Source organism: Panicum virgatum, chromosome 1K (genome assembly GCF_016808335.1).
Source record: "Panicum virgatum strain AP13 chromosome 1K, P.virgatum_v5, whole genome shotgun sequence".
Lineage (NCBI taxonomy): Eukaryota > Viridiplantae > Streptophyta > Magnoliopsida > Poales > Poaceae > Panicum > Panicum virgatum.
In genome coordinates, this window is record NC_053136.1 from 49,696,533 (window position 1) to 49,757,480 (window position 60,948).

The 60,948-nt window shown below is 48.5% G+C and overlaps 12 protein-coding genes and 1 long non-coding RNA gene across 27 annotated transcripts; 7 read left to right on the forward strand and 6 right to left on the reverse strand.

The window, feature by feature from the left end:
- Positions 1-2,927: 2,927 nt before the first annotated feature.
- On the reverse strand, positions 2,928-9,594 carry LOC120640497 (serine protease SPPA, chloroplastic-like). Its single transcript, XM_039916361.1, has 13 exons — positions 9,052-9,594; positions 8,593-8,776; positions 8,371-8,508; positions 7,512-7,682; positions 7,342-7,445; positions 6,984-7,051; positions 6,487-6,653; positions 5,171-5,240; positions 4,943-5,097; positions 4,657-4,762; positions 3,894-3,981; positions 3,680-3,823; positions 2,928-3,353 (listed from the first exon to the last, which is right to left on the reverse strand). The coding sequence occupies exons 1-13, from the start codon at positions 9,439-9,441 to the stop codon at positions 3,120-3,122; spliced, it is 2,019 nt and encodes a 672-aa protein (XP_039772295.1). The 5' UTR covers positions 9,442-9,594; the 3' UTR covers positions 2,928-3,119.
- Positions 9,595-11,376: 1,782 nt separating this feature from the next.
- Positions 11,377-14,842, forward strand: LOC120640523 (ASC1-like protein 2). Its single transcript, XM_039916393.1, has 6 exons — positions 11,377-12,528; positions 13,142-13,371; positions 13,474-13,629; positions 13,839-14,024; positions 14,123-14,307; positions 14,517-14,842. Exons 1-6 carry the CDS (start codon positions 12,397-12,399, stop codon positions 14,546-14,548), a joined length of 921 nt encoding a protein of 306 aa, XP_039772327.1. The 5' UTR covers positions 11,377-12,396; the 3' UTR covers positions 14,549-14,842.
- Positions 14,843-15,783: 941 nt separating this feature from the next.
- On the reverse strand, positions 15,784-20,077 carry LOC120640504 (LRR receptor kinase SERL2-like). Of its 3 annotated transcripts, none has more exons than XM_039916380.1 (12): positions 19,682-20,077; positions 19,291-19,578; positions 18,994-19,126; positions 18,815-18,886; positions 18,563-18,706; positions 18,325-18,396; positions 18,168-18,227; positions 17,949-18,046; positions 17,724-17,873; positions 17,263-17,604; positions 16,592-16,971; positions 15,784-16,478 (listed from the first exon to the last, which is right to left on the reverse strand). In XM_039916380.1, the coding sequence occupies exons 2-12, from the start codon at positions 19,391-19,393 to the stop codon at positions 16,158-16,160; spliced, it is 1,875 nt and encodes a 624-aa protein (XP_039772314.1). In that variant the 5' UTR covers positions 19,394-19,578; positions 19,682-20,077; the 3' UTR covers positions 15,784-16,157. The 3 variants fall into 3 exon arrangements, with proteins under 3 accessions (XP_039772314.1, XP_039772308.1, XP_039772306.1); XM_039916374.1 differs by having other exon boundaries at positions 19,291-19,763; positions 19,946-19,960; XM_039916372.1 differs by having other exon boundaries at positions 19,291-20,077.
- Positions 16,386-18,011, forward strand: LOC120640531. The gene is made up of 4 exons (XR_005661855.1): positions 16,386-16,532; positions 16,645-17,153; positions 17,270-17,479; positions 17,611-18,011. It is a non-coding gene; the product is annotated as an uncharacterized LOC120640531 (long non-coding RNA).
- A 2,466-nt stretch (positions 20,078-22,543) lies between the features above and the next one.
- LOC120640536 (H/ACA ribonucleoprotein complex subunit 2-like protein) lies at positions 22,544-25,382 on the reverse strand. The gene is made up of 4 exons (XM_039916408.1): positions 25,152-25,382; positions 24,978-25,047; positions 23,447-23,552; positions 22,544-23,053 (listed from the first exon to the last, which is right to left on the reverse strand). Exons 1-4 carry the CDS (start codon positions 25,264-25,266, stop codon positions 22,892-22,894), a joined length of 453 nt encoding a protein of 150 aa, XP_039772342.1. The 5' UTR covers positions 25,267-25,382; the 3' UTR covers positions 22,544-22,891.
- Positions 25,383-25,979: 597 nt separating this feature from the next.
- LOC120640545 (pre-mRNA-splicing factor CWC22 homolog) lies at positions 25,980-30,825 on the forward strand. 2 transcript variants are annotated; one of them, XM_039916418.1, is made up of 8 exons: positions 25,980-26,191; positions 26,282-26,422; positions 26,967-27,311; positions 27,483-27,560; positions 28,687-28,830; positions 29,740-29,837; positions 30,149-30,359; positions 30,518-30,825. In XM_039916418.1, the coding sequence occupies exons 1-8, from the start codon at positions 26,176-26,178 to the stop codon at positions 30,601-30,603; spliced, it is 1,119 nt and encodes a 372-aa protein (XP_039772352.1). In that variant the 5' UTR covers positions 25,980-26,175; the 3' UTR covers positions 30,604-30,825. The 2 variants fall into 2 exon arrangements, with proteins under 2 accessions (XP_039772352.1, XP_039772359.1); XM_039916425.1 differs by lacking the exon at positions 28,687-28,830 and having other exon boundaries at positions 30,518-30,816.
- A 93-nt stretch (positions 30,826-30,918) lies between these two features.
- LOC120640558 (tetraspanin-7-like) lies at positions 30,919-32,451 on the forward strand. Its single transcript, XM_039916433.1, has 2 exons — positions 30,919-31,783; positions 31,915-32,451. The coding sequence occupies exons 1-2, from the start codon at positions 31,268-31,270 to the stop codon at positions 32,209-32,211; spliced, it is 813 nt and encodes a 270-aa protein (XP_039772367.1). The 5' UTR covers positions 30,919-31,267; the 3' UTR covers positions 32,212-32,451.
- A 1,066-nt stretch (positions 32,452-33,517) lies between these two features.
- LOC120657638 (protein trichome birefringence-like 21) lies at positions 33,518-35,365 on the forward strand. The gene is made up of 3 exons (XM_039936026.1): positions 33,518-34,256; positions 34,402-34,965; positions 35,076-35,365. The coding sequence occupies exons 1-3, from the start codon at positions 33,708-33,710 to the stop codon at positions 35,316-35,318; spliced, it is 1,356 nt and encodes a 451-aa protein (XP_039791960.1). The 5' UTR covers positions 33,518-33,707; the 3' UTR covers positions 35,319-35,365.
- Positions 35,366-35,701: 336 nt separating this feature from the next.
- On the forward strand, positions 35,702-37,361 carry LOC120657646 (protein trichome birefringence-like 21). The gene is made up of 3 exons (XM_039936036.1): positions 35,702-36,262; positions 36,353-36,907; positions 36,999-37,361. The coding sequence occupies exons 1-3, from the start codon at positions 35,762-35,764 to the stop codon at positions 37,236-37,238; spliced, it is 1,296 nt and encodes a 431-aa protein (XP_039791970.1). The 5' UTR covers positions 35,702-35,761; the 3' UTR covers positions 37,239-37,361.
- Positions 37,362-44,321: 6,960 nt separating this feature from the next.
- On the reverse strand, positions 44,322-46,022 carry LOC120657653 (protein trichome birefringence-like 20). The gene has a single exon (XM_039936049.1). The coding sequence runs from the start codon at positions 45,767-45,769 to the stop codon at positions 44,549-44,551; it is 1,221 nt and encodes a 406-aa protein (XP_039791983.1). The 5' UTR covers positions 45,770-46,022; the 3' UTR covers positions 44,322-44,548.
- A 2,410-nt stretch (positions 46,023-48,432) lies between these two features.
- LOC120640582 lies at positions 48,433-51,660 on the forward strand. 11 transcript variants are annotated; one of them, XR_005661881.1, is made up of 5 exons: positions 48,433-48,880; positions 49,386-49,447; positions 49,812-49,905; positions 51,098-51,254; positions 51,357-51,660. XR_005661881.1 is itself a non-coding variant. In XM_039916462.1 (4 exons), exons 1-4 carry the CDS (start codon positions 48,652-48,654, stop codon positions 51,196-51,198), a joined length of 486 nt encoding a protein of 161 aa, XP_039772396.1. In that variant the 5' UTR covers positions 48,433-48,651; the 3' UTR covers positions 51,199-51,316. The 11 variants fall into 11 exon arrangements, 3 of the variants coding, with proteins under 3 accessions (XP_039772396.1, XP_039772403.1, XP_039772407.1); XM_039916462.1 differs by lacking the exon at positions 51,357-51,660 and having other exon boundaries at positions 51,098-51,316; XM_039916469.1 differs by lacking the exons at positions 51,098-51,254; positions 51,357-51,660 and adding an exon at positions 50,362-50,794.
- On the reverse strand, positions 50,313-53,551 carry LOC120640570 (calcium sensing receptor, chloroplastic-like). 2 transcript variants are annotated; one of them, XM_039916450.1, is made up of 7 exons: positions 53,241-53,551; positions 52,890-53,123; positions 52,597-52,780; positions 52,340-52,481; positions 52,086-52,217; positions 51,704-51,977; positions 50,313-50,591 (listed from the first exon to the last, which is right to left on the reverse strand). In XM_039916450.1, the coding sequence occupies exons 1-6, from the start codon at positions 53,451-53,453 to the stop codon at positions 51,728-51,730; spliced, it is 1,155 nt and encodes a 384-aa protein (XP_039772384.1). In that variant the 5' UTR covers positions 53,454-53,551; the 3' UTR covers positions 50,313-50,591; positions 51,704-51,727. The 2 variants fall into 2 exon arrangements, with proteins under 2 accessions (XP_039772384.1, XP_039772377.1); XM_039916443.1 differs by lacking the exon at positions 50,313-50,591 and having other exon boundaries at positions 51,467-51,977.
- A 5,356-nt stretch (positions 53,552-58,907) lies between these two features.
- On the reverse strand, positions 58,908-60,737 carry LOC120656126. Its single transcript, XM_039934151.1, has 6 exons — positions 60,607-60,737; positions 60,223-60,521; positions 59,880-60,138; positions 59,475-59,808; positions 59,309-59,389; positions 58,908-59,227 (listed from the first exon to the last, which is right to left on the reverse strand). The coding sequence occupies exons 1-6, from the start codon at positions 60,691-60,693 to the stop codon at positions 58,908-58,910; spliced, it is 1,380 nt and encodes a 459-aa protein (XP_039790085.1). The 5' UTR covers positions 60,694-60,737.
- Positions 60,738-60,948: the final 211 nt, after the last annotated feature.

Consider the following 60,948-nt stretch of genomic DNA (forward strand, 5'->3'; position numbering starts at 1 on the left):
GCCGTGAACTCGCCGCCATTGTCGGTGCGCAGCACGCGCAACTTGCGGCCGCTCTCCGCCTCCGCAGCAGCCTGAGCACGCCTGATGGCGTCCGCAGCCTCTCCCTTGCTACCGAGGATCATCACCCACATGAAGCGGGAGAGGTCGTCGACGAGCAGCAGGAAATAGCGCCGTCCTCCTGGTGTGACCGTTGTCACCGGTCCACACAAGTCCCCGTGTACGAGCTCGAGCCGCTCCTTGGCTCGGAAGCTCGCCTGCTGGGGTTAGGAGTGCCGCTTCTGCTTCGTCAGCACGCAGACGTCGCAGAGCTGCTCCACGTGGTCGAGGCATGGGAGGCCTCGCACCATCTCCTTGGCGCCGAGCCGCTTCAGGGCCTCAAAGTGGAGGTGCCCAAAGCGCTCGTGACACTGCCATGCCTCGTCGTCCCTGCAAGCTGCAAGACAAAGAGGCTGGGTCACCCCGACGTGGAGGATGTAGAGGCGGTTCTTCCCTCGAACCACCCTGGCGAGAAGCTGGCGACGGTAGTCCCAGATGCGGAGGACCCCGCTGTCGATCACCACGCGGGATCCGCTCTCATCGAGCTGCCCAAGGCTGATGATGGAGTTCCGCAGCGCCGGGATGTAGTAGACTCCGGTGAGCATCCGGTGCTCTCCGGACTTGGCGGTGAAGATCACGGAGCCCACGCCCTTGATCTCCACGGCGGAGGAGTCCCCGAACCTGACGGAGCCACCTACATCGACGTCCAGGTCGGAGAAGAACTCCCGCCGCCCGGTCATGTGGTGCGTGGCGCCGGAGTCGAGGTACCAGCCATCGACCCTGTCGTCGTCGGAGCCGTTGCCGAGGACTCGGGCACGCGGCTCGTCGAGGTGGAGTAGAGCGGTGGCAGGCGGTGCCGCCGGATGCGGCTCCATGTCCCCGTGGAGTAGGAACAGAGCCGGCTCGTCATCCGGCTGGGCCTTCGCGACGTGGGCTTGTCCCCCACACCTCCGCTGCGGGCAGTCCCTGGCCCAGTGGCCGGGCCTGCCACAGTTGTGGCAGGCGTCGTCTTGTGCAACCTTGGGCCTATCGGCGGCGCCGCCCTGAGCATCTCCGCGGGCGCCACCCTCGGCGCGCCCTCGTGCCCCGGCTTGGGCACCTCCGCGCCCCTTTCGCGGCTTGCCGCGCTTGCGGCCACCAGTCGAGGAAGAGGGCTCCCCCCTCCTCCTGTCACCGCGCCGGGCCTCCCACTGCTCCTGAGAAAGGTGGAGCTTCCCACCGATGGAGATGCCTCCCGAGGGAGGCTGTGGCTCGTCGCTGTCGACGACCTTGAGGCGACCTATCGCCTCCTCGATCGTCATGGTGGAGAGGTCCAGCAGAGACTCGATCGAGCGAGCGGTCTGCCTGTACCTCTCGGGGACGCAGCGGAAGAGCTTCTCGACGGCTCTCTCCTCGTCGTAGGTGTCGTCGCCGAACTGCACCACCTTCTGCAGCAGAGTGTTGAGACGGAGGGCGAAGTCATCAACATCCTCACCTGGCTTGAAGGCCAGGTTCTCCCACTCCTTGCGAAGTGCCTGGAGAGTGGTCTTGCGGGCGCGGTCGCTGCCGATACGTGCCGCAGCGATGGAGTCCCAGGCCTCCTTGGCAGTTCGCTTCTTGGAAAGCGTGAACTGCATCTCGGGCGGGGCTGCTGCGATGAGAGCATCCAGCGCCCGTCGATCCTCATCGTAGTCGACGTCGCCGTACCGGACTGCCTCCCACATATGCCGCACCTGGAGCTTTACCTCCATGACTGCGGCCCACTCGACGTAGTTGGTCTTGGTGAGGGTGGGCCACCCACTGCCGGGACCGACATCCCTGACCACCGCCTGGAGGCCGTGGTAGCCGGGGGCGCCGCCGCGCGCACCCCAGCCAGGAGCGCCGCCACCACCCTGCACGCCGCCGCCAGGGGCGCGGCCACCGCCAGGGGCGTGGCCTCCGCCGCCGGGGGCGCGGCCCCCTGGTCCGTCGTCGGGCGCGCCACCCTCCAGGCCACCGCCGAGCGCGCGGGCCCCTGGACCGTCGCCAGGCGCGCCGCCCTCCAGGCCGCCACCGCCGGGGTGGGCTGCTGCCCACCGCGCGGTCCACTCCGGCGCTCTCTCCCTCTCCAACTCCTCAATGTCCCCGTCGGCGGTGGTGTCGCCGGCGATGGAGCCGCTGAGGCTGCCGCGCAAGGTCTCAACCTCGACCTCCGCCGCACGCGCTGCATCCTCCGCCGCCTCTGCTTCCACCTCCGCCCTGGCCGCCGCCAGCTCCGCTACAGCCAGCCTGCCCGCCCTCGCCGCTGCTGCAGCGGCTTGTGCCGTCGCTCGCCTGCGCTCTTCTGCCGCGGCGAGCTCGGCATCTCGCTGACGCCGTGCGCTCGAGGCGACCGAGCGCTGAGACGGTGCATCGGACATGGCGCGCCTCCAAGGGGCTGCTGCATGGAGAAGACGCAGCCTCAGACGAGCTGCTGCTCGTCTGCTCGGGTGAGGAAGGTGGAAGAGGGGCTACTGCAGGTGCTGCTGCGCTAGCTGCTACTGCTGCTTGGGAGGGAGAAGAACAGGAGATATCCAGTCTACAGGAAAGTACGGCCCTGATACCAGTTAGCAGCTCAATTTTCACTCTCATTGAGCTGAGAGGATGACACTCAAGTTGGGGAAGTTTTCTGGGTTTTTCTTCATTCACACTCACAATGCCATGCCTTCCAACGGGAGGGGTGGCCACATATATATACAGCAGGCTGCTGGGCAGCAAACGAAGCCAATAATACTAGTCTAACACTAGTCTAACTGCTGTCCTAGAGAGGACACTAACTGTTGTCCTGCAGTCCAAGATGCTGCAGGGGTACAAGAGATGCTTGCAGTCCAAGATGCTAAGGACTACAAGATGCTGCAGGGGTACAAGGGACCACAAAGACCAACATCAAAGACTTATCCATCAATATCAATCCCGATATTTTTAGTCATTAACAGTACAAAGATCAAAATACCATATACAATAAATCAACTGTACAAATCCCAACCTACTGTTTCAGTGTAAAGTAGATGAGTAATGGCATTATGAATTTTCCCTCATCCCTAAATACAAGCGTTTGTAAAACATAAGGTACTGGAATGCTAGTGTCAATCAAAATAGTTTAGGATATCTTTTATGAGCAAGAATAATCGATTTTCGCCCGACATATCTCCTAAATTCTCAAACAAGATTCCATCCATCCTAGCTTGCACTCCACTTAGGGAGGACATGTCCTGAAGCACTCCCTTTACTGCCCTGTCAACTCCAAGCAATGAACCCCCAATGCCTGATAAAATTTCGGGTAATGTTGGCGAGGGCTTTGAGACTTCAACTAGCTGGATCTGCATTGTTTAGAATACAATCAGCATCTGGAAGGTGAACTCATTATGCATTTCCTACTGAAGTCAATGCACAAATGCAGCGAGCAAATTTGTCAAAAAGCACAATATAAAAAAAAAATCAAGTCGTACAAAAAAAAAATAGACCAGATGTTAATCCAAACAGTAACAGATGAACATAACATGAAAAGCTCTGCTAGTTATGTTGCTTCATGAGAATGGCAAGCATTAACAAGTAAAATAGCTGAATACTAGAAAAAAGAAATGCACATATATGCATGCAACATAGGAACTTGATCGAAATACACTGTCTTTATAGTAGAACAAACCTTCTTGTGCTTTGGTATATTAGCTTTCTGTTTTGCAATAGCAAGAGCTTGTGAGAGTCCACCTACTGAATCAACCAACCCTCTTGAAAACGCATCTTGGCCACTCCAGACTCGACCTTGAGCAACAGTCTCCATCTGATCAACCTGGTGGCACAAGCACTTAGCAAGTACTTGAAGATACATTAGTTACTCATCATCTGAGATAAGTTCTTACACTCATTGATCTTGACATGGCTGCTTTATCACGAAATAATGCATAAGCATTTTGCGCTGACTTTTCAAAAAGCTCTGCCTCATCCGGTCTGCGGAAAATCCATCACGTGCTTCAGATTCAAAGTGGTTCATATGATACTGAAGCATAATCTAGACAGTCTAATCCATGGTAGTTCACAGGAACCCAGTTGCACTGATGTTCCATGTGTGAACCATCCCCCCCCCCCCCCCAACCCACACCCACAAAAAGAAGGAAAACCAAGATATGGGTGACTTACTAACTAATCAACTAAGAATTAACAGGGAAAAAACTTGTTAACTAAAGAGAATTGCAACAGAGCCATCTTGGCATCACAACCATAATAGACAGACGCAAGTTTTATTTCTATTTTCTATTGGTAGAATTCTGAAATAAAATATGACACATCATATATTGAATGCCACAGTTAATTATATTATAAGCCAACAAATTGGCCCAATAGACTATATTATGGGAGTTCATGTTCACTAAATATTGATGGGGCTCATGCTTCAACACTGAAGCACATTCACTAACTTATAATTTAGAAAATAAGCTCACAAACTAAAACTAAATGATGAGAAGGAAACATGCGCTTTGTTTATGATGCACTAACATGATAAAAAAAATATTTCTGCAACCAATCACTGCAAACTATACCACAGTTCCAATGCACTGCTTTTTATGTCATTCTTATTATTAACTATGGTCCACTAGTACCATAATGCAAAAACACAGATTGCACCTTAAAGGTCGTTGATCAGCAGCATTAAGCTCAGCATATCGACCCTTGGATAGAATTTCTTTATTAAAGTCAATCCTCTCATAAAGCTTTTGAAGGCAGAACTTCCCTGAAATTCCAGGTAATCAATATTAAACCAGGAACAAATACAAAACAATAGCTCGATTTGCTACCCAAATTCTGAATGGGCTAGAGTTAATCCAATTCCAAAGTTGTGACCACTGCAGGTAGAGAATCTTAGAACTTGATGTAGATGAATAACATTAGAGCGCAAGATAATAAGGATCACCTGTAACAACTCCAATTGATCCTGTAAGGGTAAGTTTCTCAGCAACAATTACTGGTGCAGCCATTGCCATGTAATAACCCCCACTAGCAGCAACGTCAGCCATGGAAGCAACTACAGGCTTGGAGTTGGCAAGAAGTCGGATTTCCCTCCACATCCTAGTTGGAGTAAGAATTGGTAATACTGCAAAATATGCTGTTTATAAGAAGTAAATCCTAAGCCATGACTTACAGATCAGAAGCAAGAGCATCGCCACCTGGGCTATCTATCCGGAGGATAACAGCTTTGTACTTTTCTGATTCTGTAAAGTGTTAAGAAGCTTCATAATTAAAAAAACAAGGTAATGGTTCTGCTACCTATCAGATGATATAAACAGGAGTTTGCATGTGGGACTACTTCCTCTGACTTTAAGTTGTTTTAGGATTCAAGCCAGTCTAAATTTTTCAACCTTGACCATCAATATATAAAGAATTAGATAGATTGACAATGTAATACTGATGTTAATTGATCCATCATGAAAAGTACTTTCATAACATATAATCCCTTTTCTATTTTGTATACCATGTTTTCATAGAAATGTCTAGTGAAAGCTCCATCTTGCAGACCATGACAATGTCCTGAACAACTAATGTTTGTACGGATGTCCTTATATTTGTGATCAGAGAGATTGAGAATTCACAAGAACAAGAGAATTGTGGGTAATAAGGTTGCAAAATAGCTTGTAAAATTAACTAAAATCTAAAGGAAGGGCACGATATATTTCCTATCTAGGTTTATCTTGACAATGCCATATAATACTTTTCTAGAGAGAGAGAGGGAGTTAAAAGAGTTCAATGGAGATGTGTTACAGACTTTTTGCTGCTTTTCTAAAGAGAAATATCTTCATGCAAGCCCCCCTTCGGAAAACACAGCAGAACTACACGTCATCATATTAGAGATAGCAAAAGAATGCTGGTCTGTTTACAATGCCTCGAAGGGGAAAATAAACAAAAAGAAAATGAAAAACAGACAGAACAAGGAAAGAAACCCTCTGAGTACACACAAGCCAAACTTAAAAGGACAATGATCAGATGACCAACACCCAAGACAACGACCGGAAGGATAATAGCATAAATTAAACGAGACTTCATTAGTCCTAGAATTCCAAGAGTTAATTATGCAGCTTCTTAATATAGTGTTTCTGCACAAACTGAAATTGGACAACGAATTGGCATAGATGAGGGCAAATGGAAAGTTTCATGTTTCTATTAACCAAAAAGTGGCCGAATGCCCTGCTGTAAATGGTTTGTAATCAATATTTTGGCTGAACCAAAGAGAGGTATGGAGAGGCAAATTAGGAAGTGATTACATATCATGCGTTCTGTATAAATTGAAAATCCACATACGCTGTTTAAAATTGTAGAATACCTGAGGCCTTGAACAATAGTTGGTACTAAAAGATATTTCCAGTCAGATTCCAAATCAAAGATATAAACTCGCTTACAAACTATAAATCAAATTTTCAACTCGAGTATCAACTGGTTGCTGACATAATATAGTAAAATTACCTCTAACAGTCCGTATCTTCTCAATCAACTGCTCAGCAATAATGCCTGAACTAGGAACACTCAATGGGCTACGAGTACGTGTTATGCTTCCAGAAGCTCTGATTATGGCAATCTGTTCTCCTCCTCCTTGTAATCCAAGAGTCCGCTTACTAACACGTGAGTATTTACTGGTAAAGTGTATTTAGTAAGTGCTAGTTCAGTACATGAAACAGTAAATAGGTAGGAATTGGCATCTTGAACTAGTAAAGCAACATTAAATAATAGGTCTGCTTGACCTTTCTGACTGGAGGAGATCTCTATTTAAAGCTGCAATGCCCAGAATGTGCACAGCAGAGCTTATTGCATTTGTTTGAAACAAGAATGTTTGAAAATACAGCAGAAAAGATGTGTAAAAGAAACAACTAGGAAAGTCCAGGAAGTTTTCCAGAACATTAGACATGACATTCTCATTCTGATAGACTACTTTGTTCTAAGTATCATAGAAATATTTAAATTACCTGTAGTCAACCATACGCAGACTTTTCTTATCTTTCTGTCCTACTCTCTCCTTTAGCATTGCCATTACCTGTTAAATTGGACAATGTTAACAATGGCATATGCAGAAGAAAACTTATATTACTAAAAAGGGTATTTCATCTATGAATTGCTATGAGCAACACAAAAATATTTGGGTCGAACACTTAACGACACACTTAATGCTCTCAGCAAATCCAACCCATTACATGTGGAGGAGCTAAGAAAAAAAATCAAGCAAAGGAGCAAGTACCAAGTAAATAAACAAGGAAAACAGCAGTATCTGCTCCGTGCTGTACATGCCCTAAAGGGGGAGGGAGGGGGGGCAAAAAAACTCAATACCTCATCGTCATACAGTAAATCTGTTATCCAACCTTCTTCCTTGAGTCTGGCAACCTGGTAGACCCCTGAATTAATGAATTCCTCGATTTCTTCTTTTTTCTTCCCTATAGACAAATTCTACGATGACATTTTTTCTTCTAAAATATGTAAAGCAGATTTGCTGAAATTACCATGTGTAGAAGATATTGTGTCAAGCCAGTTTCCATAAATATTGTCAAGCAATGTCGCCAACATCTCCCTAACTTCATTTGACATGCTCTTGCGTGCAAGCTGATCTCCGGCACTTTTGTATTTACCAATCCGTTGAATTTCTGGTTCTACTCCAACTTTCTCGAGAACACCTTAACAAGCGAACTTTAAATTATTAGAGATCCTGAAAGGAACTTAGCTGCATTCAAGGTGTTTGAGTGCAGAAAAATAAAAAGTAGAACCCACTTTACAAACCTTGACACCTAATGAGAAGTTAAACTATCAGAAACATAATAGACACTACTCCCTACTGTCATAAGTGGCATCTTGGAAATCTATGGTCTCCAAAACACAACTTTAACCACTATTTTCTTCAAACATATTTGTAAAACCTAGTATGAAAATATTTTTGAGATAGATATGCCGTGCGAGTACCACTTTCACGGGTCCTATATAAATAGGGAAAGATAGACAATATTTAAGAAAGTTAACTACATGTGTTCAAAGCATCACCGTTGTGTCTGACTGGAATAATCATATAGAAGAGTATAACATTATGGTAGAATGGATTATTGTACTAAGAGCAAAAACGTATGAGAAAGCTCATTCCAGGGTACTATGCTAAAAAAACATCTAGTCACTAGTCAGAGTTAACAACTAAATAATTCTGCTGAGTCAATAAAACCACGAGAAATCAGCAAAAAATTATTTACACAATTAACAAGTGACACTTTGAAACAGGTTTGTAGAAGAACATAATAGTTCTTGTTCACTCAAAAATAAAAACCATAACATATCAGCAAAGTGGATGTTTCATGTCATTGTCCTACAAGAAATTACCTCTGAGAAATGTTTGCTGAACAGTTAGACCAAACAGAGCAACATAAGCACTTGGTGGTGCATATAGCTCATCACATGCGCAAGCAAGGTAATACTCTTTCTCCCCACAAACAGGCATGTAACCAACAACAAATTTACCTAAAAACATTCAAAATTAGTTTATCATATGGCATGCATGGACATAAATTAAGATGCCAAACTAAGTGTTGCCTCTATGGGTACCTGACTTCTTGAAATCCACAATGTGTCTTCTGATCTCATCCACCTTCGCCCACCCACATCTCAGCGGCTCTATGTGCAGATAAATCCCTGAGATTCGTGGGTCATATGCTGCCTTCACAAAATTCTCACAAATTTGTGGTAGTGACAGCCCTGATGAGAAGCGTGTCTTCAACTGATCAGATATCTGCAACCATTACCAACAAAAAAAAAACACACACACGTCACACGATACATTAGCAAAGTTGACAAATACCAGTAGGGGAAAAGGACAAAGTCTATTCACTGAGTCTATTACAGAATGGCAACGAATACGAGTATTTGCCAAGAGTGGAGCGAACACCATATGGAAATTCTATTATAGTGAACCTAAACAACCGGCATATGAACATTAAGACATGCATTACGATAAGACCATCAGAATGCACGAAATGAACGAAACGCATTAAAGGGGAGCATAACCTCGCCGCGAAGCTTCATGTTGAGGACGCTTCCCTTGCGGACGCGCTGCCACGGCGGCGCCACGAGCATACGGAGTTTCACGGCGAGCTGGGTCCCCCACCCGAGCTCCTCGACCTCGAACGCCGACGCCGCGGGCGGTGGCGGCTCCTTGGCCTCCCCGGCGGCGGGGGACGGCTCCTGCTCCTCCTTGGTAGGCCCAGGGGAGGACTCCAAGGCGCGGATCGGTACACGGAGCGGCGACGGTACGATGCGGCGCGCGGCGGAGGGGGCAGAAGAGGGGAAGGAGGCGAAGCGGCGGTGCTGGGAGGGGGAGAACACGAGGAGGGTGGCGGCGCAGAGGTGGGAGGAGTGGCGGTACGGCGGCGCCCGGAGCACGAGAAGCCTCGCCATTGCCAGGCGAAGCTTCTGGAAGCTTCGGGAATGGCGGGGAGCAGAGGCGGAGCCCTCGTCGCGGCGCCGGGGAGTAGCGCGGATGGGTGGGGTAGAGCAGTGGAGTAGCCGAAGCCCGAAGAGGTGTGGTGGACCGGGTCTACGGATTGTGGGGTCGGGAGCGGAGGAGGTGGGGCGGTGGGGGATAGCTGTGGGGCGGTTGGTTTGGCGCCACGTTGAGCGCCAGCTAAGGAGTAAGGAACGAGAACAGTTTTTGAAAAGTTTGCTAGGTAATAAGCTACTCATCTGGATTCTGGATAACGCGGGCTTCGGATGAATTCGCATATTACTCTTTAACTTACGTCTTGATTTCATTATATGACCAAGTTTCTCTCATTTCAAACAAAATGCAGGTGTTTTACCAACATATTTGTCTAACTCTAGGTAATTATATTTCGAGCAAGTCGACGCTTGACCTTAGGTTAGGTCCATACCCATGTGTATCATAAGCATTTCATAGAATTTTTTTTAGACTTTCATAATCTAGGCAGCACTAAGATTAATCCCAATCTACACGTACTATCATACTTAAATATCAAAGGATACTATCATAGGAGAAATCATCCTCAATAATGTGTGGCATCATACTTCAGTATCCAAATCAAAAATTACAACACACATGCTATTTGACACCTAATTAATAAGTATGATACATACATTAAGATTACCCTAAGCATTAGCCATATGAACTAACTCGCGATTTTTGCCGAGACCAACTAATCAAATCCTTTGATCTATCTCAACTAATTGACACTTTAACCTCAAATTGTGATGTGCATGTGTTCTTCTTCGAAAATTATGTTACCCTACTGGGGATCCAAACTTTTATGTCTTGCGAACACTGGACATGATTAGGTTAATCTTAATATCCGTTTGTTGGTCTATGCTATCAAAGCAACAGAGCAAACAATTGTTGTATATATTACACATAAACAACATAAATAGCAAAAATAATTGCCACAATACGCTACCACGTGACATGGGCGGAGGACCAAGTGGGCTACGGCCCACCCTAAGAATCGGCCCGGTGAACAACTAGACAGGGATTTTAACATCAGATGAAGTGTTGCAGAATTCTAACTACAAATTTATAATTGTTTGTATCTATATTTATTATCAAAAAAATGTTTGCCTCTATTCCTAGATGGATAGGAAATGGAAATAAGCGATATTATAATGTATAGGATTGTAATATTTAAAAAATACATCTTGTTGGACCAGCCTAGTTTTCAATCCTAGAATTGTCTGCGCCACGTGAAAACTAAGGGGTTGTTTGAGTCCAGGGACTAAATTTTAGATCATGTGATGTCAAAGAGAATTTTAATATTTAAAAATATTAAATGAAGTATAATTACAAAACTAAATATAGAACTTTAGAGCTAAACTGCGAGACGAATCTAATAAGGTATACTAATCTATAATTAGTCGATGATTACTGTATCATCATTGTAGTAAATTATGGATTAATTAGGCTCATTAGATTTATCTCGTGAATTAGCACCTGTCTGTCAAAAAAATTATATAAACATATCTTTTTTATTATTTATAAATAGTAAGATTTCTTTTGATGTGACAGGGACTAAAAAATTCACTGAAAAATAAACAGCCCCTAACATTCTAATAGTATATACAACCGCATCAGGAGAAAATTACTTATTTCACACTATAAATAATGAGGTTTGCTCATTTAACACCCAAACTTTAGATGTTACCTGTATGTCCCAAACTCAAAATTTTGTTGTCTATTTAACACTAACGTCATCTCTGTTAGCTTGTGCCGTTAAATGTGTGGGCCAGGCTGCCGGAAAAGACCAAAATGCCCTTTGAGTCCAAAAGAAGGGGCGCAGTCACCACGAGAGTCACGAGACCAGCACCCCAAAATTCCCATCGCGACCTTCTCCTCCGCATACTCCAGGCGGCGGCGCACCCAGGGGGCGGCACGGCCACCGGCGCACCCATGGAGGCGGGCGGCGCGGCCACCGGCGCGACCATGGAGGCGTCCTCCGCGTGGACGGAGGAGGGCCGCGACGCCAACCATAGTCGGCGGCGCACCCATGGAGAGGCGGCGGGATCCGGCGGCGCGGGCAGGGAGGCGCTCCGCACGGCCATGGGATCCGGCGGCGCGGTGAGGGAGGCGCCCCGCGCGGCCACGGGATCCGACGGCGCGGGCAGGGATGCACCCCGCGTGGCCTCGGAGGCGGGCGGTGCTGGCGCACCAGGGACACGGGCGGCGCGCGCAAAGCAAGCACGGCCAAGCAGAGGCCGGTGAAGCATGGGATCCTATGAATTTTGGTGTTTTTGGAAACCTTTCACGTACCCAAAGCATTGATATTGAACTAGATTTAATTAAAAGTAATCATACAGAATGATTTCTACTCTTTTATTTATTTCACAAAATAATATCTATTTGGTTCTTCCACGTGGAGGACTAACCCCTAGCCGAGAGCAACCATAATAGAGCTAGAACTGTCTCAAACTCCCCATGTTCACATAAGGGTATTTTGGCCTTTTTCCGCAGCCTGGCCCACACATTAACGGGACATGCTAACATAAGTGACGTTAGTGTTAAATAGACAATAAAATTTTGAGTTGGAGACATATAGATAACATCTGAAGTTTCGATGGCAAATGAGCAAATCTCATTATTTCTGATGTCAAACAGGCAATTTTCTCCCGCATCAGCGAGTCGTCGCTCACAAATTTTCAAGCATCGTTCGAGAAACCGAAGCTTCCGCAGCTGGTCACACAAAGATACAGTACCAATAGGAAGAAACCCCCGCTGGGGCGACCGGAGATGTGGGTTCAGCCGTCGCCTTCACCCTTCACCCGCCGGCCGGGGCGACGAAGTTGACAAACCGTCGAACCGCACCAGGAAAGTCATTTCCTCCTCTCTTCGTCTGCCTCCGACGAGCGGCGATGGCCACCTCGCTCCCGCCGATCGACTGGGAGGCAGAGAGCTACCCCGCCTACCCAGACTTCGCGGCCATCCCCTTTTTCGCCGTCTTCTTCCTCGCCGTCCGTTTCCTCCTCGACCGCTTCGTATTCGAGGTCGTATCTTTGTCCCGCCCATTTTTATATTAGTTCTGTTTGGTCGTGTCTTTCTTTTTTTTTTTTGGTCGAAGGTTGAGCCAATTCATATTCATGGAGCACGAGGGTTTTGGGGGTTCTGACGAGTGTTAAACAATTACCGTATACGCGGTAACTATGTACTGTGAGGAGATGCTAGCGTGCTCATGATTAACACGGGGAAGTTCAGTGGATCTGCCAATAGATCGTTTTCCATTTCAGGATCTGCTATCACTGGCATGCAGATATGTAATCCCTGGACTTACATGCTAGTGACACATGGAGTGGCAAAATCCTGAATTCCTATTGACCTAACAATTCAAACTAACATGTTGATCGGAGTGATTGTTCCTAGCAGACGCGCCTATTAGGCAGAACTTTACAGAGGCACGGTGGCCCGGATAAGCAAGGTTGCTAAGAGGAAGTGTAAATTGTTTTATTAATTATGACTAGCTATGCATACATGCTTCCACTCGTTTCAAAAGAAAAAAAAGAGAGAAGAAATTGGCATCTTACACGACGAACTGATTCTCTTTTTCCAGAAGGTCTGAAGGGAGACCTATGTGTTTTCTCTCATCCAGCTTTTTGTGTATAGTGGTTAGCCAGGAAGCTGATTTTCAAGAAGGGGGGTGAGAAGCTTGATCCTAGTACATATGCTGGCAAGAGAAAGATCAGGAAATTTAAAGAATCAGCTTGGAAATGCATTTATTTCCTTTCCGGGGAGCTACTGGCATTGTCTGTGACATACAATGAGCCATGGTTCACAACCACAAGAAATTTCTGGGTTGGACCGGGTGATCAGATCTGGCCAGATCAAAAAATAAAGTATGTTAGACATATTTTCATATTTGAAGGAACAACGTCCCCTTTGGTCACCTTTTACAATTTTGTTGATACCCAAGTTATAACAAACTTTATTTTTCCCAGATTTAAACTCAAGGCAGTCTATATGTATGTTGCTGGTTTTTACACATACTCAATATTTGCCCTTTTGTTTTGGGAAATAAGGCGCTCAGACTTTGGTATTTCAATGACTCACCATGTAGCAACTGTTTGTCTGATAGCACTGTCTTACATATTCAGGTATACTGGTTTTTGGATATCATTTATTTATTTATGCATATTTATCTTTGAGTACCGGTCAGGTTGCATTCTCATACATTATTGTTCTCGCAGCATACTCAGTCTCTGTCAGTTCGTGGATACTCTTTCATAACAGCAGTTGCTTTTTCAGAAATAATATCATTTGGAAATGTTTTTCCTTCATACTGCTGACTTATTCCCTAAAACAGATTTGCTCGCGTGGGTTCAGTTGTTCTTGCCATCCATGATGCAACTGACGTGTTCCTGGAGCTTGGAAAGATTTCCAAGTACAGTGGCCACGAGTTGCTTGCAGATGTTTCATTTCTTGTTTTCGTCAGTTCTTGGGTACTCCTTCGCCTTATATATTATCCATTCTGGATTCTCTGGAGCACAAGGTAAAGATGAGTAACTATGTTCATGCATGGGTCTGTAACTCCGTATAATTTAGGGGCTTGGTATAACTAAAATTTATGTATTTGTTCTTAAATTTCAGCTATGAAGTTGTGCTGACTATAGACAAGGAGAAGCATAAGTTTGACGGGCCAATATACTACTATGTATTCAACATTCTTCTCTTCTCCCTGCTTGTTCTACACATATATTGGTGGGTATTAATGTATCGGATGCTTGTGAAGCAAATACAGTCTAGAGGGCATGTTGGGGATGATATACGATCTGGTACATTCTCCTTTCCCTTACAGTGCTAATCTGCCACTATATGAGGCTAAATTTTGGTTAAAGTCGATTATACCGTCACTGCTTAATATATCAGCCATGCATATATTTGTTTTGGGGCTCATGCAGTATCCATTAATGTCTAATGGACTAGTATAAGGATCAGATTTACTTATGTACCAGAAGGCTCACTATTACCCACCGTCATGTAGATTCTGAAGGTGAAGAGGAACATGAGGATTGATTGAGCTCTGTAAATTAAGAAGAAAAAGGATCCTGAGGATTGATTGACCATGAGCTGTGTAGGTTCTGAAGGTGTAGAGGAACACGAGGGGATGGCTTAAGTTGTGTAAATTCTGAAGGTGAAAAAGGAACATGTTGCTCTGCCTTTTCAGATCATTGTTGTTTGTTTGATGGGGGCTCTTCATAAATTAAGAATACACTAGTGCCTTCACTTGGGCATAATACATTTATGTAAAACTAGGTCAAATTGTATAGCACCTACACAGCAGTTAATGGAAAACATTACTTGTGTACATGTCTGCCTCTACCTTGTCCCTTTCAATTCTGAGCTTAAATATATGCAAACTGCTCATAAAGTTGTTCGAAGCGATAAGCATATTGCAATTTATGCCCTCTTCTCTATGCCAAAGTTCGTGTTCAGTTTTACCAAAGATAGCACAGAAGCACACTGCAATTTATGTCCCTTTCTCAAAGCTTAACTTAGAGGAAAAGCTTGTGGACATCTTAACATTTTGTACTACACTGCCCAAGATATTCCATTATGATGCTTTAAATACTTTTTAATTGAAATTTTGCCTGAATCTGCACTTAGTACTTTCCCTGCCCAAACATGTTTATCTTTCTTCTTGTCATGCTGTGTAGATCCCAAGTTGCGAAACATGAGATGTTGCTAGGAAGATTACCTTTTGCGATTTTTATGCTGTACAGTTATGTTTAATACAGAAGTTGAATTGCTCCCCTACTTAGATATTTGTTATTATCTTACTCAGGATGTCTCTGATATCCTTTGTCCAATTAATTGTGTATAATAATTTGGGAGTGTGCCGGATAGCGGTCGATTGCTGCAGACATCTATATCCATACGTAATGCTACGGATCAGACATCCGATGTTGCAAGAGACAAGCACTAATGTTGCAATTATTGTTTCTTTATGTTTCATAGTGAATGTTGCACGAAACATGGCGGCAATGTTGGGGTGGGAAACATGGCGGCAATGTTGGGGTGGGAATTTCCATCCTCGAATGTATACATATTTTCTCTGATCGGACGTCCGGGCGTTAGTAATCGGACGTCCGGGCTCTAGTAGTGCCGATATCCATATGCATGTATCTTTGTTGGATCAAGAGCTCGTTTTTAATTGTCGTGTACAATTACGTGGAGTCAGATAGCCACAGAAAATCTTTTCTATTATCCAACGAAGATTTTGTACTTGTATGCACATAGGACAGAAACTGTTTTTATCAACAATTTGGGAGAGTTAATTAATGCATGGAGAACGTGGACATTTCCAGGTCTCTGCAATCAAATGCAGAAAGTTTTTGCTTCTTACAATTGAATATAAAAGACATGAAAATGAAACCTGATGTTAGATATGGGAAATATTGCTCTACGGTATTATTCTACAAACAGTTACAGAACCTGTAAATGTAGTAATATACCGTGCCTAGCCTAAGATGTGCACTTCTTTGATCTTTGTACAATTCAAATGATTGAGATCTGCTTCAATTTCTGACAGGATGCAACATCAGTTGCCTCACTTTGTATTATTTACAGATCCTACTGGGAAGCAACTGGTGATACCTCTTGTCTCGCACCGTCTGCAATGGTGTCATCTTGGCCCAGAGAGCTCCACTGCCTGCACCAGCAGTGACGAGTCGTCCGTCAGGTCAGAGTAGCAGCGGCTGAAGGTGAACTCGGGCACCTTGAATTTGTGTGAGTCGGTGTGCTGTGATGCCTCCCATCGCTCTGCGAGCCCATCGCCTTCAAGCATCCTGACCACCTCTGACATCTTGGGCCTGTGGCCAGGTAGGAACTGGGTGCATAGGAGTGCCACTTGCACCATCTCCTCCAACTCAATGCGGTCATATTTACTCCCCAGGCCCTTGTCGACAAGAATGTCCAGCTGTTTCTCTTGGTGCATCTTCTTCACCTGAACAGCTCCAATGTCAGTTAGTTTTTTGAATAACAATGCCAGTTAGTTTAGGTACGATCATATGGCACGAGCTATGTAGACCATAATAAACTGGTAGTGAATTAACTTACCCAGTCTAACATAGCTCCCTTCTGATTTGACGACTTTCCAAATTCCAATGCAGTCTGACCGGTGATCAGCTCCAGCAACAGGATTCCGAAACCAAAGACGTCGGTTTTCTCAGATGACTGGCCAGTGGAGAGGTACTCAGGAGCTATGTGGCCGACAGTTCCCCGCACAGCTGTGGTAACATGTGATTCACGGTGGTCTAGAAGCTTTGCAAGCCCAAAATCCCCGACAATGGCTTCACAACAGTCATCTAGCAGTATGTTTGCTGCCTTAACATCTCTGTGGATGATCTTGGGATCACATTGCTCGTGCAGGTACAGTAGGCCTCTTGCTGCCCCAAGTGCTATCCTCTTTCTGGTGATCCAGTCTAGTGGCGGCTTCCCTGCAGTTGTTTTGGTGAAAAAAGAAGTTAATGTTTTGTTTATTATGGGAATCATATCCTTTGTTCTAATATTCTTCCCAAAGGAGAGGAAATGGAAATGGAACGCAGGAGTCAAATTCCAAATCTTCCTTTTCTGCTTTGTCAGCTTGGGTGGTTTGGTGTGTCTTCAATTATATCCCGCGGTTACGTTTAATTGCATATACATTTACTTGAGAAAATTTGATCTTCATTCTTCAAGGAACAAAGGCATATGACACTAGCACATATATAACTCGAAACTTGATATCTTACCTTTCAGGCGCAGAGCAACACTCCCATTCGACATGTATGGATAGACCAGTAGCCTCTCACTGGCTGTCATGCAGAATCCGTAGAGTCTGAGGAGGTTCCTGTGCACTGCCAAGCTGATCATCTCGACTTCAGTCTGAAACTGCGCTTCCCCGCCTGCAGCGATACCATCTTTGAGCCTCTTGACAGCTACAAGAGTTCCATCTGGGAGCTGCCCTCGGTAAACAATTCCAAAGCCACCTTTTCCTAATATGTTCTTGCTGCTGAAGTTTTCTGTTGCAGCCTGCAGCTCTCTGAATAGAAACCGCTTCATGTTTCCAAGGTTGACGTTCTCTATGTGTTGTTCTGCAGTAGTCAATACAGTAAGATCAAGCTGATTTTCCACCATGGCAACTGATGCCATCAAGATTACGGTCGAAGTACTGAGTTCATGAATCAACGAGTGACTTATCCATTTTACTTACCATCAACACTGAAAAGAGTCTGCTGGTTTCGCCTATGCCTCAACCAGAACAACAATCCAACGGCAAGGAAGAGTAGGCTGATGCAGCCAGTTGTAGCACCAAATGCAATTGCAACTTTATGGCTTTTAGCTTTCTCAGGCATCAGAGTACCTGTAGATAAAATTGTCATTGTACGAATTGCTAATCACCACTGAACATAGTACGTAACTGACTAACTCTGCATACCCTGCGTGTTATTAAGGCTGTAAGACATTGGCATAGGTAAAGACCCATAACAATCTTGTTCCATGGTTGCTGTACAGATCAGTGGATTCCCTACAATGCTGCAAGAGAGGGGTATGAATATTTGTTTACTGATAACTAAAAGTTTGATGGTAAATACGTTTCACTGGAAGTGGTAGTTTTGGTGATAAAGAACAGAACTACAGAAGGCTATAGCCTTACTTGAATGTCCTTGTCAGGGACCCTGGGATTGGACCACTCAGATTATTGTAGGACAGATCCCTGAAAAAAAAATGCAAGTTAACAGAAATCAGTGATCACCACACAGCCACCACAGGACACATATCACGGAACAGCAAAATACGTAATGAGTACTCACAAGAAAATAAGGTGTGATAAATTAGCTGATGATGACGGGAAGGCACCCGATAGTGTGTTGTTGTTAAGCCTCCTAATAAGAGCACACAAGCAAATTAACAAAAGGGATAGACACTGGATGTCTCCTGAGGAACAACAAGCCATGAATAGAAAACCTCCAGAATAGCATTCAAGACAAGTACAGTGGAACAGAAGTTCAACTGTTCAAAGCTAGTACAGTGGAGCAGAATTGCACTCACAAATACTGAAGGCTTTCCAGGTGGCCCACAGAGCTTGGGATTTCACCAGAGAAGTGGTTGCTGGAGAGATCAAGCGTCTTGAGTTTTGTTAGCTTGCCAATCTCTGCTGGGATTAACCCATTTATGTTGTTATTCTGCAGAAGCCTATAAAAAAAAGAGATAACAAAAATGAGATCTCTTCCTTCCCCCAAGAAACATAGCAAGTGTAGAGATTGACAAGGCTAATCATGAGTTCATGACAACAAAACCTACACTGTCTCAAGGTTGGTCAAATTCCCTATGCTTGGGGAGAGAATGCCAGAAAGATTCTGGCTTGGTGCTTCTCTGCCAAACGGAAACAACCAGAGAAACGGTAAGATACAGAGGAAACATTGATTGAGCTGGTACGCAAAAGAATGGGGGGGGGGGGGGGGGAGGGGGGACTTGCTTACAGGCCCGTAACAAGGTTCTCCGGAGAGCAAGTGACCATGGTCCAGCTGCAAGGATCCACAGAGTCTTGGTCCCAGTTCTTCAGCACGCCATGAGGATCCTTGAGGTAGTTCTTGATCATCATGAGAGCTTGAACTGCAAAGGAAACAGAAATTGTCAGTGCACAAATGCAACAAGAGCCAATAACATAGTTCTTTAATCGGACTGTCACACGAAAGGGACTGCAAGCACCAATGCAGGAGAATAGAGAACAAAAACAAGAACCAAGGTTTCTCTTGATTTGGGGAGGGGATACCGACCTTCATAGTTTACGCCCTTGGGGGAGAGGAGGCCACTTGCCGGCCTGCAAGCAGAGAAGAACAAGAGCAGCACCAGGGAGGAAGCAGCAAGAACCATCCCCATTGCCAAGGCAGCGCAAGCCCGGGGCCTCCTTGGCAACAAGTTCAGGAGCTTTTTTCGTGTTCAAACATGGAAGCGAGCCAGGGTGAGGCCAAGGCAAGGAAGAAGCATGCAGCAGCCTTGGCTTCCCACAGGACCAAATTGCCAATGGCAGTGGAAGGGATGCCGGATGCCTCTGCTCTGAGGACCTGTCAGTAGCAAGCAAATGACACGAAAGAAGATGCTTGTGTTCTGGCCGCAAGCAAGCAGGAACACAAAAGGAGGGGCGAGGGGGAACAGAATGCCTGCCACCTGAGCCTGCTTGGAATAGAAAATTGCAGCAAAGGAGGCAGGAAAATTCCTCCACTCTCTCCCCCCTTTGTGCTCTTGGGGCCTGTGAAGAATGAAACCAGGTTATGAAAAACAGTGACGGCTGTTAACTTAAGGGGCTAGGCTAATCTAGTCCAAAGTTAACAGATTATTATTGATCCCACTCAAGAAAGACATCAGCTTTATTGGAGTGTGGGTGTGTTGCAGTGGAGTGAGACTGTGACAGGTCACAACTCACAACAGCACCTTTGAACTGATTGGGGATTCTTGCAACAAAAGAATTCTCCAAAGCATGGGCAGTTGGACAACAATTAGCTGGGGAAGTGTGTGAGTGAGAATTCTGGTGGGAGCGATAAACAGCCGAGGAGCAAAAGGTATCTTTAGTAGGAGGAAGGGGTTCTCGTTTCAGATCAAACAGGGGGGACAAGGTTGATGGCCTCTGGGCCTGGGGGAGGGAGGATGATGACAGGGAGGAAGTGCCTCTCACCTGACCTGAAGTGGAGGCGTTGGGGGGATGTGGACAAGGGAATTTTGGTCCTCTTGCAGCGTGGATGGAGAATCAAGAACCAACTAAAAGCAAATGCAATCCTGGTCACAAGAAGGAAAATTACAGCTGCTAGCTTCCTGCTGTCTATGTAGCAGATTAACAGTAGCCTAAGTTATCGCCACATCAGTGTATCACTTCAGCTGGCATAACAAAAATACCATGCAAATGCAGAAATGCTTACACACATGACGCATATACTTCTAAAGAAGCATATAATGAAGTTACAAGAAAAATAAAGAAGAGAGATTTTAGTGAGCTTCTCTTTTATAAAAGCAATGGGCAGAGGGTCATCACTTGTTTAGAGGTAGATGGGCATGTAGATTGGTGTTTAAGGAAGGGAAATCAAAGGTTTAGGTGATGTTTAGGAGAGAGAGAACATCAGCTGATGATGCTCAGGAGGCCATCAACCTTGTTCCCCCTGTCTGATCTGAAACGAGAAGGGATGGGCATGCCCCTTCCCGTCCTTGGGGACCTATCATTGCGAGGCTAGCTTGCATGAAAGACGTGACCTATCTTTTCAGTGAAATGAGGGGTGCTTTGCTGCCCTCTGCCTTTGACTGTCGTCCCCCCTTCGCTTTTCTGCTTTTTCCTCTGCTGCGCACCTCTCGCTTTGTGTCATCGCGTGTGCAACCAAGAGCAAAAGGCAACGCTGTGCCAATTGCCAATGCCCTATACCACACCATACAGGTCCGGTACAAACAGAAGAGGGCCAGGAGAGAACTGAAAGGACACGTTTGCCCGTGTAGACATCGATCATGGCTTGGTTTTGCTCCCTGTCTGATGAAACCTGATGTTTTCTGTCAGAGCTGAGCATGCCTGATAAAGCTCCAAGCATGGGGGCGTGGATCATGATGTTGGTTTCAGCTGTCCAAATCTCAACTTCTTGTTCAAGCCTGCATCATTGGCCAGGTTAGGTTTCTTAGGACGAGCTTTCGAGATATCTTTTTTTGCAACCGTGCGTGTAAGTTGTGTGCTGTCGTGGTCTGAATGATGGCACTTAGTTGCAACGAAGAAGATTAACGCAAGAAATCTTGGATGTCAAGAAACACGCGTGACCAAAGCGGACGCACTACGCAGGGCGAAGAGGCACACAGTAGCATGCCAGAGTAGAACAGTACAACAGCAGTGTGTCACTGCTCACAGTGAAGCCATTGCAAGAGTCAATTGACCAGGTGATCTCAGCCCCTCAAGTATGGTGACCAGGCGCAGGCAGGTCCTCAACGAAAGGTTCTGATCTCCTGCACACCATCCCCCCGTCCTCCAGTATCTTTGACCAGCAACGGCAAGGTGAAAAATTGTACGGCAATACCTTTTTACTCGACTGAAATTGTGGCATGACCTGATGTCTTTTTTCTGAAATATGTCTGTCTTTTTTTTTTCGAACAATAAAATAGGTCTGTCTTCATGCCCTCCTCTGAAGTCTGAACTTATAATGGTAAGATGTTTATGTCGCCTGGCAAGTGAATCACATAAACTGTCGCATGGTACAGGCCATTTGCCATTGGATTTTGTTGCTTGTCCTGGGTTGGGGCATGGTTATCCCAAGAGAATCTCTACATTCCACAGGCTTGGCCATGCATTAGAATCCTATTAAACCCCGGCCCACTCCTTTGCTTGGCCGGGATTAGAGAGGGTGGTTGGCGGCAGCTCGAGAGCTGTGCCTTAATCTCGTCCCCCAACTCGAACTCGTCTCCCCATGGGCCATGGCCACAAACAAGAATCTTGCGTTTAGTTGGTGAAAAAGTTTGGGTTTTAATACTATAGCATATTTTGTTGTTACTTGACAAATAATGTCTAATCATGAACAAATTAAACTTAAAAGATTCATCTCGTGCTAATCAGTTAGACCATATAATTAGTTATTTTTTCAACTACATTTAATGCTCTATGCATGTGTCTAAAAATTTGATATGACAGTTACTGTAGAAAATTTTTTGGAACTAAACGGGACTAGATGCGTGACATATCACCACAGTTGCAAGCACAGAAATCCCGGGCCAAACTTTGTCGTGTGTTTGCCACAACCTTCCAAACAGAAGCGCCACGAAACAAAGATCCAGATGAAGTTCCAAAAGATCAGTACTGGTGCTTAAACTGGAGCTGTTTCCCCGCGTACCTGCAAACAGCTCTGAATCCTGAGGAATTGTTGCCAACTGCAGTGCTGTACGACTGCGCTCTCTATCACAGTATCACTCCACTCTTTTAATGGCTCCAAACGCCCGAGCCTCGAGGTCATGAAAATGAGCCATCTCAACTCTGACAATGGGTTTTCACTCCCAGTGGGCAGAAACTATTCATGATCAGTGATCAGGTCGCTGAGATTTCACGATACTTCCACGCACATAACACATTACAAGCAGATCTTGGAGATTAGTCATCAACACCAAGACAAGAGTTACGCAGAAGCTAACAAAACCTGCTAGTTTCACTGGAAACAAATCAGCTCACCAAATCATTATAATTGGCTAATTTATCTAATCATTGTTCGATCCACAAGGGTAGTCCATAACATAGATGATCAACTCTCCAGCTGTGCCCTTGATAACACACCGGTGCAGTTTACAAGAAGGGCAGGCTTGTCAGGATGTAACATACTACGCAAATACGTTGCCTGATTCTCAGATACTGTGGTCCTGGAATTGTTCTCAGAACATTGCAGATGTAGCCTCAGCAACTTCCGTCACAACCTGGTCATAGTCTGACTTCAGCTTCTCCTTCACCTCTTCACTGAGCTCCCCCTTGGTTGGTTTGGTCAGAACCAAGACGCAACAAGTTGGCCTCTTAGTGGTTCCCGCGGTCGCAAGGTCCTGAAAGGGGAACATGATAAGTTTTGCTGCTGCGATGGGCAAAATTTAAGGCAATGTGTTTATTATTTATACATCACTAGTGAACCAAAACAAGAAAAGAAACAACTTCCATGTCTTGTCACAATTAATTTAGAATAATTATATCAAATGACAAGATAAACAGGTGGCAAAATTTCAAAACTATATGACCAAAGACCTAAAAGAGCGTCAGTACACCTACCAGGGAGATGACATAATTTCCACTTAAAGTTTTAAGAAATTTGTGTGTTGGTCATCTCGTAACCAATCTTTAGAGTTCTTTGGATACATGGGCCTTACGTGGCAGTTACAGAATTTTGGAAACCCGTATTATTGCAGAATAATCAAGCCTAAAAACATGAAGTGAGAACTCACCTCTTTCGAGGGAACATATATGTAAGGAACATTAGCTTCCTCACAAAGTATTGGAACATGTGTAATCACATCAATAGGAGAAATATTTCCAGCGATCACACAAATCCTGCACAAAGAAAAGTAACATTTCAATGATGTAGTGCGAGTTAAGCCAACAGATGCTCAAAACCTTTGAAGTGCAGCACATTCATATATGTAAGTTCATCACAATATATGTTTCATTATCATGTATGTTTCTCCATATGGATTTCAAAGTCAAATTAATCAGAATAGTGTTAACAACTTTAACATAAGATTAAAGAGCAAGATATAATTATGAAAGGACATAAGGCATGGTACATCATACTAGTACCATTTGTAAGAAACAATACATAAGTGACAATCATTTTACCCTTTGCTGATTGGTCACCAGCTCTGTTAAGCGGATACTTCTAGTAGGCGGTGTATCCGTATCCGACACGTTTCGGATACGGATACGCCTCGGATACGTTTCCAGATGTATCCTGAAAATGCAGATACATTTTGTGTTGGATACGTGTATCCGATACGTTTGGGCCCGATGGGATACGGCCCAAACCATCAGTCGGCCCAATTAGCCCACCCCAGGTCTGATTTTACACCCCCACCTCCGTGAGACCGTGACCTAACAGCAGCCGCCGCAATCCTCGACTCCTCGTGCTCCCGTTCCTCCCTCCCGCCCGACTTCTTGTTGCCCTATGGATCTGGTGGCCGCCGGCCACCGGCGAGCTCCTTCCCCAGCAAAAACCGGTCGCCGGCGAGGCTCTCCCTTCAAAACAAGTTCTTGGCCGCCTGTACGTCTCCGCCCGCCGTCAAGCCTTGCTCTCGATTCATGGGCATGGCGGCTTCGCCGGCTTGTGCTCCGGGCCTCATCTCCGGCCCCACGCTCCCTCCCCAGCCCGTCGCCTTCCGCTGCTGCTGGGCCGTGAAGCCTTCGTCCTCGCCGTCCACCTCCAGGCGCCCGCAGGGCAGGCGGGTACTCGTGCTTGCAGCCGCCTCCGCCTGCGCCTCCCCCGCCTCGACGCCGAAGACTTCCGCCACCCGCTCGACAAGCAGGCAAGTCTTCTCTTCCTGTCCGTATATACTGTTCGATTGCGCGATGGCTGTAACTTTCCGTCCTCTGAGAAATTCTCTGGCCTACTAGTGCCGTGCCACTATGTTGCTGAAATGCTGAATATCTGTGGTATATATATATATATATATATATATATATATATATATATATATATATAATTATTAATTATCCTAGCCGTATCCCCATATTGGTGTTTTTGGGGAAAGTGTGTATCCGTGTATCCGATACCCGTACCGGTATCCGTGTAACATAGGGCACCAGTATCACAGAAATATGTATCCTGCTCCTGCATGTCTTAATCTAAAAATTTATCCTACATGTTCTATCAGTCTACATGTCCTAACGCTTAATGGGGATTTACGTTACCCAATTAGGCAATTAATACAAGCTCACCAAGCACTCAACATGAAGAGAGAAGGATTAAGATTGAGTGCTAACCCTTTGTTCCCACGGCGGATGCTCTTGACCACCTCCTTGACTCCCCGCTTCAGACACTTGGCCTCGGAGGCTGCAAATTCGCAAAGAACCAAATCACAACCGGATGGGGTGAAACCCTGAATCCAAAGGGGCAAACACGGAATCGAATTGGGCGGAGAACGAAATCTCACGAACCTCGGCGCACGAGCTTTAGGGTCCGCTTGCAGAGCTTCTTGCCTGCGAGAGGCTTCGCGATGGGCGCTAGCGCCAGCGGGGTCTTCTTCTTCTCCGTCTCCGTGTCGCTCCCCATCGCCGCCGCCGCCTTCGACTTGTGGCTTCGCGGGTTTAGTTGGTTCTGGAGCTAGGGTTTTAGGAGGGGCGAAGCCGCTCGCAATAAATAGCGGGGTCACTGGTGAGTGGGACCCACCTGTGTTGGGCCCACCTGTCTGAAAGGATTTGCGACTTGCGAGAGAGGAAGTCCAGGTACTATTTCCCGACCGGTAGCCAATAACCACCGAGCTCCGGTTTCGGTTTACAGGACCGGTTTTGACCGGTTACCGGTCGGAACCGGTTGAATTCAAATCCAAATTCAAATAAATTCAAAAGTTCTCGTGCAACCGGTTCCGATCGATTTACCGGCCGGTTTTGACCGGTTTGAATTCAAATCCAAATTCAAAAGCTCATGTGCAACCGGTTTACCGACCGGTTTGACCGGTTTACCGATCGGTTTGACTAATTTACCGGCCGGTTTGACTGGTGGGACTTAATGGGCTGGCCCATTTTTTTTTATTTAACTTTAAATCCCCGCAAACTATATTAAATGAACGAATTTTTGAGAAAATTTAATACCATTACATTCATCGCAACTTGAAGTATTTTTAGAAATTTTTTTGAGAATTTTTTATTTTTTGAATTTAAATTTAAATTTTAAATTTTGGTCGGTTGGGTATCGACCGAAATCGGAACCGGTCCGGACCGGTTTGACCGGTAACCGGTCAAACCAAACCGGTTCCCACCGGTAAACACGGCAACACCCAAGGCCCAAACCCTACCCGCCCCGGAGCGCCCCGACGCCGTCAGGCAACAGCAGCTACCGCCGAGAACTACCCTCGCCTGCGCCGCCGCCGCCGGGGGCTGCTCACGGGCGGGGATTTACACGGTGCCTCCCATTTGGTTGCCTTCTTCCTAAGTCCTTAGGCTTGGGTGCTAATCTGTTGCCATGGGGAAATCCAAAGGTGCGGCCTTTTCGCCTCTCTGAATCCCATCGCTTCCTGATCGGGTTAGATTGAATTGGGAAGGAAAAGTGAGAGCTTGCTCTTTTCTAGACAAGAAGGCTTCGCGGGAAGCGAAGGAGGACAATAAATGGGCACTTGGGGTCAAGAAGAAGCAGCTAAAGAGGAAGAAGGACAGAGTCGTGGAATGCGCCGTAGACAGCGAACCCGCTGCCGAGCATGGTGTCTCGGAAGGTAATGGTGTTGATGGCTTCTTTGCCCTTCATCCCATTTCGTTTTAAGTTGTGTTTCAGAATCAGTAGTTTCAACCTAATAAAGCTGTTGTTTGAGCTTAAAACTGGCACTTTGGTTGCCCTGCAAAGGTTGATTGACAATATACTGGCACAGCTCGAGTTAGGATGAGAAAAGCAATTAGCCAGAGTGGATACTGATTTTTTATATGCAAAATGTTGTTGGTTAGAATTTACCGAGGAATGATGATTCTTTTATTCAAGATATATGTAACTGCTGTATGATCAATATCAATCTGATACAGTACCTGATTGATGATTTTCTTTGCTGAACTTTATGATAGTTTATCACTAGCATCTTGTGTGCCTAAAACAAGTAACGCCAAAACCATCTCGTGCTCTGGACTATTATCGGTTTCATTTTATGTAATAGTTCTTAAGTTGTTCACTATGCCCTGGGTACATCTACCAAGTTTTTTCTTGTTAAAGTATCAGACAGAGTTACAGTTTTCTAAGATAATGTTATCCACCTTCGCTTTGAATGCCAGATAAAGAATTGGCACGGAGAAAGAAAATTGCATTGCTGAAGCAGAAGAAGAAAAATAAGCATGCCAAAGTAAAGAGCAGCCATGCCAGGGCTGATGATGTGGTGGAATCACTGTCAGACAGTAAAGATGATGCAACGCCTCAGCTGAAGAAGAAGAGGAGCAAAAAGAAGCTAATGGAAAGTAGCAGTCCTGTCAAGGTATATGAAAGTTCAGTTGCTAGTGATGATGCTGGAGCATCTAAGCTGAAGAAGAAGAAAAGGAAGGGAAAAGGAGGGAAAAGCTCTGCTGGAATTAATGATGCAGAAGAAATTCTGCACGAAAATCAAAATGAGGAAACTCTAAGTGGTAAGATTGCTTATTGGGTGCTGAAAGTTTTTCTTAATCAATTTATGACTTTGATATTTTCTTGCTGATCTTAAAACGGTTTTATGTAGTGATATCGTGCAATATATTATGTATATAGTTATCTTTCCATTTAATTTTACCTAACATCTAATATGCATGTATTTTATGAAGCTGATGTCAACCAACTTGCGGCACAGAGTGAAGATATGGATAATGAGGGGCCTGAGAAACCAAAGAGGAGAAAGAAAAGTAAGGCTAGTATTGCTTTATATTTGTCTTCCTAATTAAAGTTGTTCTGAAGTATCAGTTAAATGTGTTGCATAAATATTTATACTTTCTGGTAGGGATGAAAACGGTCGGCGAAAGACTCCACCACTTTTACTTTCACATTTTTTTATCGGAAACGAAAGCGGTACGGTATTTTCGGAAACGAAAACGGCGCCGGTATTTCGGTAATTTCGAAAACGGAAATATACGGTCGAGAACACATTGATAACGGTCGAAACCCATCAAAACGGTATTTAAAAAATAATAAACATATCAAACAATAGAGCATAACATTAACAATATGACTTGACACATCTCATATGCAAGTAGTGAAGATTCAATTAAGATATTAATTCAAACATCGTACCAATCCGTGATAACTGACACATAGTAGCATGCACGATAGTATGGCACAAAGTTGCACACAACATACGTGACATAGTCATACATGATCATTAACCAAATTCAAATAGAGACTTAAACATATACTAGCATGCCATTAAGAATAGTACTAGTGCAGGGCCGCATGCTGCCTATGCCTACAGCTGAACCTCAGGCATGTCATCATCATCACCTGCCACATAATCATCATTGACCAGTTCTGAAAATTCATCCTACAAATATAAAAATATATTAGTACTCATATTATCATAACAAAGTACAAAACCAATAGCCAATAATGGAATGAGAAGAACCAACCTCACGGGGGTCACTGGGTCAGGGTCAGGGAGTGGGGAGTGGGGGGATTTTGAGGTTAGGGTTAACCTGAAAGGCTGGGCCAGCAGGGAAGCCTGCGAGCTATTGGGCCGAGAAAATATGTGTTGGGTTATGCTTCAAATACGGTAGGATCCCTAAAATACGGTAATACCGGCGGTAAATTACCGCATTAATACGGTAATTTTCGAAAACGGTCGGTAGAGGCTGAAATCATTTTCGCTTTCAGTTTCGGATAAAAATACCATTTTTGTTTCTATATTTTCGGTAGCTGTTTTCATTTTCATTTACACCAGAATCTCGGTAAAATCTCGAAAACGGTTCCCGGTAATCGAAAATTTTCGTTTTTGTTTTCAACCCTACTTTCTGGGGCATGTCCATTTATTGACTGCAGAGGAACTTAAAAAGTCCAATAAGGCCAAGTCAAATAAGCATGCATCAAGCAAAGATAACAACCTGGAGAGGCATGTTGAAGTTGATACTGCAAACACTGATGAGATTCCATCAGTTGACGAAGACTGTTCCAGAGGAATGAAAAGTAATATGTTGCTTTTGAGTTTTAATCTTTGATATACCATTTTTCTAGTCTTCATGAAGTCTGTTTGATGGTTTGACGATTAAACTGTACCATATCCAATGAACTCCAGTGATTATCTTTCTGAAACTTATTTAAATACCAGCTCCAGTCAATGGACATCAACGTAATCTCCAAAAGCAAATTTGATGACTATTTCTATTGTGATATTATATTTAAGAAACCAGTCAACTTATAATTCATCAAAGTACTTCTGGAGACAAATCTATTCACAGGGATATAAATTGCAAAGTAACTCAAACACCTTCTTGTGAATGGTGTGGTGAGTAGAAAGACTATATACGTGTATTGTATAATTTTAATTCCTCTTAGGATGGCACATGAAATTCATTTTAGCAGCCAATTTGTATAGAAAACTGACCTATGAACCCAAATATATATTGGTCTATCTTGTTGATTCCTGCAATGCAATAGGTTTTAAAGCATGGGCGGATCTAGGGGGTGGGCCCCGGTCCACTCTAAGATTTACCCCAAAGACCTTCACCCTCTCCATTTTTCATATTTGATCTTGTTTATTACCACTAGAAAAAATAGCTAATAATTATTTTCTTGTATATAGCAATCAAGTGATAATTGAATTGAGAAGGTGAAAAGTGAGAATATGACATCGTTATTAGATTAGATTGACTTATTCACTAAAATATTTAAAATTTTCTTCTATCAGACCACCCTAACCTAAAATCCTAGATTCGCCACTGTTTTAAAGTCTGCCTTATGTGTTGCAGACTTGCAGGTTTCTTATTAATTGATGTTTTGCACCTATAAATTTCTCATTTTCTACTCTCCTTTTCTGTTGGGATTTGCAATTTGATGCACCAAAGTGTTAAAAGCGTATATGTGATATCTTGACAGAATGGATCTTGGAGTACAAACAAAAGAGACCTGGTTTGAAGGTTTTGCAGGAAAGAATAGATGAGTTTATAGTTGCTCATGAAGAACAGCAGGAGAAGGTGAGTATAAGATCATCTGACGGAGCAAAATACACCGTTACTGCCGAGTAACAAGTTTCTTCCCCAAACTTAATTTTGAAGTATATGTGTCAGCACATACTCAAACAAATATTGTGATACTTATAACAAATTTCTTCCAATGTTCCCTCTGGATTTGTTTCCAGTCATAATGCCAACATCTGCTTTGCAATATGTTTAACATAGTGGTAGACTGCTTATGAATGATGACAGTCATCATATGCAACCACACTTTTGTTACCCCCCAAAATGTACAATTTGTTTCTTTCCTGACACCTATTTGATTATTTCAGGAGATGAAAGAAAGGGAGGCCCGTGCGGCAGAAGATGGATGGACAGTTGTGGTGCATCACAAGGGTCGGAAAAAGACCACAGATACTGAAAGTGGAACAACTGTTGGCTCTGTATCTCTTGTTGCAATGCAAGAGAAAATGGCTAAAAAGAAACCCAAGGAAGTTGATATGAACTTCTACAGATTTCAGAAACGAGAAGCCCGCCTCAGTGGTATGTCGTCATTGCTTAACAGGACTATACTCATTTTTAACTACTCAGTGGTTACGACACATGATGGAACCAAGATTATGTTGATATGTTCTAGGCACAGCATGAAATTGTTTGCTATTCCAGTATGGGGAACTTACAGCTTTGTGTTTCTTGTGCAGAACTGGCAATGTTGCAGAGTAAGTTCGAGCAGGACAGGAAAAGGATACAGGAGCTTAGGGCTCAGAGGAAATTCAAGCCTTACTAATTCTGCTCAAACCGCACAGATGGCTGAAGGGTTGGTTGCTGTGATCAGTGGCCACTCATTACTCGACAGTCAATTTTGTTTCGCTGGACGTTCTGTAGCATGTATGAGGGCCCTTAAACTGATACGGTGTCAACTGTAGTCTGTGTTACTTGCATTTGCCGCGCCAGTACATATTTGTTTGAATCAAAGCTATCTGGTGCGTTCTGTGGATCATTCTTGTTGCTTTTGTGGTGCCAGTACATGTTTGAATCAAAGCTATGATCTGGTACGTGGAGGTGGGGGTGCAGCAGCCCGGTGCAAAATTGGCTCTTCTTTCTTGGTAGCCATGCGCACATGGAAGAGATCTGCCGCGCTTTGAGGCCAGCCTCCCGAGTCCTGGACTGCTTGCCTATTGTTTCTACCCCACCTTGGCCTTGACTGAACCTGAAACTGTCAAACCACATCGCTACATGCCACGCATCTGTAAATCAAGGAGAAATCTCAATTCTGTCATGAGTGTGGGTAATGCACGAAACTCTGTGCCTTGATGGCATTCTAGATTCCAAATAAAAGTCGCTAGAAACGCAGCTGCCGTTCGTGAACTAGGAGAAATCAGGGACAGCGCGCACACGGTGTATAGGAGGAGAACGGCATTGGATCGGCGCGTAAGGGTGGGTGCAGCACCATGGTGAGTCTCTCCAATGGCGTCCTGGCCGCCCTGAACTCGGTCACCCTCGTCGTCTCCGTGGTGCTCATCGGCGCGGGCGCGTACGTCCTGGCGCAGCCGGCCACCGAGTGCCAGCGCCTGGTGCGGGTGCCCGCCATGGCGCTGGGCGCGGCGCTCCTCCTGCTCTCGCTCATGGCGCTCGCCGGCGCGTGCTGCCGCGCCACGCCGCTCCTCTGGGCCTACGTGGCCTGCATGTTCCTGATCCTCACCGGCATGTTCGTGGCCACCGCGTTCGCCTTCGCCGTCACCAACAGGGGCGCCGCCGCTGCCGTGTCCGCGGCCGGTTACGGGGACTACCGGGTCGGGGACTACTCCGACTGGCTGCGGGACAGGGTCTGGGACTACGAGACGTGGAGCCGGATCCAGAGCTGCCTCGCCGACGCGGGCGTGTGCGCCGGCGGCGGCTGGCTCGGCGGCGTCCAGGGCGGGATCAACGCCGGCGAGTTCTACCACCAGTACCTGCCGCTCGTTCAGGTACGCCACGCACGCGCCGGCGGATCCGTTGGTTTCGTTCCACCTTCCATGGCATGCACACCCTACGGTGGGCCCACTCGAAATGGCAACATGATGATAAATAACCTTTTCCATTTTTTTTTTGGGTGCAGTCCGGGTGCTGCAAGCCGCCGGCGTACTGCGGGTTCGAGCGCGTGAACGCGACGTTCTGGGCGGCGCCCGGCGGGACCACGGCGGCGGACGCCATGGACTGCCGGGCGTGGAGCAACGACGCGCGGGTGCTGTGCCTGCAGTGCAACGCGTGCAAGGCCGCCGTGGTGGACTCCGCCATCCACCACTGGAAGGCCGTGGCCGCGCTCAACGTCGCCGCCCTGCTGCTCCTCATGATCTCCTACTCGCTCGGCTGCTGCGCCATCCGCAGCAACCACAGGCGCCGGTACTACTACTGACCGTCCACCGTCGCCTTCGTTCACGGGGAATGGTGGTGCGCCGGGACCGGGCGAGGCGGCTGTTGCTTTTGAGCTGGTTTGGGTTCAGGGTTGTTTCAAGCTTCGGAGTTCAGACAGAGATTCAGAGTGGTACATGTTTGTGGCGATCTGTTCTTATTTTCCCCCTCTGTTTAGTACACAGTGTAGATGTAGAGGGTGTGTCATATTTGTTTGACATTGTGTGAAAGAAACCAACGGATGATCTAACAGCATTGGAGTGATTAACTGAGGATAAGCATTTGGTTTTTCTTCAAGATCGAAATTGATCAAGGTGACTCAGTCAGGTTTAGCCTTGTCATGTTCGCATAGTTTAGGCCTGCGGCCTGCTCTGTCGTCGTCGACTTGGAGTCGCCCACGGCCCCAGCGCGCCACCGCGGGCAGGCCCTGCGCGCCGTGGCCAGCCATCTATCTCGAAGTAGCGCGACGCGACGGAAAAGAGTGCGCACACTGCTTAAACCGGAGCAGCGGATTGGCCGAGTTGAGATGTGGACCGAAGGCGCTTGGAAGTAGGGAGGGGTCCCCCTCCCCATTTCCCTATCAGTCTGCCAAGGTTGTTTTTACTTGTTCAGCTACGGAGCTACCATTGAAAAGCCAAGGAAACCACGGATTATAGTGGTTGAAAAGTCAAAGCACCCTTTTTGGCGTCTGGCAAGAATGCAGACCTCGTACGTTTGGTTGGTGATCAACTGCACCTTTTAGGCTTTAGCATTCCTGCTTTTTCTTTTAAAAAAAACTAGCACAGTGCTTGCTTTTAGTTTTACAGAAGGCAAATATATAGCAAAATCGTGCATTTCTGCGACAAGAACAAAATTTGGAGTACCACGTCGTCGTCAGAAGAAGAATGTCCCATTCTGACACAAGAACCTTACTAAAGTTACACCGGGAAAAAGCATGATCAGTACGTTCAGGACTATTGCACGGGTTGACCATCGCGTACCAAGTCCTCATCTTCTGAAGCAAACAACGGCAAGCTGTGTTTCGGAAGTTGCAAATCCGAAATCCGGCTGCTGAGACATGGGCTCGCTCTCGCCGCATGGACACGCCAACGTTGGGTGGCAAGCTGAAATTGACTTGCTTGCGACGTGCATCATCAGAATACTGAATTCACCAAAAAGTTCAGAATCAGGCACGGGATGGGATGCCAATTTATCACGCGTACGAAGGAGAATTGCTTCTAAGTCTTATAAACTATTGAATGCCGCAATCTTCCGTGGTCCGTCGCCCAGGGAGAAACGGCTTGCTCCAGCGACGCGCGCTTTGACCTCCGCCGGCCGCCGCCGCCGCCGCGGGAACGACCAGGCTGGCTGCACACGAGTCACGGCACGACACGGCACACCCCTGCGATGCGACGCGAGCGTCTCGTTTTTCTTCTTCAATTCCCTCTGTCTCATAAGCGAGCGAGCGAGTAGCGCCCTGATCCGACCCTCCTCGATCGCGTGCACCCACCGCCGTCGGCCATGAAGCCTCAGAAGAGCGGCACGTCGTCCTCGCGGAAGCTCTCCGTCGCCGTCGCCACGCCGATCCTCGTCCTGCTGGCCCTCGCCGTCGTCTCGCTCTACGACTTCAGCTTCGCCGCCGATAGTTACCAGTACATACGCCGCGCCTCCTCTGCATCGTCGACGTCGTCTGCCAACACCTCCTCGCCTTCGACGGCTCCGGCCACCTCCTCGCCGCCTCCGGCTCCTCCGACGACCAACTCCTCATCTTCGGCGGCCACCGCGACAGAGGCCGCCTGCGACCTTACACGGGGCCAGTGGGTGCCCGACGACGCGCCGCCGTACTACACGAACCTGACGTGCCCCTTCATCGACGACCTGCAGAACTGCATGAAGTTCGGCAAGCCCAGCCTCGAGTTCATGCGGTGGCGGTGGCAGCCCGACGGCTGCGACCTCCCGCGCTTCGACGCGGCGCGGTTCCTGGAGGCCATGAGGGGCAGGTCCATGGCCTTCGTCGGGGACTCCCTCGCCAGGAACCACGTCAAGTCTCTGCTCTGCATCCTGTCCCAGGTGCGCACTTGTTGGATTACCCCGTTGCACATGGCCGGCCTCTCGTCTCAACACGTCCGCGTCTCATGGCACACCGGCACCTTGCCACGGACACTGCTTGCATTGTTCCTCTGCTGCTGATGCAACGGGCATTCGTGTGGTGCAGGTGGCGCAGCCGGTGGAGGTCGTGACGGCGGCGGAGGTCGACGTCACTGGGAGGGCCGTCCGGCGGGACTTCCACTACGGCAGCCACGGGTTCAACGTCTCCCTCTTCTGGTCGCCGTTCCTGGTCAAGGCAAACCTCTCGAGCGCGGAGCTCGGCCTGGGCCTGTGGGACATGCACCTCGACACGCCGGACGCCCGGTGGGCGGCGCACATCGCCGGCTTCGACTACGTCGTGCTCTCGGCCACCAACTGGTTCTTCCGCCCCTCGGTGTACCGAGAGGGCGGCCGCGTCGTCGGGCGCAACGGCGGCGCCGCCGCCAGCGGCGCCCACGGCGCGACGCCAGAGGTGCCCGTCTCCGGCGCCGTGCGCGCCGCGTTCCGCACGGCGCTCGGCGCCATCGCGGCCCGCGAGGGGTTCCGCGGCAAGGCCCTTGTCAGGACGGTCACGCCCGCGCACTTTGAGAACGGGGAGTGGAACACCGGCGGCGACTGCGTCCGCGCGCGCCCGTTCCGGCGCGGCGAGCGCGCCCGGGACGCCGTCGTGGCCGAGTTCCGCGCCGCGCAGGTGGGGACACCGATCAACCTACCCCCATGCCTCTCCCTCTCGCTCTACAGTCTCTAGGCATGACGAGAATGGCCAGTGGTCTGATGAGGTTGCCTTTCGGCTGCACGCAGGTTGACGCGCTCAGGGAAGCGGCGGCGGCGTCGCAGCGGAACGGCGCGGAGGCGGAGCTGCGGCTGCTGGACATCACGGAGGCGATGGAGCTGCGGCCGGACGGGCACCCGAGCCGGTACGGCCACCCGCCGGGCGGGAGCGTGGAGGGCAGCTTCGTGGTGGACTGCCTGCACTGGTGCTTGCCCGGGCCCATCGACCTGTGGAGCGAGCTGCTGTTCCAGATGCTGGTTGCTCGCCAATAGCACCGGCCATGCCGAGTGCTGACACCAACTCATTGAGTGATACAAACGCATCGAAACTGCAAAAGCTTCTGTAAATTGATTTTTTGCCATGTTCAGGTCAAAGTGAATTCACATTGCCAGTCCAGTCTCTGCAAAATTGCCAATCAGATCGTCGATTTTTTTTTTTGCCATTTGCCAATCATGACGTGGTCCGTGGCAGCAGCCAGCAGGTTTTTCGAAAAGGAAACTGAGAAATGGTACTAGTCTTTTTTTTAGTAATGAAATGGTACTAGTCGTGTAGCGCACACTTTGATGTTTGACCTCCACCGCCTTGCGCCAACAGGCAATACAAAACCGAAGGTACGCTGCGCACCCTGCATTTTCTTCGTTCCTCCATTGTCCATTGCCAACAAGCAAGAAAGCATCCTGATCTGCATCGGCTTCCCACCTCGTGCCCCTAGATCATGAAGCCCCACAAGAGCAACCCTTCTTCTTCTTCAAAGCGCTCGGCCGCCATTGCCACACCTATCCTCGTTCTGCTGGCCCTTGCGCTTGTCTCGCTCTACGACATGACCTTCTCCAATCGTTACCCGCACATCGACCGCGTCGTGGCGTCCTCCTCCTCGTCGTCGTCGCTGCCGTCTCCGGCCAACTCATCATCTTCGGCGCCTCCGGCCACTACCGCGGCGTCCTGCGACCTTACCCGGGGCCAATGGGTCCCTGACGACGAGGCGCCGTACTACACGAACCTGACGTGCCCATTCATCGACGACCTCCAGAACTGCATGAAGTTCGGCAAGCCGAGCCTCGAGTTCATGCGGTGGCGGTGGAGGCCGGACGGGTGCGACCTCCCCCGCTTCGACGCGGCGCGCTTCCTGGAGGCCATGAGGGGCAAGTCCATGGCCTTCGTCGGGGATTCCCTCGCCAGGAACCATCTGAAATCTCTGCTCTGCCTCTTGTCCAAGGTATGCAGGTTGCATCTACGATTATGTTGACTGGTTTCTTGCTCGTCTATGCTGCTGATGCGACGGGCTGGCCGCGCGCATGTGTTGCAGGAGGCGCAGCCGGCGGAGGTCAGGACTTCGCCGGAGATCGACGTGACGGGGAGGGCCGTCCGGCGAGACTACTACTACCGCAACCACGGCTTCACCATCTCCCTCTTCTGGTCGCCGTTCCTCGTCAAGGCCAACCAGTCGAACGCGACGCTCGGCCAGTGGGACCTCCACCTCGACACGGCGGACGACCGGTGGGCGGCGCACATCGCCGACTTCGACTACATCGTGCTGTCGGGCACCAACTGGTTCCTCCGCCCGTCCGTGTACCGCGAGGGCGGGCGCGCCGTCGCGCGCAACGGCGGCGCCGCCGCCGCCGCCGGGAACAACCTGACCGAGCTGCCCGTGCCCCGCGCCGTGCGCGCCGCGTTCCGCACGGCGCTGGGCGCCATCGCGGCGCGCGAGGGGTTCCGCGGCAAGGCGGTCCTCCGGACGGTGACGCCCGCCCACTTCGAGAACGGGGAGTGGAACACCGGCGGCGACTGCGTCCGCACGCGCCCGTTCCGGCGCGGCGAGCGCGCCCTGGGCGCCGTCGAGGCCGAGTACCGCGGCGCGCAGGTAGGAACTGGGCCCTCGACGTGCGTGCCGAGATTTCGTTGCCAAACGTGCGAGGCACGTGAGTTCTGACATGATTTGGTCTCGGCTGCAGGTGGACGCGCTCAGGGAGACGGAGGCGGCGGCGCGGCGGAACGGCGCGGAGATGCAGCTGCTGGACATCACGGAGGCGATGGACCTGCGGCCCGACGGGCACCCGAGCCGGTACGGCCACCCGCCGGGAAGCAGCGTGGAGGGGAGCTTCGTGGTGGACTGCCTCCACTGGTGCCTGCCGGGGCCGGTCGACCTGTGGAGCGAGCTGCTGCTCCAGTTGCTGGTTGCCCATCCATCGTAAGCATCGATCTTGGCAATGCCGAGTTCACCGAGCGGAGAGAAACATTGATCGGATCTGTAAATGGATTAAGGGTGTTTGGTTGCTTTCACTTAACGCAAAGTAACTCCACATTGTTGATTGTAACTTCGGAACTTCCATGCGAGGGAAGCTGACAGCTCGCGTTGTAACTGTAACTGTGACTTGGAGAGCAGCTCCGTGGCTCCATATACTCCATACCGACAGTGCCATCAAAAAAGAAACATGAACGCGAGGACGAGGACGTGCACTCCATAATCCAAGGAAAATCCAACTCTTAATCTAAAAAAAAAAGGAAAATCCAACTCTTCCAGGATCGTTGAGCCGGCTGACAGACGCAGGGTGTCTTCAGACATGCAGGCCACGATCCCAGCCTTCTTTAGATTCGTTTTGCAGGCAGATGCAGTGGTCAGGTTGTTTGGCGGCGGCAAACGCCGTCCTCCTTTGGCCCTGACTGCTAGTGCGGAGACGCCGCCGCGATCGACGCCGCAAAACGCAGGGGAAGATGCCATGTGTTCATCTTAATTTTTGCATTGGGTCAGACTCTCCTCTACACAGGATAATTAAGAACACCTGATACAGCGAGAGCGTGGTTGACTTCGGACCTCCCACTTGGTAACATGGTGCTTGTGGTGACTGCGTGCAGCACGGACTCACAGTCAGTTGGCACATTTTCCCTTTAAGCAGCAGTTAACAAGAGAGAGCTACATCAAGCGTATTAGCCTTGATTAGAGCTGGGATTTGGGCTGTGCCATTTTTGGGTGGACTGCGGCACGATTATTTGGCACGACCCAAAGCATGGCACGACACGAAATATTTTGGGTCGTGCCGGCATGACACAAATACGAGGGTCGTGTCGTGTCTAGGATCTCAGCACGATGGATTGTAGGACACGATCCGCATTTTAAGCCGTGCTTGGGCCGGCACGACACGAAAACAGCTCGACAGCCTATACATAGCCTGTTGTTATACTACGACAGTTAGTCTTCCTTTCTAATTAACAACAATCATGAAAAGAAATATATTCATTCAAGAAAATCACGTAATTTTCCTACCATACATAATTTATATGCTTCCTAATTGCAATAGTAATATTTCTCCATCAATGCATATAGAATCAAATTGCAAGTATTCGAAGGGTCGTGCTTGGGCTGGCACGGCACGAAGATATACCGGCGTGCTGTGGGCCATATTTGGGCTTGACGAAAGACTTGTCGTGCTAGCACGGCATAGCACAATGTGCCGATCGTGTCTGGAAATTTAGACCCGACATGGCACGAGACGCGAGAGGGCTGGGCCGGGCAAGCACGGCACAGCCCAAGTCCCAGCTCTGGCCTTGATGAGTAGTGCCTTCGTTGAGAGCAGTTTAGCTAATGATGTTGGTTTTGCAGTGATAAATTTTAAAGGAATCAACATTTATTTTTAAAAATAAAAATAATTCTAAATACAATTAAATGCATTTAGAGAAAATAAAATAAAAATAAAATTGGTTACAGCAATGCTCCCAATATCCAATTACATTTCCAAATTTTTCGCGTGCCCAAAATCGGAGCCATCATGAGCCAAACCTCTTCTTAACTAGGGGTGGATCCAAAGGAGAGAGGAATGAGATCCTCTGCAGTCACACTCTTCGACGGCACTCTGCAGTCATCGCATCCGTGGTGGTGTCGAACGGGGAAGATGATGGCGAAGAGGAAGAAATCACGAGCGGAGATGGCGTGGGCTAAGATGGGCTATTTTTGTGCTTGACGGTGCAGATTGCGTCATTGCGATAACTGTAGTGTTGTCGAAGAGTGTGACTACAGAGGATCTCGTTCAGGGAGGGGGGCATGTGCTCTTTTCTTTTCTCTTCCATTACATGGGTATCAACTGAGTCTTTATTTGAAGAACAACTCTACTTAAAATCTGTACCACAAATAATAAAATCAATCATTCAGTTACGATTAGCTATCTTGCTCAATCATGTTGCAAACCGCGGTTTATAGATCACGTCAAAAATATTCAGATTCAGCATCAAACGCGTCAATTCGAGGACGCGATCAACATATAGCATTAATCACACAGTAACTACCAGGCGCAGGCGACGGCGCAATGGAAGTCTCCCCCACTCTGACGGGAAATGAGATCAAGTAACTGACCTCTTCCCCGTCTATGACGAGGAAGCCCGCAACTCTCCATTCAGCTGGCACCTCGATGACTATTGGAATAATCTCTGGTCCTGTCGACATCGGAGGAGTAGCCGCTGTCATCCGTGTCGCCGCCTCGGAGTCGGAGGAGGTGGACGACACGGCTGACATCGCTGGGGTCGACGCGGCGACCGCAGAGGAGGTTGACGAGACAACGACTGTGCGGTGACGAAGGAAAGGCGTCGGCTCGGCGCTGAGCTGGACGTGGTCGTCGGAGGAGGAGTCGAGGACGCGGAGGAGGTTGTAGCGGTGGGGAAGGAAAAGGCGGCGTCTGGGGGCTGAGTTGGAACCATCATGAGCCAAACCTCTTCTCAACCAGGGGCGGATCCAAAGGAGGGGGAGGGGGTTCGGCCCCCCTACCCAGGAATTTTTTTTGACATGAATCAAGAAGAGGAAGAAAAAAAGAGAGAGGATAAAGAAGAACAGAGGGAGGATGAGGTGGACAAGCCCTCTCTAATTTCTAGGCCGTGTCCACCACTATTCTCAACGCCCCCAATCCCACAGAGAAAACGGCGGTGAGGAGAAACAAATCACAAGGTACTGTTCTCATATAACAAAACAAAGCATTGAGCTCACAAAAGGATGATATGGTAGCAATTACACCTTTTTTGGAACTTTTTTTTCTTCAAAAATGATGGTTGACGAGTTTTTTCCCCTCCAAATATATTTTGGCGATGTCTGAAAACTAGCTTTTTAGGACTATGCTTTTTTAACATTTTTTGGAGATGCTCAAAATATGCACCCCTGGCTACAAATGAGATATTTAACAGGCATTTGATTTACAAAACAGTGCCAATTTACAATTTGGTGCAATTTTACTGAATGGATTTGAATACGATCTAAACTAAAAGAGATTTTTGTCATGTGTGCAACATGCAACATAGAGAAATAACTTGACGCGCGTCTTAAATCCACATAATTAACATTTGAATTTTTTCACCATGTGTGCTACACATGTCAGACGTAGTTTATCACTTTTGCACCCGACTCCATGTAGCATGAAGAATGGAAGTACTCTCTCCCTGTTGGTCAAGGAAGTCATTTTGAGTTTGTCTTAAATCAAGTATTTTAAACTTTGACTATAATAAATTCTTTTAGACTGAGTTTAAAAATATAAAAGCAATGTAAGTAAATTCATCTTGAAATATAGTTTTGTAAAAGCATGTATTGACTGTATTTTGTAAGTTTTTCTAGCAAAAGGATAGTGATCAAAGTTATTTTTAGAGACCGCATGTCGATGTTCGAAACGACTTTTTTTACCAACCTGGAGGGAGTATGAAACATTGAGGTTTTAAACCGCTACTGAGCAAATGAAGCAACAACTCGCTCCAAGCATGAATGGCCGAATGGGCCGTGGAGGCTAGGCGGCCACTGCCTGCACTCAGAAACTATTGCACAAATATATTTTTTTTCTCGAGGGGTTTGTGTCCATGTGCCAACTCGTTGACTTGCTTTGGCAGTTTAGCTAAGTACTTCTTTTTGCGCAACTTGATTATTTTCCTATTATAATTATAATATTGGGAGCCTAGAGATTGTGAAGCACCATATATAGCTCTCCATCGGCAATGCAAGTATGCAACAATGATCGGCGTGCAACTGCAACGTGCAGTCCATGATTTCCACTGTACTCAAAAGGGAATCAGATCGTTGTGGTGATTTGCCGATACCTCATCAGGCTCAAAAGTCTCAAACAAACGGCTTTGGTGGTTCAATTTGGTTGACAAATCACAGGAAATACATACTCTATGCGTCCAAAAGAAATGCAATTATAATATTCAAAGTCAAGCATTTTAAAATTGATCATGTTTTAGAGTGCATCAGCGTTTATAATACCAAACAAATATGGGAGCGCTGTGCATACTACTTATATGCTGAGTTCTGTATGTTTTCCCTTTTCCGAGTTCATAAGGTTGATTTATTCACATACTGTACGTGAAAACAACAGCGTTGTATCCAGAGCTGGATCATGACCAATGAGGCCACAGTTAGTACTAACTGGATGCCTGCTACTCAGCTTGATCTGCGCCTTGGATTGGATGTCATCCTCTTCTGCGCCACGCAATTGAAAACACCCGAGGCCTGTAGTTGACTTCAGCTTGATAACACGGTGCTTCTGGTTTGCATCAGATAGTCAACTGGGCAGTGCTTGTTCTACGTAAGAACATTGCACTTGAGCTCTACGCCTCTACCCATATACGGTTTACTAATGTACTCCATCCGTTTTCTAGAGAACATCACTAGCCAGCCAGAGAGCTTGATCGAGCTTATTGTTTTCCCCATATAAAACTAGTACTTTAAACTTTGAAGACGAATCGGTACTAGAACCGTGCAGATTGGACTTGCCGGCACTTTTTGCATCCAATTCGATGCAGCATATGTACAGAAACACAATGTATATAAGGTTAGTACTCGTGCGTTGTAACGGGCAAAATAAATAGTAACCCCAACGGATCATATATGATGCAAAAGAGCTATATTGTTCGTCTTAATAAATCTAAGTGATATATAAATGCACGCTCTTATAATTCTCATAGTTACACGATTTATTAAATAAGAAGGCAAGCATGAACACATAGGCTCAACCATAGTAGTCTCAATCTATTAGAATTTTCTACTGTACAAATAGGATATTGTACACATCATGACATCATACATACATAAAAAATCCACAAAACATAAAAAATTAAGAAAAAATTTATTGGTTTTCCAAAAAATAGAGAAATTTAAGATAACTCTTACATACGTTGGACTTTAAACAAAACTGAACCTAAGTCTTCAATTTCCAAGAATTTTTTATTTTGCAAAAGCTTTGATCAAGTCAACTACTTATTGTTCCCTCTCTATATTCAGTTGAACTATGTACTTATGGTCAAACTTGACAACTAAAGGTGATCATCAGAAATTTCCTAGGATGATCAATACCAAAAGAAAAAGGGAGATGACAGAAGTGGACGTTACATTTCGAATTACATAGGTTGTAATACCATAAACTCTACCTGTATCTTAGCATATCTATCCCTCAACTGAAAGCATGCATCCCTCTAGTTTCAATACAAAATATAATAATAATTAAACAGCAAGGTATTATCCACCAGCAAAATTGTATATTGGCATACCATGTCAGCAAATCAATATAGTTTAAAGTACTTAAGTAACAAAATTCAATACTGGATGTTTAATTTGGTTGGAATAGCGTGACTGCAGAGGCAGGGGGGCTCCAGCCCCCCGACCAGCGTAATACCTATACTCTTTTCTTTTCTCTTCCAACCAAACTACATTGGTCTCAACTGAGTCTTTATTTGAATAACAACTCTACTTAAAATCTGTACCACAAATAATAAAACCAGTCAATCAGTTACGACGTCAGACACATGTCAATCACACGGGAAGTCTACCAGGCGCAGGCGGCGGCGCAGTGGAAGTCTCCCCCGCTCCGACGGGAAGTGAGGTCAAGTAACTGACCTCCTCCCCATCTACGAGGAGGAACCCCGCGATTCTCCTTTGAGCTGGCACCTCGATGACTACTGGAATAATCTCCCCCGTTGACGTTGGAGGAGTGGCCGTCGCCGTCGGTGTCGCCGCCTAGGAGTCGGAGGAGGTGGACGACGCGGCTGACATCGCCGGGGTCGACGCGACGGCCGCGGAGGAGGTCGACGAATGTGCGCTGACGATGGAAAGGCGGCGGCTCGGTGCTGAGCTGGATGCACCGCCGTCGGAGTCGAGCTCGCGGACGGTGCGGTGGCGAAGGACACGACGGTGGCGATCGGGGCTGAATTGGACGTCGTCGTCGAAATCGAGCTCGCGGACGGTGCGGTGGCGGAGGACGACGTGGCGGTGGTGATTGGGGCTGAACTGGACGTCGGAGTCGGAGTTGAACTCGCGAAAGAAAGGCGACTCGAGGGACGTCGTTGTCGAAGTAGAGGACGGCGGTGCGGGAATGGCGACGGCGATGGCAAAAGTAGCCCTGGCGCGTGCAGCATCCGGCTTCCTGAGTCGCGTAAAGGAGGCATGTGCCCCCTACGCTCATTAAATCCACATTGCGGGTGTGGGGATGGAGACGCTGCTGTTCATCTTGCAGGTTGGCCAAATATGACTGGTGTGTGCGCTCGGCACTGTGGAGTTGACCGAACCAAGTTATTTATACGTGGCAATGGCTATGGACGAATTGCTTGGGAGCCTCTGCAATGGAGCACTGCAATAGAAATGGGAGGAAGCAACATATATGTCTACTGCCTACAGGCCACCGCGCGTGTCAGCGGCGGCAGCCGGCAGGTTGGTACCCTGCGAGAATAGGGGAGTGCTAGCATACAATGTTTGGTTTTTACGGTAAAAATTTTGCGAAAAGATAATCTTGTATGTATGGAGTACTAAATGTAGTCTATTTGTAAAATATTTTTAGAGATAATGTAACTTTTCGCGACGAATCTAATGACAGTAATTAATCCATAATTTGCTATAATAATGTTATGGTAACTATTTTCTAATCGTGCAGTCAAAAGCCTCATTAAATTGGTCTCGCGAATTTACCAAGGGTCCTGTAAGTTTTCGCAAAAAAATTTTCACCCCAGATCAAACATGCCCCATGGAAATGGATTCACGCAAGCAACCGCATAAAGAGAAGCGTGTCAGCGGCGACGGCAGAGATTGTTTGGTAACTGGCTACAGGGTATAAGTAAAGAAATGAAACCGCTAGTCCTGCTAGGAGCAGCTACCACTTGTTGGTCGTTATGACTTTGCAGGAACTATGGCTTTGCAGGAACGATTTAGTTTCTGAAAGAAAATTTAATCCTTTTTCTTTGCAGATTATTTTTTCAGTTATCCATTGGTTTCATTCATGGATTATACTACAAAAACCATTTGTACAAGACTTAGTTACAGTGACATCGCAACAGTTGGTGCTGATGGTCAAAGATTTTTTTACCCGAGCACATGGATAACAGTCTAGTCTACAGATTGACAGTCATTAGCGTCTTGGTTCATGACTTTTTTTTCTTTTAGGCTGTGTGCATTCTCTTAATACAGAGGTCGGGAATGTTTAAATTTTTTGTATCAACTCGATGTAAAAACCTTGAATTAAATAAAATTTCTCTTATTGAAAAAAATCATCAATTAGTCGGTGAGCAGATGAAGCAACAGCTCACTCCAAGCGTCGATGGGGCCTGGCAAGCACCAATGCACGCAGTCGATGCCGAATCCGACCTTCTCGTGCGGCCAGTGCCCGTACTGCCCGGGGTGCCCGTCACCCCTCATCTGCATCATGTCGCTGACGTCCATCAGCACGAACCGCCCCGGCTCGGCCGCGCCCGCCGCCGCGGCGCGGAACTCCTCGACTTGCGCGGCGTGGAACGCGGCCTCCGTCTCCGGGAGCGCCGTCTCGCCGCTCTGCGTGGGCCGCGTCCGGAGGCAGTTCCCGCCGTCGTACCACTTGCCGTTCTCGTAGTGCGGCGGCGCCACGGTGCGGACGACCACCCTGCCCCGGAACCCCGGGAGGTCCCGTAGCGCCCGGAGCGCGGTCCGGAACGCCGCGCGCACGGCGCGGTGCGGCGGCACGGGGTCGCCGACACAGCCGTCGCCGCTGCACCCGAGCACGCGGCCGCGCTCGTGGAGCACGGCGGGGCGGGTGAACCACTTGGCGCCGCTGAGGACGACGTAGTCGTAGCCGGCGACGCGGCGCGCCCACTCCGGGTCGGGCTCGTCGAGGAACACGTTGTGCGGGTCCATGAACTGCAGCGCCCCCGCGCGCGTCAGGTTCCAGCGCACCAGGAACGGCGCCCAGAAGACGGTCACCGTGAAGTTGTGCCGGGGGTAGTGGTAAGTGCGCGTGCAGTGGACGCAGTCCCTGGGCTGGATCTCCCGCGGGTGCTCCGCCGCGGAGGAGAGGAGGCACATGAGCGACTGCAGGTGGTTGCGCGCGACGGAGTCGCCGACGAAGGCCATGGACCGGTGGCGCGCGAGGCGGAGGAAGGCGGCCGGGTCGAAGCGCGGGAGGTCGCAGCCGCGGCCGCGGGGCCGCCACCGCCAGCGCAGGATGGAGCCGAGCCCGGGCTTGCCGTACCTCATGCAGTCCTGGCGGCTGTCGATGAACGGGCACGTCGCGTTGGTGTAGTAGGGCGCGGCCGGGTCGGGCACCCACTCCCCCCTCGCGACGTCGCACGCCGGCGCCGCCGCCTGCTTCGCACGCGACGACGGCGCGGCGCCGATGAGCCGGTCGGTGTTGAGGGACGAGTAGTTGGACGCGGTGAAGGCGACGAGCAGCAGGACGAAGAGCAGGCCGGTGGTGGACGCGGCTCTCCGGACGGCCAGCGGGCTGCCGCCGCTTGCTGGCTTCATTTTTGGGAGGCGCGCGGGCTGGAACGGAATGGTGAGGAGCTGGTGTTCCGTTCCTGTAAGTTTTGAGCTAGCGCCGGCGATCGGCGATCAAGTAGCGTGTCGCTCGCTGCTGCCGCGCCGACGTGCGAGAACGTGTGGGGGGCTCGATCCGGCACGAAGTGGTAGCTATAGCAGGCACCGCCGACAAGAGAGGTGAGTCAACTCATTGCCCCCCGGAATCATTTTTTTGCATCTCCCTCGCACGATGCTTGGATTGCTGCACATGTCGTTGCAGTTGCAGCGAACGACAGGATCGGAGGTTGGCTCAACGGCACCCAGCCCCGCAGCCGGGAGGGCGTATCAGTATTGCGGGCCCGCATCCTCTCTAGGGTCTACTCCCACTGATGATGATCTGCTAGCCCGCCCAAGGCGAAGCAAACGAGAGTCGCGAGAGTGACCGCCGCACCGGGAAGTTGGCAGCTGAGCAGCACGCTTCCCGCGGGCGTCACGACGGACTCGCACGCGGCCTTGGGTTGGGGACTCGTACGCCGTGGATGAACTCACACTGTCACACAGTCACAGGTCACAGGGGGTGAGTTTCCTTGGGCCGTTGCTGCCCAGACCAATATTCGGCCGTTCCCCATATTATTGGGACAACATTTGATTCTGGGCTAAGATTTGGCCTGCCCGTCTACAGACAACGTTCAGCAGAGGCCTTATGCCTTCCTCAAAATAACCTCTCGCCACGAAGCTGCTTTTGTTCTGCATATTCTTTTACCATTTATCCATTTAAGTATGTTCTATCTCTATCTCTACTACTAAAAAGAGGGTAAGGCCGTGTTTAGTTCCCCTTAAAATTCCAAAAAATTTCCAGCGCTACAATAATTTCGAATGTTTGACCACTAATTAGAAGTCTTAAGCGTGGATAACTGAGAAAACACATTCCATAACCCCCGGGTGTAATTTCGATACGAATCTTTCAAGCCTGATTAGACCATAATTGGACAACGTCGTGCTACGTAAATAATCTTTAATGATGGATTAATTAGGCTCGTTAGATTCGTCTCACGATTTAGAACCCATCTGTATAAAAAATTTTATAAGTAGATTTCATTTAGTACTTAAACACGGGGTCACTTTTTTTTTCCCTTCGTCGTTCCAGCCTTCGTACGTCGCTCCTCCCCGTCGTCTCACCGCCTGCGATTTTTACCCGTCTGATCATCGTGGTGTTGCTTGCGACCAGCCTGCACCATACGATTTCATTGGCCGCCCGTCCCACGCGATTGTATCGTCTGACGAAAGGAAGGCTACCGAAACTACCGCCGGATTCCTTCTTCGTTCCCTCCGCGCTCCCCACCGCTCCGCTGCCGCCTCCACGCCGCCGTCCTCGCCGCGCCCGGATCGCCGTCTTGCTGCCTTGGGTTGACGCCACTGTCCCCGCCAGTCAGGATCGCCACCGCGCATTGACATCGCCATACCCACCACGTCCAGATCGGCGAGCGGGCCTCACCACCTCGACACCCGCTGCCGTCCGGGGTTTTTACATTTTTACCATTATAATGAATTGTACTCATCAGATTATCACTTTTATATTGGCACCTACATCTATACCATCTGAGAGAAGTTTAACTTATAATTTTACCACATTTGCGCATGTGGCAAGCCACGCAGGCATGACACGCTGTCGTCCAGTCCGTCGGGAGTGTGAAATGTCCTCTCTACCCATGATCTCCTCTCTCTCTATCCCTCTCCGACAGCCGGGTCATAAGGTTCTCTCACTGCCAGATGGGCCCCGCTTGTCAACTTCATCTCTTACCTCTAGCACTGCCCCGTCGCCCAGCTCCTTTCCTCCCTCCTGTCCGCCGGGAGCCCGCGCCTGCGCTCCTCCCCTTCCTCCCAGGCGCGTGGCCGCCGGGAGCCCGCGCTCGCGCTCGCACTCCTCCCCTCCCTTCCAGGAGCACGGCCAACGGAAGCCAAGCTCCTTCCCTCCCTCCCAAGCGCGGGAGCATGCTCCTGCGTGGCTTGCATGCGCGCGGCTGCCGGTTGAGGGTGACTGCGCCCGCGCGGCTTGGCACGTAGGACGAGGCGGCCGGCACCGGCGTTGGTGCAAGCGAGCTCGGCCGGAGCAGCCACCCCGACAGGAAGTCCGGCCGCCGTCGATGCCCCGCATCCGGCCATTTCCCCGCCGATCCAAGCCCTCGGTAAGGTCCCTTGCAAATTCCTCTTACTCCCTAGCTCCTCCACGAGTCCATCCCGCGCGCACCGCCGCCGGAAACGGCAGCGCGCCGCCGTGGCTGGGCTGCCCGCGTGCCGACGAGCTGTTCCGGCCTGCTGCGCCTGCGCTAGCGGGCGCCCCAGGTGCGCCGCACCTTGGGGAGCCTAAACCTGGTAGCTTCCCCACCGGGAGCTCGCCGTCGACGAGCTTGCCGCTGGAATCGGACGATTTTCTGTCCGTTGCTGCTGCTGCGTCGAGAGGTTGAAGAAGGAGGAAGGGGCAACAATGACATTTCACCTAGGCCTGCTGACTGGACGCCAACGTGTCATGTCTGCGTGGCTTGCCACATGCGCAAATGTGGTAAAATTATAAGCTAAACTTCTCTTAGATGGTATAGATGTATGTGCCAATATAAGAGTGATAATCTGATGAGTGCAATTCATTATAATGGTAAAAATGTAAACCCCCTGCCGTCCCAGTAGCGTCCGGATCGCTGGCGGCCCGCCTCAAGTCGGAGGCCATTATCCTACCCGCGTCCGAAGCGACGTGCGGCCCTCCTCAGGTCGATATAGTACGCCAGCCGCACACCGGAACCGCAGACCTCCAATCGCGCGGGTCGACAGGCCGGCGCACCGCCGCTCGCGGGGCATGGATCCCCAATCTCTCACCGCTCCCGGCCGACTGCCCAATGACGCCGGCCCGCGAACCCGCAATCGCCTACCTGCAGTCGCGCGGATCGGAGGGCCTCCGCTCACCGCCGATCTCTGCGCTATCTCCGCCCACGGTCGTCACCGTTTCGCGCGCCGGTGACCTCATCTTCAACACCCGGATCCGGCGACCTCCAGTTGCGCGGGTCGACGGGCCGCCGCGCAGCAGCTCGCGGCGGATCTCCGACCTCTCTCAGCTCGCGGCGGTAGGTAGGAAACCCTGCTTCTATCAGTTCGTTGGGGCATCAATTTGGAGAGAAAATACAGTTCCGTTTCTCATATTGTTCTGGGCGCGATGCCCGACCGATCTGTTGAACAGGATAGATTATATTATTGAAGTCAGTAGGGTGCAAATGCTTCACCGATCTATTTAACAGGAGAGTGCTTGAACGACCATCCAAGAAAAATTCTTCATAGTGCAAGGGACACAGCTAGGCTGTGAATGTGGGGATGAACATGGTGCTAGGCTTCTCAGAAGTGCATGTGATTGCATAAGTCAGTTAGCGATGCTGAGAAGACCCTTCCCCATGAGCTAGGACTGTAAAAGTCTCTTCTCGTTCTCCTCCATGCTTACAAATCTGTAGAAGAAAAAAAATAGTTGTTTTCATATGACTCTTGTTTTGGTTATAAAAAAGCATATTACTCCTGAGTGAATGTGTTTTTCTGACTGATAAAATCTTCTTTGTGGTTACTAATGGATTTCTGTTCTGGTTAGATGAATATCACTTGTCCATTGCTTCGAGCAAGGGATATATGCTTTCAGGAGGCATAATACAGGTCTGTGAAGCCCGTGAGAAATTGTTGTTCGTCCGCTTCGGTCAAGTTGGTTTCAATTCAGACCCCTCCTACATTCACTGCATTGGCAATGCTTGATCTATCACTGTCGATTAATATGCTTGATGCAATTGTAATTGGAATTCTAAAAAACAAGGTTGATTCACTGTCACTATTATTTGTTTTGGTACAAATGCCACCTCAGTAGGTTTTCCTCGAATCTACATATTATGTCAACGGGGCTATAATTGAATACTGGAAAAAGAGCTTCATTCCCTGCCATACTCATTCTGAAATCCACTGCTCCTAATTTGAGTCTTCCATATATGCACACAAAGGTTTTATTTGATATATTTTTTTCCTGTAGGTTTGCTTCTGTCAGGGACCTTCTGAGCGAGGGAGGAATTGCCATGTATTATCTGATGATTGTGATGAGCGACGGCCTGTTCCAACCACTACAAGTCAGTAGATAAGTTATCTGAATTCTTACCAAATTAGCATTTTACTGATGCTGTGGCCCAACCAGAACTTGGATTACATATTCGATGAAATGCTTCAATTACTTACCTGGTGCTCTCCGTTGGTTCTGGTGTCTCCATGCTATCATGAGTTTGCAGTTTTGTTTAAGTTCATGGCATATTTGAGTCTTGGAGATGGATAGCAATATATACAAAAATGAATAGAATGGAAAACAATAAATTTTCTTAATTTGTTTTCCTTTTTCTGTTTGTTTGCTTTCAGTACTAATTTTTGCTTTTCCAAATACTAGGATAGAATTTACACTTGTCTCTTATCCACCTAACATTGGATAAACTGCAATCTTCCACATTCAGTGCATGGAGGCATATACACAACTGATGTCCAAATGTTTTTTTTATTCTGAATTCTGAGCCTTCTTCACGAACTGCTACTTCTAGCAGGAAGCATGTGCATTGCTTTATTCCAGGAAGATATTGCATAACGGGGAAAGAGTTGAAACTTCTATACATTTGGATTGGAAAAGCATGCATGGTTCAGATACTGTAGGCTCCAAGAAACTGCTGCAATAATAATGCATTTCTAAAGGGAAATGCCTCAAGCTTGTGAGCTGGTTGCATCCGACTCCGGTGGCACTCTTATAATGTCTGGCATTGTCAAAGGGTGGGACCTGAACAAGATGAATGATTGAAACATAACCATGGTGTTTACCCCTAACATGAAACATGTAGCCTTATTCGCTACTATTGTAGTATTGAAGGGAGTCTGCAACAAGATGTTCCTTTGGTTATTTGTGTGCTCAATTTATTGTTGCTTCACGATTTAGCAGAAAATATGATCAAAACTACACATTAATATAACAGAGATGCATGACTTCATGTGTACATAAAAAGCTGCTGACTAGATTAGCCAACCTAAGACTTGTTACTATGCATAGAACCGACTAACTTTGATGGCCTAATGACTGATATATATTTGGATCAATATGCTTTGCTAATCTTTCCAAATGTTCTGAAACTCCACTCCTATTTAGTTGAGAAGATTGTGATTCATGCATGATACAAAAAGTCCTAATAAGAGGCCTCATTTCATCCGTATGCTTGTGACAAGCCCCATGCTTTTGCTTGGTTTCTTGCATAAAAACAGTTCTTTCCCGATCAATATTGTTTCTGGTAGGTAAGGGCCCAAAGGGAGTGATGAACCTCTGGCAGCTGGCACAAGCAGTTTGCACTGTAAACCCGGCAGCTAATGGAAGGACAAAGGGTTCACCATACTAGCTCCTTGGTACAGGAAGAAATTTCTGTTGTGTGATTGTGTCTACGCTAAACCTCCGGTTAGCCTTTCCTGTTTTCATCACAACCATGAAGAATTAACATCCTTCTGATTTCTTGGTTATTCGATAAGCATTGATTGCAACTATGGTGTGTTCGTGCAGCTTGAAAAATCTTTGTCTATGGGTGGCAATATGCTAAGCCAATAGTTAGCCAATATGCTTGAGTATACTTCACTGCAGCGAACCGATATCAGTTGCTCAACATGAGATATGGCAATGCTTGCTGCTTGCTGAATATAGTGGTGATCAGAGTAGGATGGCTTCGTTTATGTTTATTTTGTCCGTAGCAACCCACAGGCATACACCTAGTATTATACTAAGAAGGCATGTAAATGCCCTCTTGATCTTTGAATCAGATCGCAGGGAGTTCCATTGTGCTACAGTGTAACAGAACAAGTAAAAAAAATTCAAGCAGACCAAAACGTTGCGCGTCAAAAATAAGATTTTACGCTTTGAAGATGTTTCAGCTCTCATCAGTCTACGCTGCCGGGAAGCAGCTTGCGAGAAGGCGCCCGGGACGCCGGCGAGGTCGTCCCAATCCGGCCAGCAGGGATCACCATCGACGGTGTCACGACTTCGACCATGGAGAGGTTGTAGGACCCCGTCCCGAGGCGGCTCTGCGCCCACCCTTTCCGGCCGGAGAAGCCGCCGGCCATGACCCAGCAGTTCTTGAACCCGACGCTGTTCAGCGTCCTCGCCACCGCCTTGGAGACGTCGTTGTACCTGCAGGTCCGTACCACACACCAAGCCCGGAGAGGTCACTGCCATGTTCATCAAATTTGGAAGGTACTAGAAGCAGCCGGAAGAACGGAGATGGTTGGGTGCACCGACGAGTCCATGATGATGACGTTGGAGCCCTTGCCGATCCTCTTGAGGTAGGAGATCTTCAGAGCCGTGATCTCTGCCTCGGCTTTCTTCGCGTTGCGCACCATGCCCTTGAGCTTGCTCGGAAGCTCCTCCAGCCTGAGAGCACCACCAGTTTGTTAGTTGTTACTGTTCGCATCGCGATGAAGAGAGCGCTCTGCATTCTGACTGCTGAGTGTGAGCTCATGGCCGACAGGCCGAGGAATGAGATGGATGCGTACGGCACAGAGATGAGCTTGTTCTTGGTGTTCGAGGGCAGCTCCGGCACGCCGGCTTTGGCCTTGTCCTTGTCGTTCCGCACGTCGATCAGGACGTAGCCTTGCGTGGTGACTTTGTCGAGAGCTTGCGCGGGGGTCAGGTCACCTGAGCAACAAAATGCAGCGACGACACGGCGCGGTGAGCAACGCGAAACTGAATGCAGCAGCGTTGATGAAAGCGAGCAACACAACGGGGCGGGCACGGGCAGTGCCATTGTTACCTTTGTAACCGCGGAGGCTGAAGGAGACCAGCGACCAGACCGGCGGCACGAGGAGGTACGCGAGGAACGCCGCGCCGGCGGCCACGGCGTAGTCCTCGGGGGCCAGCGACGTGATGGTCTCCACGGTCGCCGAGGCGACGGGCTTGGCGGCGTCGATGACCTTCGTGCTCTGCTCCGCCGCGGTCTACTGAGCAGAGCAAGGTCGTCAAACCAAAATGGAATGGAACAGAACAGGTGCCGGTGATCAAGAAGCTGCGGCTCGGAGTTGCCGAGGCGTTGCCCGGTCGGCGTACCTTAGCGGCGGTCAGAACGGGAGCCGGGTCGACGCCGGCGCCCTGGAGCGCTTCCGTGGCTTGCTTGGAGGCGGCAGAGACGACAGGCGCGGCGAGCTTGACGGCCTCGTCGGTGGCGCTCTTCAGCACCGGGAGTGCCGGCTTCGCGGCCTCGCCCAGCGCCTTGAGCACGCCGGAGACCTGCTCGGCGACCTTGCCGCCGACGCCAATGGCCTGGTCCACCGCGTCCACCAACTGCGCGGGTGAATCCCCCAACCAAGAACGAGCTCACGCGCGATGCGGAGAACCAATTCAACCGAGCTTCAAGCAGATCGGCCAATGCAGTGCGCGGACGGCCGCGTACGTACGCACCTTGGTGAGCGAGCCGGCGACGTCCTCCTTGGACAACGCCGCGGCGGGCGCGGCCGGCGTCAGTGTCAGCAACGCCGCCGAGCCGGCGGCGGCCGCAGGGGCTGCCGCGGACGCGGCGTTAGCCGGCGCGCGCCGTGCCGGGCTCCTGGCTGTCGCGTTCGGCGGCGGCGGGGCCAGCGGCGCGACGGTGGCGGACGCCGACATGGGGGCCATCGGATGGCTTCGGCTATTCGGCTGGCCGTGCAGTCTACCTACCCGCGCTGCGATTTCTGCCACAAAGGCACGCTGACACTGTAATGCTTAAAGGCTCCCGGAAAATTTTCGAAGATTTTCGGCCACACAGCACACACATGGTGTGTGTAATTGTGTGGTGGCGAGGTGGTGGTCCATCGGGTCATGTGATCATGTCGTTCGTGATTGAACTGTGGAATGAAGCCAGATTCGGTAGCTTACGTTCGGCGAGTCGCGGCGGGACTGGCGGTCGGCTATCCGACACGACATCTAAAGCCTTCGCTAACCCGGGACCATCAGCCCCTCCTCCGGACAATTAATTTACTAGTGCTTGGTGCGAACGGTTAACTGCGCTTAACCTCGCCGGAGCAAGCCAGACAAAATAAGAGGAAGAGAGTGTCTTTCACTCTTTTTTTTTTGAAAACATGTCTTTCACTCTGTTCAATGCAACTAGCTAACAATATTTTTCTCTCACATTAAATCAGCACTAGACATCAACCACCAGCCAACAGTATTTTTCTCTCACAACAAATTAGCACCAGCTACCAGCCACAGTCAGCGAACAGAGTGAAAGTGTGCAAAGGTGCTGCTCTGACAGCGTGGGCCCTGAGCCGTAGGAAGGGAAATGGAGAGTGGAGATGAGAACTAAAGCCCTCCACAGTGTTGTGGCTAAAATGATGCTTGGAGAGGAGAGATAGAATTTAGGCATCACTATGCACACTGCGGCCGGCAATGCTAACTCTTAGCGATGCTAGAAAAACAGGAGCGGGGCAAATAGAGGCTCCGGTGCCAAATCTTAAACAACAATAAATTTACTCGTTGTTGCTGCTCAGTTACACTCCTCCATGACCGTGCAGACCTTTATGTAGGTCCCGCAGTACTAGTTAGCTCCGGTGCCAGTATTCCACACGCTGTAGCTCACGCCTCACGGAGCATCGATGCTCATTCTAGTCATGGGACTCACAATTTTTCATGTCATTATTACTCCCACGCTGTGGAGGGCCTAAATAAAGTTACGTTTTGCCTCCTGCAGCATGAGCAAAAACCTTGGCTGTCTATTCGGCGAGTGGTCCGATAGAGAGTGGACTCTATTCTAGTTCTTGTTTAGACCTAGGAGTAGTAGCGAATTGCAACAAACTTGCTATAATTCTTCTTTTTCAATGCAATGACTCGCAATCCTCCTATGCATTCGAGTGCATTCGAGGGAAAAAGAAATATTGTGCCATCCTGATTTGTAGCTCAAGATTGAAAGCAGGGGCGCTGGTAAAACTGATCGACTACTGGGCCCAGGGGTACATCTGAAAGTTAAAGAGCCCACATGCGGCCTACTAGTGATCGGTTGGCCCATATTTTCTTTTTGGAATTTTTTTTATTTGATTTATCAAAAATATATGTGGCTATATTTTTTTTCAAAAATGTCACCCTGCCGCCGGTTGGTTTGGCGGTAAGGAGTTACCGCCGGATGAACCGGCGGTAACATCCTTGGTCCACGGCCCATGGAAGCTACCGCCGTTTGATCCGGCGGTAGCTCCTTACCGCCAAACCAACCGGTGGTAAGTGCTACCGCCGCGCTGTAGTCCGGCTATAGCCGGCTGCTACAGCCGGCTGTAGCTGACCTGTAGATGGCAGCCCCCTACCGCCGTTTGAAATGGCGGTAGGTGTCCCACAATTTATTTTTAATTATTTTATATGCTTTCACTGCTGTAATTAATTGTATAATTATTTTAAAGACGGTCTGAAGTGTAATTATTTTCTTTACGTTTAGAGAAATTTCAGAAAATAATAGAGATAGCAGCGGAGGTTAGGGAAATATTTTTTATAAATTTATACAAATTAGATTTAACTCTAATAGTCTGTGACAATATATTTTCATGAGATATTCATGAGTTTCAATTACGATTTCGATGTCCTGTCACCTTGCATCAGATTCTTCTGCACCCCTGCTATAATTAAAAATGTGGGAGTACCTACCGCCGTTTGAAACGGCGATAGACATGCGTGAACCATGCCTATAGACCAAATAGCTCCATCTATAAATTAAACATCGCCCCATCTCATATGAAGTCAGTAGCCATCTCATACGAAGTCTTTAGTCATCCACGCACGGCCACCATGTCTTCCTCTGGTTCTACCTACATTCCGTGGAACAAGATTAGAGAACATGTGCCTCAAGGAGTGCAGGTTCCAATGTGCTTCTGCGGTTCGTTGTGCAAGCTGATGGAGTCCAAAGTTTTGGGCGATGACTTCGGCAGGAGGTTCTTCATGTGTGAGAACTACGAGTTCGATCCGCCAAAGCGCTACGGCAAGGACAAAGCGAAGGTATCACCTCGCACTATCTAGTTTGCGCCTTCGGAGTTCAGTATGTTAATTCTAACTCAGCTTGGAAATAGAGTCCACCACCTCTTTGTGATTTCATACAGTGGCTGGACACGGAGCAATCGACCGAAGCTAAGGAACACGTTGAGCGCCAAGCAAGGTGGGCTGCGGAAAGGTGGCAGCGAATGCTGCAAGAGGAAAAAATGGAGGAGAAGCGCAAGAAAGATAAAGAAGAGATCGAAAAGAGGTTCGCAGAAGTTGAACGTCGGCAGGCGGAGGAGCGTGAAGCTGATAGGGAGAGGAAGCGAGAGAGGGCCCGCCGTGCGAAGGAGGCGGGACCCGAGGCTATTAGGAAGGGGAAGTATCATCGGTGCACTCAGTAGATGACTATCATGTAATGTTCGAATTTCATATTCCCTAAGGCATGTTAGGTCTAGATGGAACACGACGTTAGCGTGTTCCATGTACATGCCAGTGCAATTGTTATTGTAATTTCAATCTCAAATTAATCGGAATTGTGTAATTTGTACTAGCTGCAACTAAATTATTCAGAAGCATTACCCTACAAATAAACTTTTCAGACCGACGCAATAACAACTCCATTGGCATATATCGGCCAGTACACACAATAAAAACAATGAAAACAATCACCGTTCAAACATTGAACACAAATTAAATAGTGGTCCACACAATTCAACGCACAGAACACATGACATGGCATGTCAGGACCTGTTGCAAACTACGGTAACGAGGTCCAATACTAAACCTAACATGCCTTAGGTAATTCGAACAAACGTTACATTATTTATTCAGACGTAGCAATACAACATCAATCATTCACGGGCAGTACCCTTATCACGTCCCGCGATGTCTGGTTTTGCACGCTCGCCTTTGCGTAAATCTTCATTCACCTTCTTTAACCACTCCATATATTGCTGATCACGATGGGTGATCCACGTGTCAATCCACTCATGGAAATGACACCAATGAGTATGCGTGTCATCACCAGCGTACTTTTGCAAACAAGAAACGATTCAAAATTAATAAAAATAATAAAAGCATATTTACAAATTAATCTATACCTGTGATGTTGAACCTCTTTTTTGGACTTCCTCGATATTCTTGCAACACCAATATCTCTGGCCAAAAGTCTCGTAATCACGAGATATGTTCGGAACACAACGCATTTGGCAATAGCAATCTGGTGGCTCTACACCTTTCGGCCATACCTTACAATCTGTAATACATCTATTGGGATCGTTAGGAGAGGGTCCTAAATTAGCCTCCATTTCCCGACGGAAAGCTGCCCGGGAGAATGAGGAGCTCATAGCTGCCCGGACTAATTAAAAAAAGTGGAAACTGAATTGCAAGTCTGTGCTCTCAGGAACCACAAGGTGCTCTTTTATAGACGCAGGGCTGCTTGCATGTCCAAGCACTTTGAACACAGATATTATCTCTCACTGCTCCATAGTCGTCCACGGTTCTGCACTCGCACGCTCCACAATGCCCACTCATTCCACTAAAAACAACAACAGGACATCTCACTGCTCGTACCATCAGTACTCGCACGCTCCACAGCGTTCACTGCTACCACTTTAAACACGGATTATTGCATCGACCTACTCATCGCATCGCCCACTTTAAACTCGTCGTACTGTCACTGCATCGACCTACTCGTGATTATTGCACTGCCCTGACACATCCCATCGCCCGGAACACTACACGGTACCGGCGTAATCGTCACAATGTTAACCATAGGAATTACATCATAATACAACGTTAATGAAACACACAGCAGAAATGCAGTGGCATGGCAGAACCCGTTGCAACTACGGTAAACAGATTCTGATCTAAGCTAACATGCCTTAGGTAATTTAAAAAAACCCAACAAATACAACGATGCAGCATGTCACTTGGACTAGGTAGTCCTAATAGCCGTACCCCCACGTAGCAAATTGCGTTGAGCCTTCTCCGCAGTATCCACCCATTGCAGGTTGCGCAGGCGGTGGTGCCGGAGGGGCCGGGCCCTTGTTCTTATGACAAGGGCAGTTGCAGTAAGGAATAGTGCAAGGTTCATCTTGTGAAGCGGCAGCATTGCTGGTATCATCATCTTCAACGTCTTTGTTACCCTCGCTCACTTTCTCGTAATGGTTCACCTTGCACTCCAGATCAAAGATCTTTATCTGTAGGTACTCGATGAACTCCTGAACTGAATCAATTGGTGCAGGATCGACCCACCTGGTAAACCCACAGTTTTCTGGAGCATCTGAAGACTGCAAAACAAATTTCATGTAAGGTGTCTCAATGAAGATAAAGAAATAAAACAACCGAGCATTACCCATGCGTGTGGGCATTTGAAGAAACGCCGACCGCCATCCATCCCGTCGGTGCACATCTGCACTAAGCAGTCCTCACCATGTCTGCATTTTGGCCATGTTTCTCTACGGTTATCGTATTGTCGAAGAGGAGTTTCATTGGTAAATTCAGTCTTGTGCTGTGGCGGAAACTCAAACACTGGTTCCGGAAAGGAATCAGGTCCAAGAGGCCCCTCCCATATTATGGGGTCTCCCTTTCTTCCCCCTTTTCCTTTCCCAAAACCGTAGTAATTCTTCCCGCTAGACCCACCTCCAGACATTGGGTATACAATGAGCTTTGGTGTTTGAGTGGTGCTGGGAGTTCACAAGCTTGTGAGTATTTATAGGCGCACAAAGGTCTGATACCCGGAGTGTAGTGTAAATGCACATGAAAAGCCTACTGTATTCGCACGCTCCACAGCGCTCACTCCTACCACTTTAAACACGGACACGACCTCTCGTTGCTCTTGATTTGTACCCTCGCACGCTCAACACCGCTCACTCCTCCCACTTTAAACAACGACACGACGTCTCACTGCTCATGACTTCTGCACTTGCACGCTCCACAGCGCTCACTCGTGATTATTGTACTGCCCCGACATATCCCATCGCCCGGAACACTGCACGGACATATACCATTTCCTGAAACATTGCACTGGCCTACTCATCATAATGGTACGTAATAGACACATCGAATCATAGTCTGCACATGCATACATAACATAGTATGACAGAACAAAGTAATTAATAAGCTACAACTTGTAAACTAGATGCGTCCGCGCTTGCCCCCTCTCCTCCTGCCACGTCGCTCTGCAGCCTGGCCCGCCCTAGTGTGGTGCTGCGAGTACGTCAGTGGCTCCGGCGGGATGGTCTGGCGAGTGGACTGACGACCCTGCTCAGGAACAAGCGTCTGCTCCACCTGACTGTAGTCCTGCGTCGCGAGTGGGGCACCCCCCAGCTGTGAAGTGCCGACGACCTGCTGTGTCGGTGCAGAAGAGAAGAACGTGTTCACCCACTCAATCTGCGCGAGGTCGTCCACCTCCTGAATCTCCTCGTCGTCGTCTGTCCCTCCCACCTGCCGGTACTCTGATTCACAAACTTCAATCCATCAATATTCAATTAAAAATTCCCTTGTTACCGCAAATTAACAACTGGTGTTAGACGTACCTAAATCGTGTATTGGACGACGAAGAGACGAAGATCCAGCGCCGTAGGGATCCATCGACGGAAACAGCGACGAGCCAGGCGCTACACGAATAAGAAGTACAAGTTAATGAATAAAGTTTTACATGATACGGTATTGTAAGTGACAAGAGGTTAGATTACGATTTACCTGCCGAGTACAAATGTGCCGGTCGCGGCACGTACGTGGGCCGAACTGCAGAACCCGAAGGTGTCGCCATCGTGTCAGGTGGCGGTGGCGGTGGCGGTGGACCTGACTGTGCCGCGGGTGCAGACCGTCGTGACGATGGACCGGTCACAGGAACCGGCCCCGAACTGCAAGGTGGGAGGAAGGTGTCGTCCTCACGACAGGTCACGGCTCGTCGGAATCGCTTGCCCATATCGACGATCTTCTGCAGCGTGCTCTGGTGCTGGGCGGGCGTCATGTCATGGTACTGGCCCATACTCGACGAAGCCTCGGACTCAATCGCTCGTATGACATCGTACTGTACCGAGAAAGTAGTAACATCATATGCAACCAGTTTTTTTTACTGCAAAATCAATCAGAGAAACGTACCGCTATGGCGAAGTTCTGGTCTCGAACTACGGGGTATGTCTCCGACACCCTTGCGGCCTCGATCGGTGCCTCTGGAGGAACGTGCACGACACATGTGCGCGTCCTCGGCAGGTACCACCGTAGGTAGTCCGCGAACGCCTCGTCGCTGTGCGGCCGATCCTCGAAAACAATGTCATCGAGGGCCGCGGCCCAAGAGTTGACGTAAGGACGGATTTTGTCGGCCCACCGCGAGCCTGGTGGCTGACCCTGCCGTGTCCACCTATAATAGAAAGCTTGAGTGATTCAATGCTAAATGGTAGGTTAAAAAAATGATGAATTATTAACAGAACTATTTATTCGGTACCTGTGGACGTGGGCCTCCACTGAGTGCACAATCGGGACCGGGGTCTGCTGGTAGAGACCGAACTGCCTCATAACCCGGTGAACGTGGTACTCCTCGACGTGGATGTCGTAAAGGATCGGCTTCCTCGTCATCCAGTACTCGTGATCTCGCAGGCATAAGGACGAAAGACCGCTCGGTGCCCGGGCGTAAATGTCGGCTGCAGTGTACGGAGTCCACCTCACGTCCGTGTCCACAAGAGCATCAAACTGTCCAACGAAGTCGTGGTACGACTTCCTCGTCTGCACGCCGACCCAAGAAGGCTGCATAATGAAAAAATAAGTTAACCGATAAATCGTACATTTGTGCACGCATGTAACAATAAGTAAAACAAATGATGTAACGTACCCTCCTGAGGCACCACAACGAACCCATCGTAGGTCTGTCGACGTCGTCGTGGTCTGCGGACAGCTGGACGTACAGCTCGAAGTCCATCTCTGGCCTACCGACGGGAAAGCGCTCGTAAGATCAGAGCTGTAACAATAGAGGACACCCAACAAAAATGGGCTCCTCTGCTGAGACTTTCGTCACGCCCGTGCAAAGACCCCTGTAACTCGCAGCCAAAACAGCAGAACCCTAGCTGAACTGTGGCATCTCGTGAAGTGGAGCGTCAGCTATCGACCTCGCCAAAGGAATGAGCTGTTTGGGGGCACGAGTCACCCTGCGAGCTGCAGAACATGACCCAGCCAA

What these genes read in the sequence shown, in the direction of transcription:
- LOC120640545 (XM_039916418.1), top strand. An exon ending in CTGTTCCAGAGGAATGAAAA is followed by an intron (nt 28,831 to 29,739) that starts GTAATATGTTGC and finishes ATATCTTGACAG; the next exon opens with AATGGATCTTGGAGTACAAA. An exon ending in ACGAGAAGCCCGCCTCAGTG is followed by an intron (nt 30,360 to 30,517) that starts GTATGTCGTCAT and finishes TTTCTTGTGCAG; the next exon opens with AACTGGCAATGTTGCAGAGT.
- LOC120640504 (XM_039916380.1), bottom strand. Translation starts at nt 19,393, where the DNA reads ATGGGGATGGTTCTTGCTGCTTCCTCCCTGGTGCTGCTCTTGTTCTTC. An exon ending in TCCCTGACAAGGACATTCAA is followed by an intron (nt 18,047 to 18,167) that starts GTAAGGCTATAG and finishes CCTCTCTTGCAG; the next exon opens with CATTGTAGGGAATCCACTGA. An exon ending in CAGCCTTAATAACACGCAGG is followed by an intron (nt 17,874 to 17,948) that starts GTATGCAGAGTT and finishes TTTTATCTACAG; the next exon opens with GTACTCTGATGCCTGAGAAA.
- LOC120640497 (XM_039916361.1), bottom strand. Translation starts at nt 9,441, where the DNA reads ATGGCGAGGCTTCTCGTGCTCCGGGCGCCGCCGTACCGCCACTCCTCC. An exon ending in GAAGATACGGACTGTTAGAG is followed by an intron (nt 5,241 to 6,486) that starts GTAATTTTACTA and finishes AACACTTTACAG; the next exon opens with AATCAGAAAAGTACAAAGCT. An exon ending in CCATGTCAAGATCAATGAGT is followed by an intron (nt 3,824 to 3,893) that starts GTAAGAACTTAT and finishes TTGTGCCACCAG; the next exon opens with GTTGATCAGATGGAGACTGT.
- LOC120657638 (XM_039936026.1), top strand. Translation starts at nt 33,708, where the DNA reads ATGAAGCCTCAGAAGAGCGGCACGTCGTCCTCGCGGAAGCTCTCCGTC. An exon ending in TGCTCTGCATCCTGTCCCAG is followed by an intron (nt 34,257 to 34,401) that starts GTGCGCACTTGT and finishes CGTGTGGTGCAG; the next exon opens with GTGGCGCAGCCGGTGGAGGT. An exon ending in CCGAGTTCCGCGCCGCGCAG is followed by an intron (nt 34,966 to 35,075) that starts GTGGGGACACCG and finishes GGCTGCACGCAG; the next exon opens with GTTGACGCGCTCAGGGAAGC.
- LOC120657646 (XM_039936036.1), top strand. Translation starts at nt 35,762, where the DNA reads ATGAAGCCCCACAAGAGCAACCCTTCTTCTTCTTCAAAGCGCTCGGCC. An exon ending in TGCTCTGCCTCTTGTCCAAG is followed by an intron (nt 36,263 to 36,352) that starts GTATGCAGGTTG and finishes CATGTGTTGCAG; the next exon opens with GAGGCGCAGCCGGCGGAGGT. An exon ending in CCGAGTACCGCGGCGCGCAG is followed by an intron (nt 36,908 to 36,998) that starts GTAGGAACTGGG and finishes TCTCGGCTGCAG; the next exon opens with GTGGACGCGCTCAGGGAGAC.
- LOC120640582 (XM_039916462.1), top strand. Translation starts at nt 48,652, where the DNA reads ATGACGCCGGCCCGCGAACCCGCAATCGCCTACCTGCAGTCGCGCGGA. An exon ending in CTCTCAGCTCGCGGCGGTAG is followed by an intron (nt 48,881 to 49,385) that starts GTAGGAAACCCT and finishes TGTTCTGGTTAG; the next exon opens with ATGAATATCACTTGTCCATT. An exon ending in TTTCAGGAGGCATAATACAG is followed by an intron (nt 49,448 to 49,811) that starts GTCTGTGAAGCC and finishes TTTTTCCTGTAG; the next exon opens with GTTTGCTTCTGTCAGGGACC.
- LOC120640536 (XM_039916408.1), bottom strand. Translation starts at nt 25,266, where the DNA reads ATGGGGAGCGACACGGAGACGGAGAAGAAGAAGACCCCGCTGGCGCTA. An exon ending in ATCCGCCGTGGGAACAAAGG is followed by an intron (nt 23,553 to 24,977) that starts GTTAGCACTCAA and finishes TTCTTTGTGCAG; the next exon opens with GATTTGTGTGATCGCTGGAA. An exon ending in TATATGTTCCCTCGAAAGAG is followed by an intron (nt 23,054 to 23,446) that starts GTGAGTTCTCAC and finishes TTCCCCTTTCAG; the next exon opens with GACCTTGCGACCGCGGGAAC.
- LOC120640558 (XM_039916433.1), top strand. Translation starts at nt 31,268, where the DNA reads ATGGTGAGTCTCTCCAATGGCGTCCTGGCCGCCCTGAACTCGGTCACC. An exon ending in AGTACCTGCCGCTCGTTCAG is followed by an intron (nt 31,784 to 31,914) that starts GTACGCCACGCA and finishes TTTTGGGTGCAG; the next exon opens with TCCGGGTGCTGCAAGCCGCC.
- LOC120640570 (XM_039916450.1), bottom strand. Translation starts at nt 53,453, where the DNA reads ATGGCCCCCATGTCGGCGTCCGCCACCGTCGCGCCGCTGGCCCCGCCG. An exon ending in CCGTTCTGACCGCCGCTAAG is followed by an intron (nt 52,781 to 52,889) that starts GTACGCCGACCG and finishes TCTGCTCAGTAG; the next exon opens with ACCGCGGCGGAGCAGAGCAC. An exon ending in AACAAGCTCATCTCTGTGCC is followed by an intron (nt 52,218 to 52,339) that starts GTACGCATCCAT and finishes TGGTGCTCTCAG; the next exon opens with GCTGGAGGAGCTTCCGAGCA.
- LOC120657653 (XM_039936049.1), bottom strand. Translation starts at nt 45,769, where the DNA reads ATGAAGCCAGCAAGCGGCGGCAGCCCGCTGGCCGTCCGGAGAGCCGCG.
- LOC120640523 (XM_039916393.1), top strand. Translation starts at nt 12,397, where the DNA reads ATGGCCACCTCGCTCCCGCCGATCGACTGGGAGGCAGAGAGCTACCCC. An exon ending in TCGACCGCTTCGTATTCGAG is followed by an intron (nt 12,529 to 13,141) that starts GTCGTATCTTTG and finishes TTTTGTGTATAG; the next exon opens with TGGTTAGCCAGGAAGCTGAT. An exon ending in GCACTGTCTTACATATTCAG is followed by an intron (nt 13,630 to 13,838) that starts GTATACTGGTTT and finishes TCCCTAAAACAG; the next exon opens with ATTTGCTCGCGTGGGTTCAG.
- LOC120656126 (XM_039934151.1), bottom strand. Translation starts at nt 60,693, where the DNA reads ATGGACTTCGAGCTGTACGTCCAGCTGTCCGCAGACCACGACGACGTC. An exon ending in CGTTGTGGTGCCTCAGGAGG is followed by an intron (nt 60,522 to 60,606) that starts GTACGTTACATC and finishes TTCATTATGCAG; the next exon opens with CCTTCTTGGGTCGGCGTGCA. An exon ending in TCGTCCAATACACGATTTAG is followed by an intron (nt 59,228 to 59,308) that starts GTACGTCTAACA and finishes TTTGTGAATCAG; the next exon opens with AGTACCGGCAGGTGGGAGGG.